This window comes from Aedes aegypti, chromosome 2 (genome assembly GCF_002204515.2).
Source record: "Aedes aegypti strain LVP_AGWG chromosome 2, AaegL5.0 Primary Assembly, whole genome shotgun sequence".
In the NCBI taxonomy this organism is placed as follows: Eukaryota; Metazoa; Arthropoda; class Insecta; order Diptera; family Culicidae; genus Aedes; species Aedes aegypti.
Window position 1 is genome coordinate 326,676,679 of NC_035108.1, and position 60,948 is coordinate 326,737,626.

The following is a 60,948-nucleotide window of genomic DNA, read 5'->3' on the forward strand; positions in this document are numbered from 1 at the left end:
TAACGGAAATACTTACGAAAACTAAACTTTATTTATTCTTGCATGGGAGATTGAGTTTGAATTGATATGTATACGAGCGTGCATAAAATGATATAAATGAAAACTGTATAATATTACATGAAAATTCATGCAAAAGGGCAGGGTGAACGATTTTAACTGTGACCTTGTTATTGATATTTTTTTAAATTTAGAGTTAAATTTGTTCTATTAATATTGGACGCCTACACACTCCAATTATTTCACCGACCTCAGCAAAACATTTCGCCGAGAACCCAACAGCTAAAATTTCGGTAATTCAATTCAATCTCGGCACTTGTTTTACCAAGATTTCGGCAAACCTATTTTTTACCGAAATTCGGTAGACAATTACCGAGATTTTACCGATATTCGGCAAATAATTATCGAAATATCAGCTGTTGGGTTCTCGGCGAATTCGTTTACCGAGGTCGATTTCCGTGTGTATATCGTCTTTGGGCCACCTTCAAATCACCAACTAGAAAGCTGAAAATTTCCCAGAAACATTATTTTTATGGTAAGGATGGTAAAAAAGGTATGGGAGATTGAATTTTCGAACTTTTTTGAATGTTGAACCGCCCTATTGTTCCATATGTTGTGATGTGATATAAAGCCACCACCAGTGCAGGACTTGCCATGTCGTACGGTTCCTCTTAATAGCAAGATCAAGGAGCTGGACTATAAAATACTCTCTAATCGGTTGTATGAAGGGCCAAAATGGAGTGTGGACCCTTAAGTACTTAGACCTATGCGCAATCCACTTCAGGGGTAGAGAATCTCCTTCCAACCGATTGATCATATAATATGATTCAGCAACTCACAATACATATTAAGATTTCTGTCTGGTGATTTGTAACAAAGTATTGCCTATAGGGTGCATCGAATAATTGCAGACTGTTGAAAGACATCATCAATTATGTTCAAAATCCAAGAATTTTAGCCATAGAAGCGATCACCTCCTGGGCCTGGTTTCCACGACTCTTTCATCCAGTCTGCAATTAGTCTGATACCCTCCCTCTTTACCCCCACTATGTTAAGTATGTTAAACAATTCAATATAGGTTATCAATAATCAATATCTTACCATAATAATCCGACCACCAGTACCTTGCGTCAATATTTGAGCCAGCATCACCATTTATTCAACCTGTGAAATACACTTAAAAACTAGCCTATTGTATTTCCTATCTGATCCTTATATTTGTTTTCTCATTGATTATAAATTGATCTTTACGAGTATCTAAAAAACCGATTCTTACCGGTAAATCCTAACTTGTCGATATTTTATTGACCAACTATATCAGTCTAGTAACATCATTCTTTCCTTTTTTTTCTCCATGTGAACTTGTTTATCTATTACATCCTCCTATTAATATATATTTATTTATTTATCCACTCACTAGTTTTTCCCTTTACCCTCTCATTCTGTATATCTTACATCATTATATACATAAAAACTCTTTTGTCATTTTTTCAATGTAATCAGAGAAAATTGATATAAAATTTGTGTTTAGTTAAACCATTATTTATAAGTTTAATTCCTTAATAGTAACATAGAGAAATAGGAAATTGGTTTTCTAATTAATAAAAAGCGCTTAGAAATAAGCTCAGAATTCGCAAAGTATTTTTAAGCATTGCTTACTTAATAGCCTTTTTCAGTGATACTCGTGTGAGTAATTTATTAAAAGAAGATTTCAACTCTTCTAGAACCCCCATAACTTCCTCTTCTTGATGTTGAATTTCAGAAATGATATTCTAACGTGATCTAATATTGGTTAGTGCTAAATCTAAGATTTTGGAAAACAAAATATTTTCAGTCAGTGTTGAAGATGTTCATACGTGTTTAAAAAGAGCAAACATGAGTTAAAAAGAATGAAATAACTTTTTTGGTCTTCACTGACATGATATTCTCTGCGAATGTTGTTCAGGATTATTTGAGAATTTTTTCTATATTTAGATTTTCTGAATATTTTGCCGAGCTCTAGAGAATTTTGCAAGTTAAATCCGCCCGAAACTCACCTTGCATCATGTGGAAGGGGGACGGACCTGCTGTAGTGGTTAGAACACACGCCTCTCACGCCGAGGACCTGGGATCGAATCCCATCCCCGAGATAGTCACTAAAAATTTCAGTGACGACTTCCTTCGGAAGGGAAGTAAAGCCGTTGGTCCCGAGATGAACTAGCCCAGGGCTAAAAATCTCGTTAATAAAGATAGAAAAAAAAAATCATGTGGAAGGATTCTGTGAAAGATTCTGTGAATGTTTACAGGGTTTGAGAAAAATGCAACTTGTGATTGTGTAGGATTGTGTTTGAAAAAAATAGCTGTTCACGCTCAATTGATATTTTATGTTTTCAAAAAGTCTTTACAAACCTTATCAAGTTTATTTGAATATTTCCTTATTTCTTCTCAATGTAAATCTACAATTGAACACCACCCATGTAACCATGCTGCTCAAGCTGCAAATTATGCTTATATTTAAAAGGTGTATATAAATCTAGTACTACTGTATATAAACAATTAAAGTTGATTTAATGTGGGAAAGGGACCCACGAATCTCGAGTTAATGTTACAAGCTTTAACTGGCTCTGGCAGGCTCTAGTAGGGCCCTTCTCCACTTTAAATCAACTTTACTTGTACATATATAGAAATTCTTGCTTTATATACACCGTTTATATCAGTGATTCCCAAAGTGAGCGAATTCCAACCTGGGGCGATTTTCAGGTCCAAGGGGGCGAAAATTAGTAAAACTGCATTTGGGGGGCGAAAAAGCTGGAAAGGGGGCGAAAATAATGGTATGGGAGCAATTGATAAACGAAAATATACTCATCGTTGTAAGAGACACTCATTTGGGGGCCGTCCATAAATGACGTAGCAGTTTTCACTGATTTTCTACACCCCCTTCCCCCCTCGTAGCATTTAGTCACAAATAATGATGCCCCCCTTGGAAAATACGTAGCATATCAAGTACTTTTGCTGTTGTTAAAACTTAAACAGTTTACAGCTGAAAATGTAGAAAAAAAGCTGAAAATCTTGCTCGGATTGATAAAGCTAACAGCACTCAGTTAGGGTTCATAATTTTTTATAATATATTGAACAGAAATTTTGTTATACAATAGGTATTTTTTAATCTGATTGTGGTTGAGAAACAGATTTCAGTTAATATGATCAACAAAATAATTTAATTTGGAATTATTCTCTAAATTCAAATCCATTCAGGAAACAGTAACCAGATAGAGAAAAAATAATAATTGTAATATTTGGAATGTTTAAAACTTAGCGATTTTAATGAAACCACCTTTATAAATAGTTCAGCTAAAATTCATCATCGTTCCCCATACTGAAATATTCTTACTCAACTCATAATGAAACAATGAAATAATTAATAATGCTTTTTCGTTGAATTACCTAGTGATTTAGAGATCTGAAAGATAGGACAATTTTGATAAAACTCGAATTTGATGTCCTCATTATTATCCATGCAGTTCTATCAAGAGCATTGATATATCAAAACAAATCGATGATTTGACTGAGTAGAGATCTCCTGCAACATTTGACGCACTGAATAAAATTCTTGTTTTACGTGTTTTTTTTTTATAATAACGTTAATATTTGTCTAAAGATCATATTGTATTCTTTTGAAGAATTAAAGCTTCAACAGAAAATATGAATAAAACCAAAAACGGTTGGTTCTATGTCTTGTAAATGGTAAAACAATATTTTCCAAGTCAATAAAGCATTCAATTTGTTTGTTTATAATTAAAATAGTTTAGACGCGAATACAATATAATATTCACATAACCATTTAATGCTTCATAAAATCTGTTTGATTGTATTTGTCAGGAAAATTTGAAATTTCTTAGAAGTTTTCAACCTGTTTTGAAATCATCATTTCATAACCCAAGTTTGATAAGTCAGACAAAGAAGATTGATAGAAAAAAACTGTTTGTCATTTTTTTTCAGTGCTACTCTTTTTACCAAAATTATTCAAAATGCTACGTCCATCAGTTGGGACCCCTCCACCCCCTCGTCACATATCGTCACGACTCCGTGAAGACCCCCATGACCATCCGCTTATCAACGCGAACGTGTAGCCAACTACGCCACGAACCCCCCCACAAGCACTTCCTCAACGACTTTCGAGTCAAATTAAAGGCAAAGTAGCCCGTCATTCGTTTTGGCAACAATGACTACTTTTCAGCTTGCATTTCAAAGTGATAAAACTCAGTCTTGATAGTTTATATTGACTTGAAAAAGTATTACTGTACGCGCTAACATGCATAGAGTAAGCTGATACTTTTTCAGATGTGTCAGTGCAAAACCAAATGATTTTCTTTGATTCGAAATCGTATAATGAATTAGCAACAATCATCAACGACGCGTACAAATTTCAATGACGGCCTACTTCGCCTTAAGTTTGATTTGATACATATATTACATAAATCAACTACTCTACCTAGTCCTCAAATAAGTGTTTAAATAAGCATTTTCACAATTATTATCTGAGAGCTTTCATTGCTAATTAACAGTTGGTTCCGGGTCATTTGGCCAAACGCCGTTTGGCCGAATGCCTTTTGGCCGAATGCCGTTTGGCCGAACGCCATTTGGGCGAAAGGGCCATTTGGCCGAATTTGAAAAAAATAGTGAACTACAATTACCATGCATTTTGTAATTAAGTTCAAAGCTGAATTTCAAAGAACAGTTTAGAGGAACGTCCTAGGTGTAAGCAATTTTTCACTTCTTTGCTAGCGGAAATAGCTGCCAGCATAGGTTTTCGCATTGCATTTGTAGTCAGTCAGCTTTTGACAGTTACTAAAACGGTTTACGACTTATTCATCCTTCTGTAGCATCAGTTTGCTTCAATCATTCTGATCGTACTCAGTAAATTAATTAATTTTAATTACTCAAATATGAAAGAACAGCATATGATCAAAAGAAGGAAAAATCTCTAATAAATTAAAAGCAAGTGTAACGCAAATAATTGTTATACATATGAGTATAACTACAAAGAACTGCCGATGATTTAAAGAAAGTAAAATTCCCTTTGAAAAATATACGCTAAATTATTTCCAACTAGTGGTCCCGGCAAACTTCGTCTTACCATCAAGTAGGCTGTTGAAAAATGTCATGGAACCTCTCACACAACATGACATATTAGTACTCCCCCGTTATACCAAACTTTTCCACAACTTCCCTAAACTTTTTCGTCACACGAACACGTCGGAGCCCTTCAAGAAGACAACAGTGAAAGAATTTTGCAGATCGGGTGTCCCGTTCTGAAGTTTTTTCGTGACATACAAACACCACTCCATTTTTATTTATATAGATAATAATGAAACCTGTACAAATCGAAAGAAAAGCCCATGCTTGAAAGAAGGAAAATATTCTGATGAAAATATATAAAAAAAAAACTTTAAACCCTAGCACACCGTTGGTAATCTACAGCTTAGAGTCTTGACGCGTGCTCACAACTTCGTCTGGAATGAACGGATCTTATTGATTATGCTCTTATAGCACTTATAAATCGACAAACATGATATCCCGCCTCATCGTAAAGATCAACAAATTAATTAATTAGTTGATCAATTATTGGGCCACACTTATGATAATGCTACACATCAGTGTTGAAAAAAAGAGATATTTTCATTCGTTATTCGGCCAAACGGTATTCGGGCAAATTACCCGTTCGGCCAAATGGCATTCGGCCAAACGGCGTTCGGCCAAATGGCCGGACACCTAACAGTTTATACATGTGTATCAAGGTGTGGCTTTTTTTTAAAGTTCTCGAAACTAAAAATTCTTGTGCTCTTCTGAGTTCAAATCACATAAAAAGAGAAACCTCAAAGTTTGACCCAAAAATATCTTGCGTAAGCGACTTGAAAGTGAATTTTCAAGTTATAAAATATGACGTTCAGCGAATCCTTCATAACTTTGTTATTTTCTAACCAATTTCAAAGTTTTTAACAACATCGAGTGCTATCGAAAGCTCAAACAAGACGTTTTTTTGTAGCACGCCGAGAAGTTGCGCGGTTCGCGTTGTGTGAATGCGAAAAAATATTTGTGTTGTGTCGAGGATGGATTACCAACTGGTGAGCTCGTTTCATGCTTATTATTACACTTTTTTCATGGTTACTTTGTATGGTTCGTCACTACAAGTGTCGACATTATGCCTGTTTTATACAATTCCAATATACAAATATTCTTCTCTTTTTGACATTACTAAAACATACTTTGAATGGTTCAAAATCGAACGGTTACTGTACGTCTGCTTTTCTACAGTCCACGTCAATGGGTAACCCCGTACTACAAATACGACAAACACCGTTATGCGTAGTATGCACCTGAAACGTAAAGCGCTCAAGTAAAATTTCTCCTTTTTACCGAAGTAATTTTGACAGCTGATCCAATATGAGCGAAATGTCACTTTTACTTGCGGAATAATTGTGCGGCACATTTTTCCGTACGGAAAAGTGACAGCTCCATTTGATTTGTACAGCAGGCGTTACCGATGTTATGAAATCAGCTCTACTTCTCAGCAGCGTACAGCTCAAGTAATTTCGGTAGCGGAATCATTCCTTGACCGTTTCTTGTCCTATCCTTTTGCACAGTACTTATGATCAGCGTACCGGCCATTATGCAGACGAAAATCTCATCCAAATTAGAAACCCACGTGACAAGCGGTTGTTTTCTTTTCGATTCATAATTTTGCGCCTAGCCTAGTCTCCAAACAACTACGCGACGACGATTCCTACACGCAAAAAAATTGTGCGGTAAAAACTACCATTTTAGGGGGTTAACTTAAGCGCTCGCACCGGCAATTTTCAGCAGACCAGGAATGCGCTTGATTTTACCATGTCTGTAGTTGGAATCAGATTGTTGTAAATTATTTCTGTCAAATATACCAGTAATGCGGTGGGGTGTACCGTAAACATAGTAAATTGGTCTGATTTTCCAAGGTAGTTTTAAGAATGGGCGTAGTCAGCTAAAATAGTTATTTTTACCACAGAAGTTTTTCCCGTGTACTCTCCACTTCATTGATGGATGTCGTCCAAGTCGACCGAGGGGCTCATCAACAGTATGAGCGAATCGTACAGAAAGTGTCATTTGACGGACACAGCGTATGCAGCGACCTGTGATGACGACACACATTTTTTCATTATTATGGACCGCTGCACGCGTTCATTATTTGACATTTGAGCGGTGCCGTGTTATTTATGTGACCATGGAAACCAGTGAATTCTGCACCGCTCAAACGTCAAATTAGTGAACTCGTGCATCGGTCCATTGTAATATGAACTTTAGTTAATTTTGAAGTCAATCCGAATCAAGATTGAGAAAATTTCCTTCGATTTCAGAACTATTATGTGACGGCGGCTATGGACGCCATTCGTTGGAGATTACTTCAGCCAATCAGAGCACCCCACACCTCTCCGACACAAACACGAACTCGCAGTACTAGGTAATGTTTGTGCATATCGGCTCGTCAGCCAGCAGAAGAAATAGCTGGCAGGCTGCAACGCATCGAGAAAAATATTTCCATTCAATCGCAATCAAATAAGGAAGTGAACGGGAGTATCAAAATAGTGCGGAAAAGTCGAAAATCAGTGCGTAAATCGTTGAAAAGTGCACGATTTGTGGAGTTTACTTGCGGTGGATTCGGTTTTAGTGAAAATTGACGTGGAAAATTTGACGTACGAGCAGTAAATCGCAAAAGTTTCTGGGGACCCAAATCGGTGGAAGGGAAATATTTTTGTGACAGATTTGTAGTGAAAGGTGCTCCGCTTGCTGGCTGCATTTCTCCAATATTAGTGGACGTGGTGCCGTCCGTCCTTCCTTTGGCAACAAAGAGTGTCATCTCGCCCAGGGGTGTGGGGGATCGTTCGTAAAGAAGAGCAGAACTAAATTTAGATCAAAACGTAGTCGTGCTCAAGTTGTTCTATAGAGTGTGAAAACCATAATAATTGTGACTCACCGTCAGTCCCTACAAGGCCCCTTAGCGGAACGACAACGTTCCGCTACATAGACAGGTTTGCTTCGGAGCTGGCTGTCCAGTGTTTCGATTGCATCATGGATATTACGCTGATAGTCAAAGCCTCGAACCAGCAGTTCGACGACCAGACGATCAAGTGCCAACCGTCCTGGACGATTCGGCGCCTCAAGGGACACCTGACGGAGGTGTACCCGGGGAAACCCGTAAGTAGAACCGTTCTGATTGGAATTGCCCCATTAGTAGTAGAGAGAAAACACAACAAACAGTACCCAACCCACCTTCACCCGAATCCGAATCAGCTAGGTGTGGAATTGTTCTGCTCGCTATTATAGGTACTATAAGCTAGCTGAGCTCTGCTCGTAAACTTCTATAGGTAGATGATGCGTTCGAAGGAAAACACTATACGGAAACTTGATCTGTGACCGACATGTAGACGCTGCGCTGTAGCGGTTAACAATCGGACGAATCAATTAGCATGTAGCAATATGTATTCATTATACGTATAGATATGTAGTCCATAGATTTGCGATACTCTAATTTTGTGCCACGTCAGTGAAACAAGTTGAACAGTATGAAAATATTTGTGAATGTTATGCTCTGTTTTAACAACATTAGAAAAAGTTACACATTAAACATTGGCCCTTAAAACTGAACCATAACTTTGAAACTCTCTAAAAATCCATGTTTGATCCGATTTGCTTTTTTTGTGAAACCGGGGAAAGGAACCCTAGACTTTTTTTTTTATAAGTATGGACACAAGAACACCTGGGACCTGTTTCCGAAGAAATCGGGACATATGAAGTTTAAAAGTTCATATGATACCATCATTAATGTGTTGTACCTACCTAGAAGTAGAAATACGTTTTATCGCTGACGAATAAGAACTTTTGATAGCAAACGCATTTATGGGATTAGTTGAAATATGGCTCCAGGAAATCCCCCAGTAATTTTTTCAAGAATTCCTCCCGATATATCTCCTGAAATTTCTCCAGGAATTCCAGATTTCTCAAGGGATTGTACTAGAAATCTTACACCGGTGATTTCCACTAGGGATATCACCAATGTTTCTTAAAGGGATTCATCCGTAAAGAAGTTTTGATCACTATTGTTTTTGAAGCCAGCTCCAATAGGGCTCCAGGAATACATTCAGCAATTTCTCCAGGAATGCTGCCTGGAGTTTCAGCAGGAGTTTCTCCAAGGATTATTGCAGGGATTTCTGTAGGAAAATCTCTACAGGAATATATCTAGAATTTCGCAAGTAGTATCCGCAGGAATGCCGACAGTGAATAGGTTCCTCAAGAAAAAAAATCTGCCGGGATTCTTGCAGGAATTTCTCCATGGATTCTTCCAGGATTGTTTTTCAGAAGAATCCAGGTACAGTCGAATTTCGTTCGTTGCACTATCTTTAGGTGGGCTTCGTTTTAATTGGACTCCCGTTAGTTGGGCTAACGGCGCTGTTGTTAGTAGTTTTGATTAGATGTTGGGTGAATTTCAAAGCAATGGCAACCTTTTTATTACAAAATTTAGATTTCGTCTTCTGACCTAAAGATTCTGATTAAACTACTGTACTATGCAGTTGGGCTGCACTAGGCTATCACTCATCAAAATTACTTTCACTTCGGGAAAATATAATTTCAAGCTGGCGAGAAGATTACGAACTGAGGGTGGGTTAGGAGCACAATCAGACCCTTGAATATACAATGTGGGGTAGTAATTGGGAATGCCATTGACGGTATGTAATCTTCTATAAGGTTTTCGAAACCCAACAGGGCGCGTGCAGCGGGTTGCGGATAGGAACAAAGGGAATCTACTTAAAATAATAGAGCAAAAAGCCGTTCCATGATTAGTGATGTTTAGCGATCTTCTGTGGTGTTCTAGTACTATAAAATTCTTCACTCACTGGGAATTCTGGCCTTGATAATATCAATAGTGATAAAAACATAAAATAATAATACTTAATAAGTACAATGTAGCTTCAATGTAATAATAAATGAAATAAGAAGACAATCAATGAGTGAAAGAACTACCTATTAGAAAAGCCACATCAGCTAAGGCTATACATATACAAACGTTGGTCATAGGGTCATGGCGAGCATATAGGGGCACTAGAAGATCCGAAAGGCTCAGCTATGCTGTAAAGTCATTTTTCAAGCTATTCATTAGTACTGTTTAATTGTTTATTATTCTAACAAAACTACATAATTAACTGATTACTAATCACTGTTCCTATATTCTCTCTTTCTCACTTTCTCACCTTCTCACCTTCTTATCTGTTGCATGATTATGATCATTACTAATATAATGCATGAGCATGCACAATAAGAATAATTTCAGGATTGTAAGCAGTCAATGGATAACTGGATAGAATAGCTTCGAAAAGGGTGCACAAAATAGAATATTTCTGGTCAGGGAAGTATTATCATCAAGAGTAAGTAAAACATTTCATTTTAACTCCTACATCACACAAACAAATGAACTAATAATATAAAATATTTGTATATAAATCAGCACCGCCAATCAGTGAACTGAATTATAATTTTATATCTGTACATGATAAAAACAGATAAAGTTTGTAAAGTTGTCACCATCGATTGAACTGCGTTCTTTATAGTAATGTTCAATCATTATCAAAAGCTCCTAAAGCGTCGCATCGTGCCATCAGCAGTTCTTAGCATCACTCTCATATTGTTATTACTTTGTTGTTTATTAAATTTCTAGAAAACGATCAGCTTATTCTTTCTTACTTGTACAATTGTTTGGAATTTTAATAAATCAAACCAAACTACAAAACTCAAATTAAATTGCTTTCAGCACATTTACATTTTGCAGCATTAATCGCATTACTATGTCAAGTCTTCTCCAATTCCCTATACCCCACCCCAACCCTTCTTATCCTTTCCGATGGTGTTCATGCGGTTCGCATAGACTATTACGGCCGTTACCTATCCCTTCCCCCGGCTTTGGACTGACTCGCGCTCTCATTGCCCCACCAAACGCTGCAAAATGAAAATGAAACAAGAATAGAAAGTGACAATGTTTTTGTTGCTGCGTGTTGGGTGACAATTGATCCACTGCTCCAAAGACTGCTCTAAGGATTCATCCAGGAAAAACTATAGCAATCCTTTTAGAGATGTCTCCAAGTCTTCCTCCAGGAGTTACACTAAAACAATTTCTTCAAGGATTACTCTTCTAGATATTTCATCAGAAATTCCTCTATGGTTTCCTCCAAGGATACATGCAGGGATATCCCCAGGTAGTCCTCTTCAGGGCTCCATCCTTCAGGGCTCCTTCCTTCAAAGATCGCTTAAGGATCAGCAAATTCTCCATGGATTGTACCAGGAATTCTACAACAAATAACTTCACGAATTTTCTGAAGGGTTTCCTCCAGGAGCTCTTTAACTTTTCGGTTGTCGCGCGAATGTAACGCGAGTAGTTGAGCGTTGTACTTTGTACAACACCCTTAGTTTTTTTAGGTTCAAAATATCTCGCGATCTATTTCAAATATAGAAAAACCATCTTCGGCAAGGTTGTTAGGAGATCAAGGGTTGACATGAGGTAGGCATTCAAAAATGGAATTCCACCACCATGCGGCGCGAGTGTGCATAAAAGTTTTGGTTTGTAAATATCTCAGGAGCATGACCAATTAGAAAGATTGCGTCTTCAACAAAGTTGTTCAGTAGCTGAAGGGCCATTATTGTTGGAGCTATGTATTTGATTAAAAATGTTGCCACCAGGCAGCGCTAGTGAGCATGAAAATTTTGTTTTGCAGATATCTCAGAAGCCTGACCACTTAGAAAAATGGCGTCTTCGGCTAAGTTTTTAGTAGTTCGGATTGGAGATGAACCAGCCTCGGGCTGAATTTCCCCTTAATAAAGAGTCAATCAATCAATCAGTAGTTCAAGGGCTGTCATTATTAAAACCAAGAAATATGAGACTTTGCCACAAGGCGACGCTAGTGAGCTTTGAGCTTTTGTTTTGCGAGTATCTCTATATCTTGACCCCTAAGAAAGATGACGCACAGTATTTCGATCGGCCGAAATCGTGAACTTAATTCTGTAGCACATTCAAACGTGATTTTTTTCGGAATGGTGTCTTTGGACGAAAATTTTCTTAAAATATAGCGCATATATTGACGGTAATAGTTTCGCAACTTTGCCACGGGCGGCGCTGCGAAACTATTTTTTTTTTTTTAAATTACGATCTTTAAATATGATGTCTTCTGCAAAATTGTAGATAATTCAAATACATACAACTTTGCCAAAGACACCTAGTGTGTATTCAGCCGCATTTCCAAAATACGGGAGTATTTTATGAACGAACCCCTAAAACTAGTTTTTCTCGTATATTTTGAAAATGCGAAGTTTTCGGTTTCAACAATGTTGTACAAAATAATGTAAACAGTCAAAATGAATCATTCTCTAGAAGACACTAAGTTTCTAAAGATTAAGGAAAAGTAGTTATAACCATTTAAGTGCAAAAATCAGTCATTTTTGGGGTCCGTTTATTTATTCGGGTGGCAGGTGGTGGCAGATGAAACATAGTAGGATTCATTATACATTATTAGTAGTTGTAAATGTCGATAGTGTCATTAGTATCCACGAGTATCCCTTTTACTTAGAAGAAGTTTCATCAATGACTCTTATTACCCTGTAGTACTTAGTTATATGATGGGTAGAGGGCTATGTGGCTCCATACTTCTTCTTTTCTTCTTCTTGACAAATTCTTCATCATTAAGCACAACCAATAGGTTCCAAATACTTTGATGAAGAAAGTTCTGAACCTCGAGAAACGACGCATTACGAAATGACTCGATGAAATGAATGATCTTTGCCGAAGACATCATATTTAAAGATCGTCATTTAAAAAAAATAGTTTCGCAGCGCCGCCCGTGGCAACTACCGTCAATATATGCGCTATATTTTTAGAAAATTTTCGTCCGAAGACACCATTCTGAAAAATCACGTTTAAAGGTGCTACAGAATTAAGTTCACGATTTTGGCTGATCGATATACTGTGTGACGTCTTCTGCAAAGTTGTTCAGTCGTTCGAAGTGTATCATTGCTCGAGCTATTCAATTCAAAATTTTGCCACAAAGTGACGCCAGCGAGCATTGAACTTTTTTTTTGCAAATATCTCAGGAGCTTGATCACTTAGTAAGTTGGCGTTCTCGGCAGAGTTATAATTATTCTAGCCAATGTTGCCTCCAGGAATGCGCACTAACTCTGCCTGGTGGCAATTCTTGAATTTCTTGGCTTAAATAATGATAGCCTTTGGGCCACTGAACTACTTTTTATAAGGAATTTCTCCAGAAATGTCTCTGCAGGGATTTCTCCAGAGATTTTTCCTGAATAAGTAACATTCACAGTAATTCTTACACACACAAAGATTGCTTTAGGAATTTATCCATGGATTTCTCTTAACATGCCTCCAGGGATTCCTCCAGCAATTTACCCATGTTATCTTTCAAAGATCCCTTTATCAATCAACCCAGGAAACCTTTCATTGATTCATTCAGCATTTCCTTTTCAGGGAAAATCTTTACAAGGGTTCCTTCTGAGATTTAATAATCAATTTCGTCAGGAATTTATCCAAGAACTACTTCAAAGAATCTCAACATGGGTTCCTTTTAACTTTTTTTCCAGAGATTTCTTCAGGAATTCCTCCAGAGACTCTTGCAATTGTTTTTTCTATGGATTTTACAAGGAACCTTAAAGGGGTTTGGCAAGGATTCCTCAGATGATTCTCCCAGAGTATCTTCCAGAGATTACTCTAAGAATTCGTTCATGTGATACTACAGATATTTCTCTATATTTTTTTTCTAGAGGGATAGGGATCGCTAGAGATTACTCTAAGGATTTCTTCATGTTTTGTCCAGACGTCCTCCAGGGATGGCTCAAATAATCAATCCAGCGATTCCTCCCGGAATTTATCCAGAGGCTTTTTAAACACTTCTTCCGTAAAGGAGTTCCTCGAGCAATTCCTGGAAAAAATCTTGGAGGAATCCCTGGCGGCACTCTAATGGTAATTTCGGATTGAATCCCTGGAGGAATTCATGAAAGAACTCTAGCGGAATTTGTGCAGCATGTTAACGAATTTCTGGAAAAATGTCTCAGGGATTCCTTAAAAGACACCAATACGTTAATGCTTCCAGTGGACGATTTGCCCTTTGAAGGAAACACCACACTAAACAACGGACTAGCATGCAACGCCCAGTGTTGCAGTCGCAAATACGTTCCTGATGAAAAGTTTTGCCTGAAGCGGGAATCGAACCCACACTCCTTGACTCCATGCGGCCAAATGCTTGGTAACACTAATTGTACGGCCATGAAGCCCACAAGAATTACTTGGAAACATGTTTGGAGTGATTCATGTAGCAATTTTCTTGTAGTTTTCCCTGGCATAATTCTCAAAAGAAAAAAAGATTCCTGAAGGAATCTCGAGTGGTCTTCCTGGAGAAACTTTTGCAAATATGAACTCGACACTGAAGAAGTCTGTAAGTCGCAGGCGAAATAGTCCCATCTGTCAAAATAAGCAACTTATTAGAGTTCAAAGGTATTTGCTCTCGTTACTAGTAATTTTCAGTATTTTATTTTATCTTTTGCGAAAGTGAAGTGTTAAAGTTCAATTATTAGTTTTTTCTTAAACATACTCTAATAATCCTTTCAATAAATTGAAAAAAGTGTAGTTTTCAAATATGCTTGGAAGAATTTCTGCAGAAATGACTGGAGAATTAACAAGAGTATTTTTACTATCCCTGGAGGAATGCCTGGATAAAACCAAGATTTTTTGTAGAAATTTTCCTGGTAGAATCCTTGGAGGAGTTACTGGAAAGATTTCTGTAGGAAGCTCTATAACAATAACAGGAAAAAACGTCTTAAGAAAACTTGAAAAATTTCTGACGGAATCTCAGCAATCCATGCACTGAGGCAAAAATCTCGCATGATTTTCATAAGATCACACTAATGAACGCGTTTTTTATTATTTTTTTGTTGGTTCATAAGACACTTGCGTATTTCATTCGACGAGATTGAGATTCATAAGACAAGTGTAATTTTTTCATAACAATCAATTGTTAATGTCATAAGAACGCTTATGAACCCCATTGCTCATCATTGTGAAGAACCACGTGAGGCAAATTTTCTCGGTACAGACATTTCACTATCAGAAATTCAATATGGCTTCCGAAATGGACGTGTTTGCTGATTTGTCACTGGCTGACTCCGTTTCTAATGCATCAAAGGGTAAATATTATCTATTTATCATCAATTCCGCTGTAACTAACACTTTCTTTCAATCAGATTAAGGAATTGGATCCAAAGAATAAGATTTTTGAATGAAAATTCAAAACAATTTGTATGACGCGTAAGAAATCACAAACCCCCCTCATCCATTAATCCGCCCCTAACATAAACCTGCACCAATTCAGGCGTTCTTCACAACTTTTCTCAATAATGTTTCGCTGCTATAATATCATCTTACGAAATTCCTTCGAGGTGTATTATGGAAACAACATCTGCCGAAACCCATACGATGGTCTTATGAATTTCAAAGATTTTTCTTGTGTCGTAATTCCATAAGCAAATCTTATGAAAGTCTTACGTTTGCTTTCCTCAGTGTGGAATAATTGCTTGAAAAGTTCCCGAAGAAATCCTAGGATAAATTCCTGGAGGAATCCCAGTGAAAATTATACTAGAGGAATCACTGGAGAAACTCCTTACAAAATCTCTAGAAGAATCCTTGTAGAGATTTTCCTGCAGAAATCTTTTAGATGATCTTTAGAGAAATCCCTAGTAGTCCGGTCTGTCTGAACACCGACGAATTAACAGTATCCACGAAGATATTAAATTTACTCATGAAGTGGAAAAGGATAAGAATCTCATTTTTGGATTTGCTAGTTACTAGGGAATCGTCTCACTTTGAATTTGAAATTTACCGGAAACCAACTAATAATATGCGAGTTGTTCCGAGTACTTCCAATCACACTCATCAATACCAAATGGCGGCCTTTCATCATATGATACATAGAATGCAAACCCTTCCTTTAAGTGAGGCGGGGATATCGAAAGAACTGGATTAAATCTTTGAGATAAGTAGACTTAAAGGATATAGGAATAGTACAATAAAAGCAGTTATAGATGAAAAAGCAAGAGAAAAATACAGAAAAAGTATGACTACACTTACTGCCGAAAAAGAGGATTTAAAAAAAGTAGCGGTGAATTTTGATAGCAATATTACAAAGCCTTTGGCTAAGAAATTTCGAAAATATGGAGTAGATTTGGTTTTCAGCAGTAGGAATTGTGACCTAAAATCTAGTTTAGGATCAACAAAGGATAAAATTAATAAACTGAAAATTGCTTGGCCCCATTGTTATAAAATCTATATAGGACAAACAAAACGAACTGTAGAAATTAGACTCAAAGAACATATTGCTGAGGCTAAAAAACCGGGCAAGAAATTAGAAAAGAGGTAAGCGTGTGGCCGAACATGTTTTCCAGGACATCGTACAAAGCGTATCTTCATCTTGGAAACTAGACGTCGCTGAAAGTTTAGAAATTTACAAACAAACGCCTTCACTACTTCTTAATAGGCCTCAATTCCTATTACAGGGTTTCCATCCATCCGGGAAATCCGGGGAAAAGCGGAAAAAACCCGCGAATTACAAATGGCCGGAAGAAATACGGGAAATACCAGGGAAACTGTAGAACATACAGTGACGACTCGTAACCTCACGTTTTACCTGTTCTACGACTCTAAAAATGACTATTTCGGTAAATTTAGATTATAAATCGAAAAGTTAATTATTGAAATCGTCTTTCCCATCAAATCTCTATTCATTACATGCAAATTTGTTGCTAAAATTCAAGAATTTCTATTCATGGAACAGGTAGATTAAGGTTAGGGAATCGCCCCTGAGAACATACCGGGAAAAATTGCATTTCAAACATATGGATACCAGTTTGTTTCAATTGTAAGCACTATTGATGAAACTAGACTGTCTGACAGCTTGCACTTTTGGCTTTTGTTTTGGCTGTGTTTCAGAATGATTGTACTATGAGTAAAAGTTGTTTGCACTTAGGTACTTAGTCTTTGTCAGATTTTTCTTACTATTCCTACCATTTTTGTTTTGTGATATACTCTGGCGGCACGATATTGCGCAGATTCAAACGAGATTTTATGGAACAATTTTGAGAATGATTTTTGATGAGATGCTCGATAGGTTACCATTAAATACATTAGCATATTCTTGGTGAGATCTTTGCAACAATTCAGGGGATAATTGGGTCCTAAAATTGCTAATGAAATCTTGTTTTATTTAATAACACGAAAGAGTATGTTACTGCAACTACTTTAGCATTACTAGTTTGAATAGCGACTGGTTCTGGTCGAAGGTAGAATATGAAACATCTGACGCGATTTTGTGTGGATTTCTGCAGATTCACAGCAAATTTTTCTAGTAATTCTTAACGAATTTCTTATGAAATTCTTATTGAACTCATAGCGTGTTCATTGATGAATATGCCAAGCAGTGTTGATAGACTCACACTCAAAATCTCAATCAATACGCTCTCCCGTGAGAGCAAACTCATTAGAGATCTGCTTCGCAAATCTCACGCTTGAGATTTTGATGCAAAATCAACTCAATCAACGCAAACCGTAAAAAATGATTTAGTCGCAAAACCCGGCAAAAACTCGTGGAACCCGAATGTTGTTGTTTACGTTAGAAAGGATTAACATAATTTCACCAGACTAACAAGAAATGATTGCCGTGTGTGAGTAAACTGCGGAAATACGAAACAATGAGTTAAAAAGGTGAGCCAACTCATCCATGATTTTTTGACTGCTGAGTTGCATGATAGACAACTCACGCATTAAAAATCTCAAGCGTGAGTTGTGAGAAATCGAGTTTTTCACAACACTGGTGCCAAGGACACGATCCTTTAGGCATTCTTGAGAAGATTTTTCTTGACGAAGTTCTTGCCAAATCTTTATGGATTCCTAAAAAGATGCTCTTCTAGATTTATGAATAGTCAGCATAAGAAAACAAGCGATTTTTTTTTTCACGAGATATCCTTTTAATTAACCATGAGTCATGTCTAACGCACTACTCCCAATATATTATTTTAAGAGAGTTATTAAACTTTGCTCTTTTGTGGAAATATGGACTAAATTTTGTAACAATTCAATACATAATTTAGCGCAGGCATCCTTCGTAAATAAGTACTGGAAGGTTATTTTCACCATGGCAAACATTTTCTTCGACGAATCCGGAAGTTATAAGTATTGTTTTGAAGAAAATTTAAATTAAGTTACTTACCTTTAAAACCAGGAACCCACAGTATTTTACAAATTTAGTCAAAATTTATTCATAGTTAACTAGTCCTTCAGATTTTACCATTTTGTACTGAAGACCAAAAATTTATGAATGATTGATTTTGTATTACCTTATATCAAACGTCTGGGAAACGCAAGATCATTTTGTCATCTATTTTCATTTTTTTAACATCCGGGAACAATCCTATTAGGAGTAGTGAAGGCTTATGTCAACGCTATTTAAGTTTTAAGATTCTGCTCAGTTGATTCGAATACTTTAAAAGAGAAAGCATCAGTTTTTTTTTCTTGAAAGTAAGTTAGGCTGGGTGTTTCTAATTTGGCCACTCTCATTAAAAATTAATGTAGTTGCGCAATTTAGGAACCTTAATTTTAAAATCTTAGGAAAGAGGAGAAATATCGTTAATGAAACGCTGGATTTTTTTACATAGAACACCAATATAACAATTTTAAAACGTGTATGATCCTATCGTAGCATTTAGAAGCTGTAATGAGTTTTGTTTTTCATTTGTTCGCTATTTAAATAATTTGTTATCAGCGTATCATACGTTTCAGCCGGCTTATTTTGGTTTACGCTACAGCTACTGTGGTACACTATACCTTTATTATTTCTGTACTATACCATTATAGGGGTTTTTCTTAAACCAGTTGTAATGACTTAATTTCACTTTGAAGCAATTCTGCACTGAAGGTTCAATTTTCAAATATTTCGCAGTTTAAATGCTCGATACAACATTATTTAAAATCAAGGAATTACTAAATTGGTTTGGTGTTCTTTAAGAACCATTAAATTAACTAAGAAATAGGATGTGTTCCAATTGGATTGTAATGCCAACGTTAATCAATAAAACTCAAACTTGCCATGTGTGTCAGGAAAACGTGCTTATTTGCTCTCGATACAGCTCTCAAATTGAAGCTACACGTGACCTTGCACAAATGTATTATCATTGTGTCTAATTGTGATAGAACAGGTGCTTCACGCTTGTTAGCTCCTTACCATCAATATTGATAAACTAGATAACCGAAACCGCTAGCGTTAGGCGCTGGAATAATCCGTTTCACTTATGTCCCTGTTTTTCAACTCCGAAGCAAATAATCTCGCTCATACGATATCGTGCCGCTATCATGCAGTGCTATTTGGACTGTTAGTTCATTCCGCAACCGAAAGCAAAAATACAATTACAACCCCACAGCAGCAAAGTCATTGGCCACAAGTGATGTTTTGGCAAAGTGCTACACTGATAAGGAAAAGACACACACACTTTGCGCACGCAAACATTGTCCGAATGTGGTGAACAGCTGACGTAATCTTTCGTTGACCGAGGTACCGTGAAACGGGGTATGTTTGATAATGCGGATAACTTTGATGCCTTCTCCTTAGCCGAGTGGTTAGAGTCTGTGGCTACAAAGCAAAAAGCCATGCTGAAGGTGTCTGGGTTCGATTCCAGGTCGGTCCAGGATCTTTTCGTAATGGAAGTTTCCTTGACTTCCCTGGGCATAGAGTATCATCGTACCTGTCATACGATATACGAATGCAAAAAATGCAACTTTGGCAAATAAAGCTCTCAGTTAATAACTGTGGAAGTGTTCAATGAACACTAAGCTGAGAAGCAGGCTCTGTTCCAGTGAAGACGTAATGCCAAGAAGAATAACAGGAAGTCAATCCCACAACTTGCAAAATGCAATTACAAAATGTATGTATAAGTATATTGTATTAGTTTGTCAGAGCTCTTTTCATTTCAATCAAGAACATTTCAAGCTAATTGAATGAAAACTGAAAAGTCATTGCTCCATTCAAAATTAATTGTTATGCAGTTTTTCAAATACAATCGATAACTAAGATACCAGTATTTGTTTTAAAAAACACAAAATTATAATCCTTGAGAAAAAGGCAAAATTATTCATAAATATTTCAAAAACAAACTATCCCCGTCTTACGGTACCTCCATCTATCGTACGAGTTCTTCATTTGTGCTGTGCTTGTAGTATAACGCTTGGTCTAGCATATGACACTGTATGAGTATTATTTGCAAAGTACGTGTCCGAATCGTAAAAAAGGCAAAAACAAAACACAAACAATAATAAACAGTTTGACTCGTTCGCCGACGGTCAGTTCAAATTCAACACACTCAAAGCCGTGAGTAGTGCCTACTAAGTACGCCCTTGTAGCTTCTTCGCTATGAGAGATTAATACGTACTTAGCTAGCGGTGCGGATAATTTTGCGGCGGTGTGTACCTAATAGCAATTAAGTCAAAGTCGAAATGAAACAAACTGATTTTATAGTTTAGTGGCTGCAGTGCGACTAACGTTTCGAATCCATTGCAGTTAAATGGATACCAGCTGGAATTAATTATGAATACCGTGAAGGCCCCATACTCTGCGCAGTTAAGGCTTTTCAAATTTCAAACAGCTGTAATTAATTGAAAACTAAACATAATAGTCTGAAATTTTGTGAGCAAATACTTATTGATCTTATGTATAAGGAAAAAATATGAAAGCTTCACTAAGTAATGGTTTTTATTGCAAATTTTTATTTTTTTCTCAAGGGTGTCCGTGTTCCTAACTCTGCGCACTCATTTTTGCAATGCTCCTTATTCTGCGCATTTAGGTTCCTAACTCTGCGCACTTGAAAAATTATTTATAACAGTTAAAGTATTTTACTAAAAGTATTACTAGCAGTTGAACTCTGAATTAATCTTCATTTTCTTACTTTATCCGGCATTACGTCCCTAGTGGAGCGTGGAATGTTTCTAACATTAAGTGAATTTTATCTATGATTCAATCCATGATAATTACTGTTAATGAATGCCTCCAAGTGCATCTCTCAAAATAATCGAAATCATTATCACCCTTATTCTTGTTTACGGTGGATCCAACTTTCGATCGAATCCATGGCCCATTTGATTTTAAACAAGAATGGGGGTGTATATGATTTCCAAAACATGTAATTAACCTAGTTTTCTAAAATCTAAACCAACATACAAAAAGGTTACAAACTACGTCTTTTTTTCGTTCACCCTAGGCGTGTAAAGGAAAATTAGCTTGGACTGTTTATGTATTCTCACTAGAAAATATAAAAACTAAATTTTCTTTGGTTCGGTTCGGGTCCGATTAATGAACGATTCCTATTGCAGATCAATGACAGTACATTATGGCATTTCTATATAGCAAATACGATTAAACCTCGATGTTCCATTACTCGATATTGACTCATGGAATTATACAAAAAATCTAAATTATTAAATAATTAAAATTGTTATTGCATGGTTAGGGAGCATTCAAAAATTACGTCCATCATTGAGGGGAGGAAGAGTCTATGAAAATGTGACAATGCATGCATTAGGTACTGTAAAAAAATCGCGACAGGGATTGAGGGACGGAATGTAGAAATCCTTAAAATATGATGGACGTCATTTTTTAATCTTCCCTTACTATGATGGTCCCCTCAAACCATTTTCCAAAGCATTTCTATTCCATATCACGATGGTGTCGACAAGTCGATGGTTCCCTTCAATATCGACCTCTGGAGGGTTGATTGTTTGTTGAAAATAACGTTTTATAACTGCTGCGCATAGTAAGGAACATAGTTGAAAAATGGTTCCTTATTATGCGCACTTAAGAAGAATAAGAAAATGAATAAAAAAAAGTTGCACTTTACAAGTGATGATTGCTCGATAAATAAACTAGTGCCTACGTACTAAAAATCTGAAATATATTATCTTTAATTTGCTTCAAATGATTTAAGTGATGAGGTACTCCCTTAGCATTTTTGCTAACGGGCAGTCAATTTGGACGTTTTTCAATATTTTTAAAGCTATTTTATTTTTTATTAAAGTAATAAACGTAAATTTGTCAAGAAAGTTCTTCGCGTACTTTTTTATTACTATTGTAGCAATATATGAACAAAAAAAATTGTAAACAAAAATTTAAGTATTTTACCAGATTTTGGAGGATTTTGGTAAAAGTGCGCAGAGTTAGGAGCTGCGCAGAGTTAGGGGCCCTCACGGTACATCTGTCAATATCATGTGTATATCAAGTTTATTCATTTTACTACTATTTTAAAATTAATGTCAATATCATGAACATACAGATATAAGTGTGTTATACTTGGTAAAAGATGTTTGAAGATTGTAATGTCATTATAATTAAAGTTTATTTACGAAATATTTCCATAGGTTACACTTAGTGGGGATTCCCCAACCTCAAATCTAACGCTCTAACGAACAGAAGTTCTTGACTTTTAGAAGCAAATTCGCATCTACCAAGTAGAGATATTCTAGAAAGGAAGATTACAATTGTTTACTGTTTTCGTCATGATCTAAATTTGCCAATGAAGTTTTTTTAGATTCTAAAACAGGTTTGATTAAACTGTTTGTTTTTTTAGTAATCAGTAGGTTTTTAAGTATTAGGTTATGATAGTTACAGGTCCACAGAACGGACTTTTTTTTAATTACCTGGTAACCCCGTTGGTTTGACCACATTTAATCTGAACACTTTTCAATTTGTACCCCGCTAATTTGCACATCGTTCAGATTAAAAATGATTTTAAACGTCATTTAGCTCATAGAACGGAGTTAAGTGGAATGGAACGCTGTAAAACGAAACGCAGAATAAAAACAAAACAGTGAAAGAGGTAACCACACTGAGAACAGCGTTGCGGTTGAAATTACAGAGGGTTAAATTAAATACACAACGCCACTTGGTTTGTGCAGACTAAATTCGCATTTATTTAGAATATTTTGTGCATTCAATTTTACCATGGCACCATTTGTATAGTAAAAGTTACTATATCACGGTTAAAAACTTACAGCAGACCAGAATCGAACCGAGGATCTAGCGATTGTCAAGCGCGAACGCTAGCCGCTCGGCTATCGACGCGGTTGGATTGAGAGGGAACAAAACGCAAATAAAAAACGTTCATGTTAGCTCAATCTTGGTTGGAATAGTAATTTTAAAAACACGTTCATGGTTCTCATTACTGCAACGCTTGTTTCAGTGCAGAAACACGTTTCTAGGGTGACTAGATGTTCAAATTAAAAATGAACCCCGATGGTTTGCATGAGGTATCGTTCAAATTAACGGGGGTGTACGGTATCAGCTTTCCAATTTTCTTGACAGCTTCCAGCAAATCCCTTGTAAAAAATTAGATAAGTTCATTGCAATACGCTTGGATCACCATTCACGAATTCATTATGCTTTTCTGATGAATTTCTGAAAATGTTGACGGACAAGGTCTAGCTCGAGTTTCCGACAGTATTTCGCACGTATTTCTGCCCTCCTTCTTTGTCAAGTGCTGCATAAGATCCTAGAGGATTCAAAACGTGATTCTGTATTAACTTTTAGTATTTTCTCTGAGTTTGTTTATCCAAAGCTTCGAGGTTCGACGAGTGTCAAAAAATCATGTTTTGCAACGAGTTGCAATGCCGTTTTATTTAGATTGTGTGTTAAGTGAACAAACATACAGTCAACTCTTTTTTATTCGATATTGAAGGGCAATAGGACAAAAAAGGCTTTTTGTAATTTAATTGCATTCTAGTTAATTTTATAAAGGGCGAACACGAAATTATTGCGACACCGAAAATGTCATGCAAATTTTCTTATAATGTTACAATCAAACCAAAAATTTAAGGTTGTTTTATACATATATTTACTTCAAAAATCAAGAGAAAAGTTAATCGATGGAGCCTTGAGTGTAAAATTGAAGGCATTTTCACTTGATGCCCTCCATCAACGTCTTTACAGTGTCATCCGGTATCAGTTTCTCAGTTTTTTTTTTTTCAATTTTCTTAACATGTCCTTCTCGTCTTTGACTTTATTCTTGCTCTTCAGAAGTTCCCGCTTCATTACTGCCCAGTACTGCTTCACCGGGCGCAGCTCCGGACAGTTTGGCGGATTCATGTCCTTTGAAACAAAATGGACAGAATTGGCCTCATACCACTCCAGGACACTTTCAGAATAGTGGCATGATGCCAAATCTGGCCAAAATAGCGGAGCTTCGTCGTGCTGCTGCAAAAACGGCAAAAGAGGCACTCAGATTTGTAGATCCCGCCATTTAGTGTGCCCTTTGTCACGAAAGGCTCACTCCTCAGTCCGCAAAAGCAGATGGCCTGCCAAATGAGATTTTTGGAGGCGAACTTCGACATTTTCTTCTTCCTTAATTTGTCGTCCACATCGAACTTGATCTTGCCGTTGAAAAACTCAAATCCAGGATTTTGCTTAAAATTGGCTTTTATATACGTTTCGTCGTCCATCACACAGCAGCCATATTTTGTCAGCATCTTCTCGTAGAGCTTCCGTGCCCGAGTTTTAGCCGTCGATTGCTGCCGCTCATCGCGGTTTGGGAAGTTCTGTAACCTGTATGTATGTAGTCCAGCTCTCTTCTTTGAGTTCTGGACGTAGCTCTGCGACATGTCGATCTTTTTAGCCAAATCACGGCTTGAGACGTTGGGATTTGCTTTAATCATCCGCTTCACCTTTCCCTCCGTCTTTTTGTTCTCCGGTCCCGGTTTTCTTCCAGCTCCTTTGCCGTGGTCCAACGTCAACCGCTCCTGGAACCGCTTCAACACTCTGGAGACGGTTGAATGGTGAATGTTCAACATTTTTTCAAACTGCCGGTGCGACAGGTCAGGAAATTCCAGGTGTTTGGAAAGAATTTGTTCTCTCGACTCGCGTTGGTTCACCTCCATTTTCGTTGAATCGAAAAATACGACTTCGAGCTTGACAGCATGTAAACAATACACATCAATGAGAAAGAGTGCAAAATTTGGTTGATTTTTACCCAATGGTAGAAAAGTTATGCCCTGTTGAATGTGTCGCAATAATTTCGTGTTCGCCCTTTATAAAAAGAATGAAAAACATAACGGTCTAGAGTTGTGTTTGATCCTTCGACCTTGACGCTTGCTCCTGCGGGGGCCGGCGATGAGGGCAGGATCAAACATGTCGCGTATCGGTCGAGTGAAGTGAAAAAGTTCCGCGTTCGATTAGTTCTTTTTGATCTTTCGACGTTGACGCTTGCTTCTGGGCAGTGCGTCAAGAAAGCCCGAGCAGTCGTCAGTTGTTTTCCCTCTCGGGTCGCGCGCCTATTTTCTCTGAGTGCTTTTATATAGCCGAGCAAACGAGTGAGGCTGAAAGTGGATTGTTGCTGCTCAAGGATGACGGATCAATTGGTGAGCTCGTTTCATGCTACTATTCTAATCTATAAAATATGTTTGATTGCACCTTTAATCGTTACAACGGTGAGACGTAAATATGATTTTCCAACAAACTATGAAAGGTTCGTCACTGTGAGTGTCGACATAAACTCTGATTTATAAATCAATTATGTCTACTTTTTTTTCAAACACTTTTTTCCTGTTACCTTCATTTTTGTAATTAAAAATACTTTGAATGGTTCGACACTTCGAGTGTAGACTTGCGAAAGGTTCACTTTATTCAACAAACTTTGAAAGGTTCGTCACGTCAAGTGTCGGCATAATTTTTCTCTATATAGATATTGTTCATATCAAATGAAAATATCATATTTACATATAAGCATGTTTATATCTCACCAATAATTATTGATCATGGTCTAATCGCTTATCAAAGTGAATCCTGTGACCCAACGATCCTCCCCATTAACAAACATCCCTCCCAGTAACCTTTGTGGAGATGCAGAGGCAAACACGGTCTCCAAATAGCAAAGGTTACACACTAACATTCCTTCCCCCAATCCCACCTGACTGCAAGGACGTGGCCGGCGCCGTTATTAACCATGTATAAATAGAGGCACTGAATTATGCACACTGAAGAAGATTATGGCCAATCCCAGCCGATCTTCTAGTTGATTCTTTGTGCATTTTCACTGACTTCGGTCAATCACGGAATAGCAACCATTGATATGTGTAGTCAGTCTAAGCTAAGCTAAGAATGAAAAACATAACGGTCTACTTTTCTAGCCAACAAAAACTGTATTGAAAATTGTAACTAAAACTAAATTGAGCTGTTATTAACATTCATTATAAACAGAGCCGATTGACCTCCGGCGATACAGGAGGTTGGTGCAGGTTGTGTGCCAGTCGGAAGCATACAATGTAAATTTGAACCGGTAATTCGGATCATGGAACTGTAAGTCTCTCAATTTCTTGGGAAGTACCGGCATTCTTTCCGACTTATTGAGGGTCCGCAAGTTCGAAATCGTAACGCTGCAGGAGGTTTGCCGGATAGGGCTGACGGTACATACGTATAAATATGGTTTTACCCTGTTTTACCATCTACCAAAGCTGCCGCGACAGACACGAGCTGGTCACAGTTTTTATCGTGATAGGCGAAATGCAAGTTGAGGACCAAATGCCGTTTCTTCAACATCAGCATAATCAACATGCACAGCCTCAGGCCTAGCAAGTGACGATAACGATAAGGACGCTTTCTACGCGTAGCTGGAACGTGAATACGACAGCTGCCCAAACCATGACGCCAAATCGTTATCGGAGATTTCAACGCTCAGGACAAGGAGTGCAGACCGATTGTAAGGAAGTTCAGCACCCACAAGCTTACTAACGAAAACGGCCTTAGACTCATTCATTTCGCCGCCTCAAATAACATGGCTGTACGTAGTACCTACTTCCAGCACAGGATCCCGTATCGGTACACCTGGAGATCACCCCAACAGACTGAATCGCAAATCGACCATGTTTTGATTGACGGAAGACACTTCTCGGATATTATCGCAGTCAGAACCTATCACGGCGCGAATATGGCGAATATTGATTCAGACCCTTGTCTCCACGACATTCCGCACTTCACAATGGACCAATGCACGAGTTTACTAATTTGTGCATTGGTCCATGCTTACTATGGTTCATTTCCTCTATGCGGGGATTGCTCACTGCGCGTTATTTCCGCGAAGCAATCCAAATTTGTAAATTTCAGCTACGTATGCTGTTACGCTCAAGAAAAGTAAAGATATTTCTTGACTGAATGGGTCAAGAAATTTCCTTCAGATATTGAAGGGACCATCGAGCTAGGGAGGTATCGAGTTACAGAACACAGAAGCAGTGCAACTGCGTTCCAAGGGACCATCGAGTTAGCCATGAAACCCAACTTTTACTATGGTTCTCTAACTCGATATCGAGATACGGAATATCGAGTAAGGGAGAGTTAACTGTAGATCGACTCATCCATATCCATAACTTTGATTATTCCTCTTGATCCATGGTTCATTGTAACCTCTCCGTACCGAACCAACCAGCATAAGTCCACGCAGATAGGACGTACGATAAACGAAAAAAAATCTTTGACTTTAATAAGCAGCACGCAAAATATCTGCATACAGGTGAATATTTAACGTTTCCTTTTTTTTTTGAGGGATACACTTTTTCCTAAAACCCAAAATACATAGTAATTAAGCATTAACGCTATTGAGAAAACACGAAGCATAACAATAAGAAAATTCACCTTCCTTCTTCTATATACACTCATCCTTAACATTCCACGAAAATTCCGTCAATCTGGATGTGGTAAAAAACCTGGGGTTGAACCGTTGAACTTAAGGTTGAGCATTAGTTGGTGTGGTAGCAGCTCTTCTTGAGTTTCTGAAGTGACAAAGCTGACAGTTTGACAAAGACAACAGCCAAACGATTGAGCAAGCCATGATTTGCAAACTAGCTAAGTGAACATTTACACGCACTCAAATGCATCAAATTTTCTCGAAGTAGCAGATGCATCAGAAGTGATCCACCCCTTGCGTGGAAAGCATTCTCTAACAGAACGTATTTACAAAAACGTTCGAGACCAACGTACCTATTGCTTTATCGGAACACTTCCGAATAACCCCTACAGTACAAAGAAGATTGTACATAATTTCCATCTACGTGGTATCAATGTTTATCGAAGAAGGACCAAAATGAGAGCTAAACATTCGTTTTAGATACATTAAGGCCGCACGGGACGTCATCATAATCACTCTATCCATTTCAAGAAGCAAATCCCAAGAACCACTTCATATATCGATGCGAAAAATGTATCACTATGATTCTATATATGTAGTGCACAACCCGATAAATTTTCAGCTTCATCGGTTCACTAAAACTTGAGATTTGCTTCTACAAAGTTTTGATGATTATTGTTAGAGTGAGACAAAAGATAGGAAAAATAACACGGTCTCCCGTGTCACCTTAAGCAAATTTATCTGAAGGGTGTAATGATGCATTAAATTTAGGGGATACCATGATCTCCATGGCCTATTATTTTTCAGGCAAGGTTCATGTGAAAACAGAGGAATCCATCAAAATCCGTTTAAATCATACATTTCACGGTGACAGTTAAACATCGGTGACTATGATGATTTTGGAGAAAAATTTTACTGATCAATAGCTCATGATTTTCCAGGAATCATAATTTTTCTTGCAACGCGTAATAAATAAATAAAAATGTTATAAAATTTTTCGTCGATTATTTATGTATTTTGGAGAATTTCTTGAACCTGGAAATTTCGTGGTTGCACGTTTGTCGTGTTATGGCGTATACCAACTTTATGTAGGTTTTGGATTGCCGGATGGTTAGGAACACCAATCAAACACAGAAGGAACAAACCACAGAGATAAAAAAAAATGGGGAAGATAACACAAGAGAATAAAGCTATTGGTTAATAACTGAATGTACTCATACGAACACTACGCTGAGAAGCCAGAAAAAGATGACACTGGTGCAAAGAAGGGTTTGAGGCACATGAAATGTCTAGTAAGTCGGCATTCTGCTGAAGGTTGTCTAGATGACTTCGTAATGTATCGTATCGTCCGTATGATTAGAGGAGAATTCGTTGTCAACACTCAGGGCTGGTAGTGAGTCACATTTTAACGACTAAGTCACTTTTTTCCGTAAAATGGTCACTAAAGTCACTTTTTTCATGATTTACGCAGGCTAATTTCCTAGAAGAAATCAGGAACGCATCATTGTTCTGAGAGTTTTTTTTAGCGAAAACTCGTTCAAAATTAGAAAGCGATTATGGGCTGTTTTTTCTGGACGAGGTATTTTAATAAATTTGCCGAATACTTGTTCCAATATCTGACAGGCCTGTTGATTGAATTGTCCGTGGACTCTGCGATAATCTTTACGAATTCCAACCAAATTATTAAAAAAAATCAGTCAGAAACTTGTTCAATATTATTGTTTACTCTACTATATTAGTAGATTTTGTCCCTTGAAATGTTCACTAAGTAAGGCTTGTCCATGACTTCACACTAGAATTTTATGAGAGAGTGCAGTAAGAAATTCAATCAATTATTTTTCTAGGAATAATTTCAGGGATTTAATTAGAAACTACAACGAATGAGTCAGATATTTATCCTATGGTTAAGCCAAAACCTTTTCTCTACCACTTTGAACGACTTTCTCTAAACCAAAAACGAATTTCTATAACAAATGTTTAAGCAAACATCCTGTAGCAATGCAATATTGATTGTTAATCAATAGCTATGAAACTGCGGTTCAAGAGACCATCAAAGAAGCCACGAAAACCAACTTTGAATATAGTTCCATACCTCGGTATCGAGAAACGAAATATCGAGTTAGGAAGAGTTAACTATATTTTACATAGTTCTTCGTAAAAGAAAACATCTATTTCGATTTATCTCGAGTTCGTCGAAAATCAATGGCGTTCCGAAGTTATCATGAGGAATATATAGTGAAATTGTATACGATTTCTGCCAAAAATTTTCTGCTGGCATGTACTTTGTTATTATTAAATTCTGTATATTTTTCTAAAAAATCCAGCAAGAAATTTGTCAGAAAATGTCTCATAAGATGCATTTTGTTTTATATTTTTCCCGTGAAGATTGAGATCCTTATTGCACCATATTGGTGAAAATTTTACCTTCATGTTACTTCTAACGTATTAAATTTAAAAGGCCCGTTTTCAAATGACTAGCCATGACTATCAAGTCTTATTCTGCTAGAAAATATTTCTTGAAGTACTTGAAAAAATATTTCTTGAAGTACTTGAACAAACAATGATGTAAATGGTCTGAATTTTTCGAAATCGGATTAAACAAATTAGTTGTTTTCAATAGTAAATTGATTGTTATTAATAGTTTTACTATTGAAACTTGAAATTATTTAAATTTTGGATTAATCTGATGAGTATATAATCATATTTTAACAATTATTGCTAAGTATTCATCTAAATCGGTTGTCTCAAGGCTGTCGAAAATCAATGAACGGACTTTTTTTTAATTACCTGGTAACCCCGTTGGTTTGACCACATTTAATCTGAACACTTTTCAATTTGTACCCCGCTAATTTGCACATCGTTCAGATTAAAATGATTTTAAACGTCATTTAGCTCATAGAACGGAGTTAAGTGGAATGGAACGCTGTAAAACGAAACGCAGAATAAAAACAAAACAGTGAAAGAGGTAACCACACTGAGAACAGCGTTGCGGTTGAAATTACAGAGGGTTAAATTAAATACACAACGCCACTTGGTTTGTGCAGACTAAATTCGCATTTATTTAGAATATTTTGTGCATTCAATTTTACCATGGCACCATTTGTATAGTAAAAGTTACATAATCACGTTAAAAACTTACAGCAGACCAGAATCGAACCGAGGATCTAGCGATTGTCAAGCGCGAACGCTAGCCGCTCGGCTATCGACGCGGTTGGATTGAGAGGGAACAAAACGCAAATAAAAAACGTTCATGTTAGCTCAATCTTGGTTGGAATAGTAATTTAAAAACACGTTCATGGTTCTCATTACTGCAACGCTTGTTTCAGTGCAAGAACACGTTTCTAGGTGACTAGATGTTCAAATTAAAAATGAACCCCGATGGTTTGCATGAGGTATCGTTCAAATTAACGGGGGTGTACGGTATCAGCTTTCCAATTTTCTTGACAGCTTCCAGCAAATCCCTTGTAAAAAATTAGATAAGTTCATTGCATAACGCTTGGATCACCATTCACGAATTCATTATGCTTTTCTGATGAATTTCTGAAAATGTTGACGGACAAGGTCTAGCTCGAGTTTCCGACAGTATTTCGCACGTATTTCTGCCCTCCTTCTTTGTCAAGTGCTGCATAAGATCCTAGAGGATTCAAAACGTGATTCTGTATTAACTTTTAGTATTTTCTCTGAGTTTGTTTATCCAAAGCTTCGAGGTTCGACGAGTGTCAAAAAATCATGTTTTGCAACGAGTTGCAATGCCGTTTTATTTAGATGGTGTGTTAAGTGAACAAACATACAGTCAACTCTTTTTTATTCGATATTGAAGGGCAATAGGACAAAAAAGGCTTTTTGTAATTTAATTGCATTCTAGTTAATTTTATAAAGGGCGAACACGAAATTATTGCGACACCGAAAATGTCATGCAAATTTTCTTATAATGTTACAATCAAACCAAAAATTTAAGGTTGTTTTATACATATATTTACTTCAAAAATCAAGAGAAAAGTTAATCGATGGAGCCTTGAGTGTAAAATTGAAGGCATTTTCACTTGATGCCCTCCATCAACGTCTTTACAGTGTCATCCGGTATCAGTTTCTCAGTTTTTTTTTTTTTCAATTTTCTTAACATGTCCTTCTCGTCTTTGACTTTATTCTTGCTCTTCAGAAGTTCCGCTTCATTACTGCCCAGTACTGCTTCACCGGGCGCAGCTCCGGACAGTTTGGCGGATTCATGCCTTTTGAAACAAAATGGACAGAATTGGCCTCATACCACTCCAGGACACTTTCAGAATAGTGGCATGATGCCAAATCTGGCCAAAATAGCGGAGCTTCGTCGTGCTGCTGCAAAAACGGCAAAAGAGGCACTCAGATTTGTAGATCCCGCCATTTAGTGTGCCCTTTGTCACGAAAGGCTCACTCCTCAGTCCGCAAAGCAGATGGCCTGCCAAATGAGATTTTTGGAGGCGAACTTCGACATTTTCTTCTTCCTTAATTTGTCGTCCACATCGAACTTGATCTTGCCGTTGAAAAACTCAAATCCAGGATTTTGCTTAAAATTGGCTTTTATATACGTTTCGTGCGTCCATCACACAGCAGCCATATTTTGTCAGCATCTTCTCGTAGAGCTTCCGTGCCCGAGTTTTAGCCGTCGATTGCTGCCGCTCATCGCGGTTTGGGAAGTTCTGTAACCTGTATGTATGTAGTCCAGCTCTCTTCTTTGAGTTCTGGACGTAGCTCTGCGACATGTCGATCTTTTTAGCCAAATCACGGCTTGAGACGTTGGGATTTGCTTTAATCATCCGCTTCACCTTTCCTCCGTCTTTTTGTTCTCCGGTCCCGGTTTTCTTCCAGCTCCTTTGCCGTGGTCCAACGTCAACCGCTCCTGGAACCGCTTCAACACTCTGGAGACGGTTAAATGGTGAATGTTCAACATTTTTTCAAACTGCCGGTGCAACAGGTCAGGAAATTCCAGGTGTTTGGAAAGAATTTGTTCTCTCGACTCGCGTTGGTTCACCTCCATTTTCGTTGAATCGAAAAATACGACTTCGAGCTTGACAGCATGTAAACAATACACATCAATGAGAAAGAGTGCAAAATTTGGTTGATTTTTACCCAATGGTAGAAAAGTTATGCCCTGTTGAATGTGTCGCAATAATTTCGTGTTCGCCCTTTATAAAAAGAATGAAAAACATAACGGTCTAGAGTTGTGTTTGATCCTTCGACCTTGACGCTTGCTCCTGCGGGGCCGGCGATGAGGGCAGGATCAAACATGTCGCGTATCGGTCGAGTGAAGTGAAAAAGTTCCGCGTTCGATTAGTTCTTTTTGATCTTTCGACGTTGACGCTTGCTTCTGGGCAGTGCGTCAAGAAAGCCCGAGCAGTCGTCAGTTGTTTCCCTCTCGGGTCGCGCGCTATTTTCTCTGAGTGCTTTTATATAGCCGAGCAAACGAGTGAGGCTGAAAGTGGATTGTTGCTGCTCAAGATGACGGATCAATTGGTGAGCTCGTTTCATGCTACTATTCTAATCTATAAAATATGTTTGATTGCACCTTTAATCGTTACAACGGTGAGACGTAAATATGATTTTCCAACAAACTATGAAAGGTTCGTCACTGTGAGTGTCGACATAAACTCTGATTTATAAATCAATTATGTCTACTTTTTTTTCAAACACTTTTTTCCTGTTACCTTCATTTTTGTAATTAAAAATACTTTGAATGGTTCGACACTTCGAGTGTAGACTTCGAAAGGTTCACTTTATTCAACAAACTTTGAAAGGTTCGTCACGTCAAGTGTCGGCATAATTTTTCTCTATATAGATATTGTTCATATCAAATGAAAATATCATATTTACATATAAGCATGTTTATATCTCACCAATAATTATTGATCATGGTCTAATCGCTTATCAAAGTGAATCCTGTGACCCAACGATCCTCCCCATTAACAAACATCCTCCCAGTAACCTTTGTGGAGATGCAGAGGCAAACACGGTCTCCAAATAGCAAAGGTTACACTAACATCCTTCCCCCAATCCCACCTGACTGCAAGGACGTGGCCGGCGCCGTTATTAACCATGTATAAATAGAGGCACTGAATATGCACACTGAAGAAGATTATGGCCAATCCCAGCCGATCTTCTAGTTGATTCTTTGTGCATTTTCACTGACTTCGGTCAATCACGGAATAGCAACCATTAGATATGTGAGTCAGTCTAAGCTAAGCTAAGAATGAAAAACATAACGGTCTACTTTTCTAGCCAACAAAAACTGTATTGAAAATTGTAACTAAAACTAAATTGAGCTGTTATTAACATTCATTATAAACAGAGCCGATTGACCTCCGGCGATACAGGAGGTTGGTGCAGGTTGTGTGCCAGTCGGAAGCATACAATGTAAATTTGAACCGGTAATTCGGATCATGGAACTGTAAGTCTCTCAATTTCTTGGAAGTACCGGCATTCTTTCCGACTTATTGAGGGTCCGCAAGTTCGAAATCGTAACGCTGCAGGAGGTTTGCCGGATAGGGCTGACGGTACATACGTATAAATATGGTTTTACCCTGTTTTACCATCTACCAAAGCTGCCGCGACAGACACGAGCTGGTCACAGTTTTTATCGTGATAGGCGAAATGCAAGTTGAGGACCAAATGCCGTTTCTTCAACATCAGCATAATCAACATGCACAGCTAGCTGTGACGATAACGATAACGATAGGACGCTTTCTACGCGTAGCTGGAACGTGAATACGACAGCTGCCCAAACCATGACGCCAAATCGTTATCGGAGATTTCAACGCTCAGGACAAGAGTGCAGACCGATTGTAAGGAAGTTCAGCACCCACAAGCTTACTAACGAAAACGGCCTTAGACTCATTCATTTCGCCGCCTCAAATAACATGGCTGTACGTAGTACCTACTTCCAGCACAGGATCCCGTATCGGTACACCTGGAGATCACCCCAACAGACTGAATCGCAAATCGACCATGTTTTGATTGACGGAAGACACTTCTCGGATATTATCGCAGTCAGAACCTATCACGGCGCGAATATGGCGAATATTGTTCAAGACCTTGTCTCCACGACATTCCGCACTTCACAATGGACCAATGCACGAGTTTACTAATTTGTGCATTGGTCCATGCTTATATGGTTCATTTCCTCTATGCGGGGATTGCTCACTGCGCGTTATTTCCGCGAAGCAATCCAAATTTGTAAATTTCAGCTACGTATGCTGTTACGCTCAAGAAAAGTAAAGATATTTCTTGACTGAATGGGTCAAGAAATTTCCTTCAGATATTGAAGGGACCATCGAGCTAGGGAGGTATCGAGTTACAGAACACAGAAGCAGTGCAACTGCGTTCCAAGGGACCATCGAGTTAGCCATGAAACCCAACTTTTACTATGGTTCTCTAACTCGATATCGAGATACGGAATATCGATAAGGGAGAGTTAACTGTAGATCGACTCATCCATATCCATAACTTTGATTATTCCTCTTGATCCATGGTTCATTGTAACCTCTCCGTACCGAACCAACCAGCATAAGTCAACGCAGATAGGACGTACGATAAACGAAAAAAAATCTTTGACTTTAATAAGCAGCACGCAAAATATCTGCATACAGGTGAATATTTAACGTTTCCTTTTTTTTTTGAGGGATACACTTTTTCCTAAAACCCAAAATACATAGTAATTAAGCATTAAGCTATTGAGAAAACACGAAGCATAACAATAAGAAAATTCACCTTCCTTCTTCTATATACACTCATCCTTAACATTCCACGAAAATTCCGTCAATCTGGATGTGGTAAAAAACCTGGGTTGAACCGTTGAACTTAAGGTTGAGCATTAGTTGGTTGGTAGCAGCTCTTCTTGAGTTTCTGAAGTGACAAAGCTGACAGTTTGACAAAGACAACAGCCAAACGATTGAGCAAGCCATGATTTGCAAACTAGCTAAGTGAACATTTACACGCACTCAAATGCATCAAATTTTCTCGAAGTACTCATCTATCGTACGAGTTCTTCATTTGTGCTGTGCTTGTAGTATAACGCTTGGTCTAGCATATGACACTGTATGAGTATTATTTGCAAAGTACGTGTCCGAATCGTAAAAAAGGCAAAAAACAAAACACAAACAATAATAAAACAGTTTGACTCGTTCGCCGACGGTCAGTTCAAATTCAACACACTCAAAGCCGTGAGTAGTGCCTACTAAGTACGCCCTTGTAGCTTCTTCGCTATGAGAGATTAATACGTACTTAGCTAGCGGTGCGGATAATTTTGCGGCGGTGTGTACCTAATAGCAATTAAGTCAAAGTCGAAATGAAACAAACTGATTTTATAGTTTAGTGGCTGCAGTGCGACTAACGTTTCGAATCCATTGCAGTTAAATGGATACCAGCTGGAATTAATTATGAATACCGTGAAGGCCCCATACTCTGCGCAGTTAAGGCTTTTCAAATTTCAAACAGCTGTAATTAATTGAAAAACTAAACATAATAGTCTGAAATTTTGTGAGCAAATACTTATTGATCTATGTATAAGGAAAAAATATGAAAGCTTCACTAAGTAATGGTTTTTATTGCAAATTTTTATTTTTTTCTCAAGGGTGTCCGTGTTCCTAACTCTGCGCACTCATTTTTGCAATGCTCCTTATTCTGCGCATTTAGGTTCCTAACTCTGCGCACTTGAAAAATTATTTATAACAGTTAAAGTATTTTACTAAAAGTATTACTAGCAGTTGAACTCTGAATTAATCTTCATTTTCTTACTTTATCCGGCATTACGTCCCTAGTGGAGCGTGGAATGTTTCTAACATTAAGTGAATTTTATCTATGATTCAATCCATGATAATTACTGTTAATGAATGCCTCCAAGTGCATCTCTCAAAATAATCGAAATCATTATCACCCTTATTCTTGTTTACGGTGGATCCAACTTTCGATCGAATCCATGGCCCATTTGATTTTAAACAAGAATGGGGGTGTATATGATTTCCAAAACATGTAATTAACCTAGTTTTCTAAAATCTAAACCAACATACAAAAAGGTTACAAACTACGTCTTTTTTTCGTTCACCCTAGGCGTGTAAAGGAAAATTAGCTTGGACTGTTTATGTATTCTCACTAGAAAATATAAAAACTAAATTTTCTTTGGTTCGGTTCGGGTCCGATTAATGAACGATTCCTATTGCAGATCAATGACAGTACATTATGGCATTTCTATATAGCAAATACGATTAAACCTCGATGTTCCATTACTCGATATTGACTCATGGAATTATACAAAAAATCTAAATTATTAAATAATTAAAATTGTTATTGCATGGTTAGGGAGCATTCAAAAATTACGTCCATCATTGAGGGGAGGAAGAGTCTATGAAAATGTGACAATGCATGCATTAGGTACTGTAAAAAAATCGCGACAGGGATTGAGGGACGGAATGTAGAAATCCTTAAAATATGATGGACGTCATTTTTTAATCTTCCCTTACTATGATGGTCCCCTCAAACCATTTTCCAAAGCATTTCTATTCCATATCACGATGGTGTCGACAAGTCGATGGTTCCCTTCAATATCGACCTCTGGAGGGTTGATTGTTTGTTGAAAATAACGTTTTATAACTGCTGCGCATAGTAAGGAACATAGTTGAAAAATGGTTCCTTATTATGCGCACTTAAGAAGAATAAGAAAATGAATAAAAAAAAGTTGCACTTTACAAGTGATGATTGCTCGATAAATAAACTAGTGCCTACGTACTAAAAATCTGAAATATATTATCTTTAATTTGCTTCAAATGATTTAAGTGATGAGGTACTCCCTTAGCATTTTTGCTAACGGGCAGTCAATTTGGACGTTTTTCAATATTTTTAAAGCTATTTTATTTTTTATTAAAGTAATAAACGTAAATTTGTCAAGAAAGTTCTTCGCGTACTTTTTTATTACTATTGTAGCAATATATGAACAAAAAAAATTGTAAACAAAAATTTAAGTATTTTACCAGATTTTGGAGGATTTTGGTAAAAGTGCGCAGAGTTAGGAGCTGCGCAGAGTTAGGGGCCCTCACGGTACATCTGTCAATATCATGTGTATATCAAGTTTATTCATTTTACTACTATTTTAAAATTAATGTCAATATCATGAACATACAGATATAAGTGTGTTATACTTGGTAAAAGATGTTTGAAGATTGTAATGTCATTATAATTAAAGTTTATTTACGAAATATTTCCATAGGTTACACTTAGTGGGGATTCCCCAACCTCAAATCTAACGCTCTAACGAACAGAAGTTCTTGACTTTTAGAAGCAAATTCGCATCTACCAAGTAGAGATATTCTAGAAAGGAAGATTACAATTGTTTACTGTTTTCGTCATGATCTAAATTTGCCAATGAAGTTTTTTTAGATTCTAAAACATGTTTGATTAAACTGTTTGTTTTTTTTAGTAATCAGTAGGTTTTTAAGTATTAGGTTATGATAGTTACAGGTCCACAGAACGGACTTTTTTTTAATTACCTGGTAACCCCGTTGGTTTGACCACATTTAATCTGAACACTTTTCAATTTGTACCCCGCTAATTTGCACATCGTTCAGATTAAAAATGATTTTAAACGTCATTTAGCTCATAGAACGGAGTTAAGTGGAATGGAACGCTGTAAAACGAAACGCAGAATAAAAACAAAACAGTGAAAGAGGTAACCACACTGAGAACAGCGTTGCGGTTGAAATTACAGAGGGTTAAATTAAATACACAACGCCACTTGGTTTGTGCAGACTAAATTCGCATTTATTTAGAATATTTTGTGCATTCAATTTTACCATGGCACCATTTGTATAGTAAAAGTTACTATATCACGGTTAAAAACTTACAGCAGACCAGAATCGAACCGAGGATCTAGCGATTGCCAAGCGCGAACGCTAGCCGCTCGGCTATCGACGCGGTTGGATTGAGAGGGAACAAAACGCAAATAAAAAACGTTCATGTTAGCTCAATCTTGGTTGGAATAGTAATTTTAAAAACACGTTCATGGTTCTCATTACTGCAACGCTTGTTTCAGTGCAGAAACACGTTTCTAGGGTGACTAGATGTTCAAATTAAAAATGAACCCCGATGGTTTGCATGAGGTATCGTTCAAATTAACGGGGGTGTACGGTATCAGCTTTCCAATTTTCTTGACAGCTTCCAGCAAATCCCTTGTAAAAAATTAGATAAGTTCATTGCAATACGCTTGGATCACCATTCACGAATTCATTATGCTTTTCTGATGAATTTCTGAAAATGTTGACGGACAAGGTCTAGCTCGAGTTTCCGACAGTATTTCGCACGTATTTCTGCCCTCCTTCTTTGTCAAGTGCTGCATAAGATCCTAGAGGATTCAAAACGTGATTCTGTATTAACTTTTAGTATTTTCTCTGAGTTTGTTTATCCAAAGCTTCGAGGTTCGACGAGTGTCAAAAAATCATGTTTTGCAACGAGTTGCAATGCCGTTTTATTTAGATTGTGTGTTAAGTGAACAAACATACAGTCAACTCTTTTTTATTCGATATTGAAGGGCAATAGGACAAAAAAGGCTTTTTGTAATTTAATTGCATTCTAGTTAATTTTATAAAGGGCGAACACGAAATTATTGCGACACCGAAAATGTCATGCAAATTTTCTTATAATGTTACAATCAAACCAAAAATTTAAGGTTGTTTTATACATATATTTACTTCAAAAATCAAGAGAAAAGTTAATCGATGGAGCCTTGAGTGTAAAATTGAAGGCATTTTCACTTGATGCCCTCCATCAACGTCTTTACAGTGTCATCCGGTATCAGTTTCTCAGTTTTTTTTTTTTCAATTTTCTTAACATGTCCTTCTCGTCTTTGACTTTATTCTTGCTCTTCAGAAGTTCCCGCTTCATTACTGCCCAGTACTGCTTCACCGGGCGCAGCTCCGGACAGTTTGGCGGATTCATGTCCTTTGAAACAAAATGGACAGAATTGGCCTCATACCACTCCAGGACACTTTCAGAATAGTGGCATGATGCCAAATCTGGCCAAAATAGCGGAGCTTCGTCGTGCTGCTGCAAAAACGGCAAAAGAGGCACTCAGATTTGTAGATCCCGCCATTTAGTGTGCCCTTTGTCACGAAAGGCTCACTCCTCAGTCCGCAAGAGCAGATGGCCTGCCAAATGAGATTTTTGGAGGCGAACTTCGACATTTTCTTCTTCCTTAATTTGTCGTCCACATCGAACTTGATCTTGCCGTTGAAAAACTCAAATCCAGGATTTTGCTTAAAATTGGCTTTTATATACGTTTCGTCGTCCATCACACAGCAGCCATATTTTGTCAGCATCTTCTCGTAGAGCTTCCGTGCCCGAGTTTTAGCCGTCGATTGCTGCCGCTCATCGCGGTTTGGGAAGTTCTGTAACCTGTATGTATGTAGTCCAGCTCTCTTCTTTGAGTTCTGGACGTAGCTCTGCGACATGTCGATCTTTTTAGCCAAATCACGGCTTGAGACGTTGGGATTTGCTTTAATCATCCGCTTCACCTTTCCCTCCGTCTTTTTGTTCTCCGGTCCCGGTTTTCTTCCAGCTCCTTTGCCGTGGTCCAACGTCAACCGCTCCTGGAACCGCTTCAACACTCTGGAGACGGTTGAATGGTGAATGTTCAACATTTTTTCAAACTGCCGGTGCGACAGGTCAGGAAATTCCAGGTGTTTGGAAAGAATTTGTTCTCTCGACTCGCGTTGGTTCACCTCCATTTTCGTTGAATCGAAAAATACGACTTCGAGCTTGACAGCATGTAAACAATACACATCAATGAGAAAGAGTGCAAAATTTGGTTGATTTTTACCCAATGGTAGAAAAGTTATGCCCTGTTGAATGTGTCGCAATAATTTCGTGTTCGCCCTTTATAAAAAGAATGAAAAACATAACGGTCTAGAGTTGTGTTTGATCCTTCGACCTTGACGCTTGCTCCTGCGGGGGCCGGCGATGAGGGCAGGATCAAACATGTCGCGTATCGGTCGAGTGAAGTGAAAAAGTTCCGCGTTCGATTAGTTCTTTTTGATCTTTCGACGTTGACGCTTGCTTCTGGGCAGTGCGTCAAGAAAGCCCGAGCAGTCGTCAGTTGTTTTCCCTCTCGGGTCGCGCGCCTATTTTCTCTGAGTGCTTTTATATAGCCGAGCAAACGAGTGAGGCTGAAAGTGGATTGTTGCTGCTCAAGGATGACGGATCAATTGGTGAGCTCGTTTCATGCTACTATTCTAATCTATAAAATATGTTTGATTGCACCTTTAATCGTTACAACGGTGAGACGTAAATATGATTTTCCAACAAACTATGAAAGGTTCGTCACTGTGAGTGTCGACATAAACTCTGATTTATAAATCAATTATGTCTACTTTTTTTTCAAACACTTTTTTCCTGTTACCTTCATTTTTGTAATTAAAAATACTTTGAATGGTTCGACACTTCGAGTGTAGACTTGCGAAAGGTTCACTTTATTCAACAAACTTTGAAAGGTTCGTCACGTCAAGTGTCGGCATAATTTTTCTCTATATAGATATTGTTCATATCAAATGAAAATATCATATTTACATATAAGCATGTTTATATCTCACCAATAATTATTGATCATGGTCTAATCGCTTATCAAAGTGAATCCTGTGACCCAACGATCCTCCCCATTAACAAACATCCCTCCCAGTAACCTTTGTGGAGATGCAGAGGCAAACACGGTCTCCAAATAGCAAAGGTTACACACTAACATTCCTTCCCCCAATCCCACCTGACTGCAAGGACGTGGCCGGCGCCGTTATTAACCATGTATAAATAGAGGCACTGAATTATGCACACTGAAGAAGATTATGGCCAATCCCAGCCGATCTTCTAGTTGATTCTTTGTGCATTTTCACTGACTTCGGTCAATCACGGAATAGCAACCATTGATATGTGTAGTCAGTCTAAGCTAAGCTAAGAATGAAAAACATAACGGTCTACTTTTCTAGCCAACAAAAACTGTATTGAAAATTGTAACTAAAACTAAATTGAGCTGTTATTAACATTCATTATAAACAGAGCCGATTGACCTCCGGCGATACAGGAGGTTGGTGCAGGTTGTGTGCCAGTCGGAAGCATACAATGTAAATTTGAACCGGTAATTCGGATCATGGAACTGTAAGTCTCTCAATTTCTTGGGAAGTACCGGCATTCTTTCCGACTTATTGAGGGTCCGCAAGTTCGAAATCGTAACGCTGCAGGAGGTTTGCCGGATAGGGCTGACGGTACATACGTATAAATATGGTTTTACCCTGTTTTACCATCTACCAAAGCTGCCGCGACAGACACGAGCTGGTCACAGTTTTTATCGTGATAGGCGAAATGCAAGTTGAGGACCAAATGCCGTTTCTTCAACATCAGCATAATCAACATGCACAGTGAGGGCTGTGACGATAACGATAACGATAAGGACGCTTTCTACGCGTAGCTGGAACGTGAATACGACAGCTGCCCAAACCATGACGCCAAATCGTTATCGGAGATTTCAACGCTCAGGACAAGGAGTGCAGACCGATTGTAAGGAAGTTCAGCACCCACAAGCTTACTAACGAAAACGGCCTTAGACTCATTCATTTCGCCGCCTCAAATAACATGGCTGTACGTAGTACCTACTTCCAGCACAGGATCCCGTATCGGTACACCTGGAGATCACCCCAACAGACTGAATCGCAAATCGACCATGTTTTGATTGACGGAAGACACTTCTCGGATATTATCGCAGTCAGAACCTATCACGGCGCGAATATGGCGAATATTGATTCAGACCCTTGTCTCCACGACATTCCGCACTTCACAATGGACCAATGCACGAGTTTACTAATTTGTGCATTGGTCCATGCTTACTATGGTTCATTTCCTCTATGCGGGGATTGCTCACTGCGCGTTATTTCCGCGAAGCAATCCAAATTTGTAAATTTCAGCTACGTATGCTGTTACGCTCAAGAAAAGTAAAGATATTTCTTGACTGAATGGGTCAAGAAATTTCCTTCAGATATTGAAGGGACCATCGAGCTAGGGAGGTATCGAGTTACAGAACACAGAAGCAGTGCAACTGCGTTCCAAGGGACCATCGAGTTAGCCATGAAACCCAACTTTTACTATGGTTCTCTAACTCGATATCGAGATACGGAATATCGAGTAAGGGAGAGTTAACTGTAGATCGACTCATCCATATCCATAACTTTGATTATTCCTCTTGATCCATGGTTCATTGTAACCTCTCCGTACCGAACCAACCAGCATAAGTCCACGCAGATAGGACGTACGATAAACGAAAAAAAATCTTTGACTTTAATAAGCAGCACGCAAAATATCTGCATACAGGTGAATATTTAACGTTTCCTTTTTTTTTTGAGGGATACACTTTTTCCTAAAACCCAAAATACATAGTAATTAAGCATTAACGCTATTGAGAAAAACACGAAGCATAACAATAAGAAAATTCACCTTCCTTCTTCTATATACACTCATCCTTAACATTCCACGAAAATTCCGTCAATCTGGATGTGGTAAAAAACCTGGGGTTGAACCGTTGAACTTAAGGTTGAGCATTAGTTGGTGTGGTAGCAGCTCTTCTTGAGTTTCTGAAGTGACAAAGCTGACAGTTTGACAAAGACAACAGCCAAACGATTGAGCAAGCCATGATTTGCAAACTAGCTAAGTGAACATTTACACGCACTCAAATGCATCAAATTTTCTCGAAGTAGCAGATGCATCAGAAGTGATCCACCCCTTGCGTGGAAAGCATTCTCTAACAGAACGTATTTACAAAAACGTTCGAGACCAACGTACCTATTGCTTTATCGGAACACTTCCGAATAACCCCTACAGTACAAAGAAGATTGTACATAATTTCCATCTACGTGGTATCAATGTTTATCGAAGAAGGACCAAAATGAGAGCTAAACATTCGTTTTAGATACATTAAGGCCGCACGGGACGTCATCATAATCACTCTATCCATTTCAAGAAGCAAATCCCAAGAACCACTTCATATATCGATGCGAAAAATGTATCACTATGATTCTATATATGTAGTGCACAACCCGATAAATTTTCAGCTTCATCGGTTCACTAAAACTTGAGATTTGCTTCTACAAAGTTTTGATGATTATTGTTAGAGTGAGACAAAAGATAGGAAAAATAACACGGTCTCCCGTGTCACCTTAAGCAAATTTATCTGAAGGGTGTAATGATGCATTAAATTTAGGGGATACCATGATCTCCATGGCCTATTATTTTTCAGGCAAGGTTCATGTGAAAACAGAGGAATCCATCAAAATCCGTTTAAATCATACATTTCACGGTGACAGTTAAACATCGGTGACTATGATGATTTTGGAGAAAAATTTTACTGATCAATAGCTCATGATTTTCCAGGAATCATAATTTTTCTTGCAACGCGTAATAAATAAATAAAAATGTTATAAAATTTTTCGTCGATTATTTATGTATTTTGGAGAATTTCTTGAACCTGGAAATTTCGTGGTTGCACGTTTGTCGTGTTATGGCGTATACCAACTTTATGTAGGTTTTGGATTGCCGGATGGTTAGGAACACCAATCAAACACAGAAGGAACAAACCACAGAGATAAAAAAAAATGGGGAAGATAACACAAGAGAATAAAGCTATTGGTTAATAACTGAATGTACTCATACGAACACTACGCTGAGAAGCCAGAAAAAGATGACACTGGTGCAAAGAAGGGTTTGAGGCACATGAAATGTCTAGTAAGTCGGCATTCTGCTGAAGGTTGTCTAGATGACTTCGTAATGTATCGTATCGTCCGTATGATTAGAGGAGAATTCGTTGTCAACACTCAGGGCTGGTAGTGAGTCACATTTTAACGACTAAGTCACTTTTTTCCGTAAAATGGTCACTAAAGTCACTTTTTTCATGATTTACGCAGGCTAATTTCCTAGAAGAAATCAGGAACGCATCATTGTTCTGAGAGTTTTTTTTAGCGAAAACTCGTTCAAAATTAGAAAGCGATTATGGGCTGTTTTTTCTGGACGAGGTATTTTAATAAATTTGCCGAATACTTGTTCCAATATCTGACAGGCCTGTTGATTGAATTGTCCGTGGACTCTGCGATAATCTTTACGAATTCCAACCAAATTATTAAAAAAAATCAGTCAGAAACTTGTTCAATATTATTGTTTACTCTACTATATTAGTAGATTTTGTCCCTTGAAATGTTCACTAAGTAAGGCTTGTCCATGACTTCACACTAGAATTTTATGAGAGAGTGCAGTAAGAAATTCAATCAATTATTTTTCTAGGAATAATTTCAGGGATTTAATTAGAAACTACAACGAATGAGTCAGATATTTATCCTATGGTTAAGCCAAAACCTTTTCTCTACCACTTTGAACGACTTTCTCTAAACCAAAAACGAATTTCTATAACAAATGTTTAAGCAAACATCCTGTAGCAATGCAATATTGATTGTTAATCAATAGCTATGAAACTGCGGTTCAAGAGACCATCAAAGAAGCCACGAAAACCAACTTTGAATATAGTTCCATACCTCGGTATCGAGAAACGAAATATCGAGTTAGGAAGAGTTAACTATATTTTACATAGTTCTTCGTAAAAGAAAACATCTATTTCGATTTATCTCGAGTTCGTCGAAAATCAATGGCGTTCCGAAGTTATCATGAGGAATATATAGTGAAATTGTATACGATTTCTGCCAAAAATTTTCTGCTGGCATGTACTTTGTTATTATTAAATTCTGTATATTTTTCTAAAAAATCCAGCAAGAAATTTGTCAGAAAATGTCTCATAAGATGCATTTTGTTTTATATTTTTCCCGTGAAGATTGAGATCCTTATTGCACCATATTGGTGAAAATTTTACCTTCATGTTACTTCTAACGTATTAAATTTAAAAGGCCCGTTTTCAAATGACTAGCCATGACTATCAAGTCTTATTCTGCTAGAAAATATTTCTTGAAGTACTTGAAAAAATATTTCTTGAAGTACTTGAACAAACAATGATGTAAATGGTCTGAATTTTTCGAAATCGGATTAAACAAATTAGTTGTTTTCAATAGTAAATTGATTGTTATTAATAGTTTTACTATTGAAACTTGAAATTATTTAAATTTTGGATTAATCTGATGAGTATATAATCATATTTTAACAATTATTGCTAAGTATTCATCTAAATCGGTTTGTCTCAAGGCTGTCGAAAATCAATGGAGCTCTGGAACTACCATGGGAAAAGAGGGTTAATGATTGAAAAATGTATGAAAAAAGCTTATTTTTAGAATTCAAATACCGTCGGACGGAACTACTTTTGATTCCGGGGGCTACTCACCTGCTGAATTTATTTGCAGTATAAATATTGATCTGAGCAATTTGGTGTCTTCAGCACTTTTATCAACAAATGTATGCTTTACCACTAGGCAAGATTTGTTTTTGGAACAACATCAACAATAACAGGATAAACAAGAAAACATTTCAAAAAAATCGGAATAAATATTCACAAGGTATAAAACATTGGCTATGCAAACATTGTCTGAATTTTCCCCAAGTCGTGGGAAGTTATTGGGAGCATCACAAAACTATCGAATCGTAATGTTCCGCAAAAAAATGTGATAGTGTTTTGCTAAAAATTGTTGTTTTATTAAAATTATTGATCAAACGTCTCATTTTAACGACTTTTATTTAGTTATAATGTTCTGATTTATATATTTTACAACATAAAAAAATTAAATTAATATTTGGAAAATGTCATAGACATAAAACACACATATTTCAAAACGTACCAATGGCAAGATCTAAAGTGTCCATTTCCCGGCCGTTTTGCTTGTCCCGGGATTCGGGACAAAATTTGATGCTTGTCCCGAGAAATCCCGGGATCCCGGGATTTTTAAGATTTTCAATAAAACATGCATTTTTGTTGAAATGAAAGTAAAATTTCATCGATACAATGTTTTTGAAATGGAATGTAAAGAGAAAAAAAAATCCAAGATAAGAAATTAACATATTGTATTTTATACATGCCTTTTTCGATTCTGATGAAGAACAAAAATAAAAGTTAACTTTGACTAATTATGGCTTTGTTGGCGATTTGGTGAACATTCGAGTCATAATATTAATGAATTTCGAAAACAAAAAAAGTCATCAAAACTTTGAATCACAAAACAAAAGTTTTAAGATCATTGGTCACATATTGTACTAGAGCATGCTTAAACTTAATAACCAATTTGTACTTTCAAATATGCTTTCTTAGTCTAGGCTTATCAAAATTGCTTTATTAGAAAAAAAAAACTTTTACAACTGAACAAATAAAAATATGTTGACCTTATTTTTTTAATATGGTCTCTTCATAATATAAGTACCTATTCAATTTATTCACTTCTTTTTATGGTACTTTTCTATTTTAAGCTGAATAGGCTGTTTCGTTCTAGAAAAGTAAAGACATTTCTTATCTGAATGGTTCCAGAAATTTTCTACAGAAAGCCCCGTTTAAAATGATATTGCTTTTCAACTGCGTACTGCGATCAAAGAAATGTGATTTTCTTGGCCATGCGTGAGAAGAAGAGATAGGCGAATACTTTTTTTGTCAACAGCAAACCAGGATTTACCGAATTAGCTTGAGTATGAAGAAAAACTCCATTGTTTTGCAGTTAACTTAAGTGGTTTTCAACAACATTTATATTCATTTCGGGAATCCCGGGATTTCCGGGACGTCAGAAATTATATCCCGGGAAACGGGAAATCTCGAAATTCGTCCAATCCCGGGATTTTTTGTCCCGGGATGTCCCGGGATGGACACTCTAGCAAGATCACAACATAATCTCTAAAAAAATATTTGCCGTCTTATTTTACATGAATTTGCAGTATAAAACAATTGCATCCTTCCTATTTTTAAATAAACTACTCTTAAGCCAGCTCTTAACTGCCCAGAAGCTAAAAGCATATCACAAAAGCAAACTTTTTCTTCTTTACCAACTTGCAAAACTTTACTTCATAGATTGCGTTTGAATTAAAAAATATTTTTTAGTTACAGGTATTAATGTGATCCCTCTACATATCGGTCATGTTATATGAAGAAGAATAGAAGAGACAGATTTTGCACATTACTCATTAATCATCGCATTACCTGGTAGTTACATCGTTCGTTAATATCAATTTAAAAATCAAGCATTCGTAACTGACAGTTCCATTTAAAAGGTTGAAAGTTTAAGTTTCATACCAGGAACTTAAAATTGTAAATTGCATGTTTCGCTAAAATTAATTGTTATATATGTCTAATTGTTTCGAGCTTTGCAATTTTCTAAACTATGGTTATCGGTGAAAAAACGTTCTATTACATCAAAATGGACGATAATCCATATAATCAGTTTGAAATTTATGAGAAAAAATCATTTTATTATCAAATTGTGAAAATTTCTGAAAATGTCCAAAGTAGCCCCTTTTTTGTCTTGAAGGACACACTTTTTTCGCTATTCAAGCATTTTTGTTATTTCTTGATGGATTTGCCTCATATTTGGCACATTTGTTACGTACATATACAACTTAAATATATGTAAGAATTATCAATATCTATCCATAATTCTAAGAGTTACATATCCTCAAAGTTGAAGAATGTGAAAATAATGTCAAAAGAAGCCCCGTTTGACGGTACCTGTTATTGTTTGAACAAATTTTTTACAAGATGTATGTTCATTTACAACTCTAGGTCAAGAATCTTTAAATGAAATATTTTTGAAACCTCTTCGGAAAAGCTTTCTATAACAGGGCCCATTCTGGTCAACCGCACAGTACAGTCAAAACTCCATAACTCGATATCGAGTTATAGAACCATAGTGAAAGTTGGTTTTCAAGCATACCTCAATAGTCTCTTAAACGACAGCTACCATGATTTCGTGTTCTATAATTCGATATCTCCCTAACTCGATATACCTTTCAATATCGAGTTATAGACCAACCACATGTAAAACCACATTTCCAACAGAAACAATAATTATTAAGATTTTCCCTCCGTGCCTTCTGCAAACCCTCAACACTATCAATGAAAGCTCACAATATGTTCCGTTCCTGGTGAACGAAAAACGCCCATGCATTGAAATTAAAAATGTAAGTCCGAGAATCGGGAGACGGCTGACGGCAGCGTTCCTCTCCACTCATACCTACTCGAGCTTTCATATATGCACACTCCACAATCGGCTGAGTGATAGTTGATAGCCCGTCTGCCAACACCAACAGAAAGAACATCAACGACTGGGCACTCAAGTCAAGTCAATAAAGAGTAATCGAGTGGCTGAAGTGCCATAAGTTTTTCGTTTGCCAGTTCAAATCGAAGTCCCGAACGTGTTGTCGTAGCTTCTATCACCTCACTGCAGTGTTTTAGCTCAATTCGACGAACTTCTGGGCATAGGGCATGACTTGCACTTGGATTATCCGTTCGCAGTAACGTAAAAAGTTTCGAGTAGGTAAGCTGTTGATTGTTGTGACTGATTTCTGATAGTTGCATCGTTATTCAGCGTTTAATTGAAATTAAAATTGATATTGAAAAAACTGCGATAGTATCATTATTGTTGTGTTCATTTAACTGTACTGATAACGTAGACGAACCACGCAAAAGCTACGTGTCCATGCTTTACTGGTGTGATGAAATGTGTGGACCGCAAGTGTTTCTTTGTAGACAGTAAGACACACAGCTGATTCACGAGCGATCAATTAATAAGGTGTTTTATACTTACAACGAACTTGGAAGATGTGGATTTTTTCAATAGCACTGACGTGTCCTTTTCTTGTTTCTCATTGTTTCAGAGTACCGACGAGCAGAAACTTATCTACTCCGGACAGTTGCTCAGCGACAGCGTCGTACTAAAGGACATTCTCCGACACTACGATGGCCAGAAGGCACACACCGTACACTTAGTATTCACACCCAAAAACAACCGTCACAGGGACTTCAGCTCAGGTGCCACGACGAACGCTTCTGGCTCAACCATGGCGCCGAAATCCAACAATGAGCCAGCAGGTGCCACATCAACCGCAGCGACCGGTTCCAGAGTGGAATCGACGCGGTCTCCCGAAACGGGCACGAGCAGTGGTAGTTCATTCGGGGCGGACGGCTTACGACAAAGGAATGTGACCGGCAGCCAAACTATGAACACAGTAACGCAGACAACGGTGGCCACAAACCCAATCCCACCGGCTTCGGCGGACTACATCATGGGCCAACACCTGGCCATGCAGAACTGGATGCAGCAGGCCTATATGCAGTATCTTAATCAGTACATGAATGTGTAAGTGTTCTATGGGGGAGTCATCCATAAATGACGTAACATTTAAGGGGGAGGAGAGGCATCACGAATTTGTAACTATGTGTGTCCCCTTAACAAGAATGACTGCTTTGGGCAGTTGGAGGCCTGAAATCAACTTGAATTGGGTATGGTATGCGATTTCTGCAGTATCAAAGGATATCATACCGTGACCTGCTCTAATTCCGTGTGTTGCCTAATACCGTGTATTTGGGAATTATTTGGATTTCTAGCATATTATATTATTTATTTTTCTAAATGATTGTCACAAACGTTAGCACATTAGGTAGTATTTAGAAAGCCATGACAAACTTGAACTAAAGTTGCATACACAAACAAGCAAAAATAATGTTAGAATGTAATCGCCTTGTGCCAATACACGGTATTAGGGCACGGTTGCTTATGTGTTCCAAATACCGTGTTTCAGTTATAATTCCAAAATGGCGAAGTGAAATATATATTTTATTTCCTTAACTAATCATGCAAACCTCAATACGTTCTTCGATACAAAAGTTTTATTTTTGATGCGCTTCGTTCGTCCAATAGTGAGAATTTTCAAAATGTGACTCAGCAGTCGGGGTCAGATGCACGGTATTTGGAACACTGGTATGTTTAACAACATCAAATGTAACTATGGTTAAAATTTTTCAAAATAATTCAAATCATATTTTTTATGCAAAGTATATAAAACAATCTACTATATAAAACATATTAGACTTGAAAATAATCATACGTTATTTTTATCTGATCGATTGAAACTTGAGTTTTTTAACCTCACGGTAATAGAGCATGTCACGGTACCTCCAGTTATTACCCAACTAATACTAGGAGAATATATCTTAGAAAACCAATAATACACCTCATGAGTAATACAGATGGAATATCTGAAAGAATTCGTGGAAGAATATTTGGCCAAACTGGTGAAAATCCAAAAGGTTTCAAAAATCCCTACACACTCCCTCCACTGCTTTTTTGAGAATTTCTTCACAGAATCCTCCAAAAACTCTTTCAGCAATTTCCACCGGTATTATTGTAAAATGTCTCTCAGGTTTCTACAAGAATTCTTCCAGATAATCCTATAAGAATTCTTCTGGGATATCTAACGCTGATTTTCCAAGTAAATTATGTAGCTATTGCTTGCAAATGAAGGTATTGTTTGATAGTTTTTCGAATGATTGTACATGCAATTTTTTCAAAATAATCCTCCAAAACCTTCTAACGGGTCCACAGTTTTATCAGAGATCCTTGTATCCTTCTTCAGGAGTTCATCAGATATTTCTCGAGGAATTTTATCAGAAATTACTGTAGGATTTTCTCTAGGAGTACCTTTCCTATGTGTTTTTATTTATTTATCTGGAATTGTTGGCAACTTGAAAAACAAATGCTTGAAGAATTCCTTAGAAAACTTTCGGGCTGGAATTTTAAAGAAATGCTTAACAAAAATTATGAGCAAATCCCAATAAAGTCCGTGGAGGATATGGAGAAATCCCAGAAATAAAACATGTGAACGCACTTTCTGAGAGAATCTCTTCGGCAACTCTTGAAAGAATTGCTGGCATAATTTCTGGAAATATCGTAGGATAAATTACTCTTTTTTCATTAACGACATTTTTAACCCTAGGATAGTTCATCTCGGACCAACGAGTTCACTTTCCTTCCAAAGGAAGCCGTCACTATTACCTTATGATTTACTACCTGCAAAAACCTGGAAACCCTGAAATTATCAGGGGGCGAATTTTATTCAACCTGGAAAAAACTGGGATTCTTAGGGAATTTCGATCATAATCAGGGAAATTATTTAGAGGCAGTAATTCATGGTAGAATATGATCCATGGTAGAATATGATCCAGAGATAACCATTATTTGCCCTGGAACTCTTCAATCGAAAAAAAAAACGGTATTTGAGCTGTACAGTGAAGATCTTTTCGAGTATGAAATTGTATCGGCTTACCAGAACATTATTGTTTTTTTTTTAATATCTCTATATTTGATCAGTAAAGGATTTACGAATCTAGGGCTGGTAATGGGTTTCTTTTTAGAGATTTGGTCTCTATTATTATGCAAGTCTCTAGTCTCTATTTTTGATGAAAGGTCTTTGGAGTCTCTATTTTAACCAAAATGGTCTTTCATGGCTCTTTTTACTTATTTTGCTCAAGTGAATTCTTATGCAAAATTCATTTTCACATTTCTCGAGAAAAGCTTCAGGAATTCGCCTAGTGGTTTCTCCAGAGATTTTATCTGAAATACTTTCAGGCATTAATACAGGGTTTTCTCCAGAAATTCTTTAAGAGATTCTTCTACCAAATTTTCCACCAACTTTTCAAAGGATGCTTAAAGGAATTTCTCCAGAGCTTGCTTCAGGAAATCTTTGAGTACTTCAATATTACTACCTCTAGTAATTTTCTCAGGTAATACTTTGAACTATTTTTCCCAGGACTTTCTCCAGATTTTTTTTCACTAACTTTTCAACCGAATTCTGCAGTTGTTACTCTAAAAAATCTTCCAAAGGTTCTCACGGAATTTCTTCCACGGAAACCCGCAAAGGTTAATTCAAGAGTTTATGGTAAAATTCGTTCGAGGGTTTTTGTACAAGAAACACGACCGGAATTTATACGCCATTTTTCCACGGTTACTCCAAACAATTGCTCCAAAAATTCTTCGAGGGGTTATTTGAGTGAATCTATAATGGTGGAACAGTTTTGAATCCAACTTCCAAGGTTGCACTAAAACTTCAAAGGCCTTAACCTCGCGAAGAAAGCATACAACAACTGTGAGCTTTCGATTTTCGCTTTGTACACTAGCAGAAAGCTCAAAATAAGAAGATCAGGAGCGTTTGCCTATTATTCCAGTTTAGTGCCTTTGAAAAGTCGGCCATTGTGACGGCCATCTTTGGATTCCGAGACCTTAAAAACTGAGTTTTTCTAAAATTTATTTCTAGGCATTTCTCGAGCATTTCATTCAAGTATTATTGGAGTTCTTCTGAACATTTCTCAATAAATTTCTCAAAAAAATCCCCATGGAATCTGTAAAAGTCCATTTTAGGTTCCACACCAGTTAACACTACAGCAATATTTCCAAGAAATCCTCCAATATTTTTTTTTCCTACCCATTTTTTTAAGGTATTTCGTCCGATATTTTTCAACGAGTTCCTTCCTTCCTTCTTTTTTCAATTATCAATAACACAATTACAAAAAAGGAAAATAATTTTTCCTTAAGGTGATTTCAGAACGAAGCCACACCTCAAATTTTCAAGAGCACAAGACTTGAGAACCAAACATCCCTCCGCGTTGAAAACCTATCCCATTGTTCACCACAAGCAAGCAAGCAATTTGATTGGTTTTCAACGTGAACTGTTGTCAGATTCTCTCGTCTTGTGCACTTTAAAATTCATAGTTTGGCTTCGTTTTATAATCACCTTAAGAGTGAGTTCTTCTAGAAATTCTTATTCATCACAGCATATTCTTCATCAGGGGTGACTTAAGAACTTACACAAGTTTTAACAGAAGCTAGCCTAAATTTGCTTTAGGAATATGTCACGATTTTTTTCAACGATTTCTCGTAGGAACATTTCATTTACATTTCCCTAAGAAATACATTGAAAACTCCTTGTAGAATCTTCGAGCACTTCCTTGAAAAATCTCTTAGAAATATTGGAGGAATACCAATAGAAATCTTTTCCTCTCTGGAATAGTTCATGAAAGTATCCTTAAAGAAAATTTCTAATGAAAATCTGAAAGAAATTACGAAGAACAATTTTGTATGAAATTTTAAGAAATTCCTGGAGACATCCAAGAAGTTTCTGATGCAATATTTTAGCATATTTTAAACCGAAGTCTTGGAGGATTTTTTAGAAAAACCGATGGGATAATCACCGGATAAAAACACTAAGGGCTTTCTTGAAAAACTAGCTTACCCGACGTGGCTAGCCACGTTCCAACGAAATTTTAGAGTGAATAGCTACGTATAATCTTTCAAATCGCTTGATACTGATGACCACAAAATCGGCTAAATTTATACTCTGGCCATACTCCATCGAGCACGTGACCTCAATACTGTTGTAGTGTTCTGATATGAAATAATTATGACCTTGCTGTTGTAGTGTTCTCTCTGTTGTGAAGTATTTCAAAAGTTCCAGAAGATTCTATGAATTAGAGAGTAGAATCTTACTAAAAATTCTAGCATATACTCCCGAAAAGCTGATGTAATTTTTTATTTTTCAAAGTCTCAGTTGTGGTGAAAAGACCATCGACTCAGGGAAATATCGAGTCATGGAACAGGAATGTTTTGGAAAGCTGTTATAAGGGATCATAACAGTAAGCATAAAATTTTGTTTTAAGTATGCATCCATGAGTCGATATCGAGTCATGGAACATCGACTCATGGAGGTTTCACTATAAATTAACAAATCTCGAATATTTGTGCGCCCATTTATCTCATTCATGTTTATCTTGCTTTCACATATGTCGAACTCGTTTTGGAACCTGAGTTGGAACTGAAGAGACCCGTTTCACATGTTCAACTGCAACCCGATTCAAGTTCGACCGAATCACAATTTGCTTAAAATTGATCCCTAACCAGACGACAATAGTGAAGGGTTCAAGAATGTTCTACGAATTGGAATGAACGATGTTCCAGAAAGCTCCAGAATATTCTGTCAAAGATCTATTGTAGTACACCACAATTTGCAATTGTAATGTTCTCATATCAAAAGTGACCGGTGTAGTGCTCTTGAATTGCAATTGCTTTGCTCAACGAAACTTTTCGGTGAAAAATTTCAAAGCGTTACTGACAGACAGACAGTGTTTCTTCTGCTGTGAAATATTTCAAAAGTTACAGAATCTCCTAGCATATTCTCCCGAATAGCTGCTACAAAGTAATATGATTCATTGATATTTTTCAAAATCACAGTTGTGGTGAAAAGACCATCGACTCAGGAAAATATCGAGTCAAGGAACAGGAATGTTTTGGAATTCTACAATTTGTTTGCATCTAAGAGTCGATATCGAGTCATTAAACATCATGGAGATTTCGCTGCAAATTAATAAAATCGTATATTTAGCGAACATTCATCTCATTCATCTTTATCTTGCTTATAAATTTGTCAAACTCGTTTTTGAATCTGAGTTGGAACTGGAGAAACCTGTTTCACATTTTCAACTCCAATCCGATTCAAGTTCGACCAAATTACAATTTGCTTGAAGTTGATTTGTTCACGTTATAGGCACCAACCAAATTCCTATACAGACGACAATGATGAAGAGTTCGAGAATATTCCACGAATTGGAATGAACAAAGCTCCAGAGAACTCCAGAATATTCTGTCAAAAAGCTGTTGTAGTGCTCTACAATTTGCAATTGTAATGTTTCGATATAAAAATTGACCGTTGTAGTGCTCTTAAATTACTGTTGTAGTTTTCAACGAAACTTTACGATGAAACATTTCAAAGCGTTACTGACAGACAAACAACGCTGGGATTTTATATATATGATATCTGAAAAAAATCTGGTAGAATCTCTGAGGTAATATTTGTTATATTTAAAAAAAAAATCATGTTGTATTTTGAGACATCAATAATGAAATTCCTGGAGGAATTCCTAAAGAAAATTCATGGAGGGAAATCATCACTAAATAAACTAACCTATACAAATCTTCGAAGTTATATCAGAAGCTTTGGGCAAGTACCTAAAACATATCTGATGTTATTTCTTGAGAAAATCAATGAACATGCATACAAGCAGCATTTTGCGCAACGTCACGAGGGATTTCCAAGAAATTATTTAGAAATATTCTCAGAGGACTGTCTGGTCTGATTACATGAGGAATCAAACTTTTTTTCCTGGTTTCTGTTAGGTTTCGTTTAGTTTTTTGATTACAATCTAGTTTCTTTTTGATTCCTATTTTTCATGTTGACAACAGTAAAAAATTCTATTGTTAGTAATGTAATAATTCGCATTTAGAATATGCTTCGAAATATCAGTTCAATGCAAATTATTTGTCCCGTTTTTTATCACAGCACATTTTTTTTATACTGAAATGACCTTTGGGTGCTACCGTCTATCACACTCTCATCTCTTAGATGGCGCTGGTGTTCTTCTTCTTCTTGGCATTAACGTCCTCACTGGGACAAAGCCTGCTTCTCAGCTTAGTGTTTTTTTATAAGCACTTCCACGGTTATTAACTGAGAGCTTCATTTGCCAAAGTTGCCATTTTAGCATTCGTATATGGTGAGGAAGGTACGATTATACTCTATGCCCAGGGAAGTCAAGGAAATTTCCATTTCGAAAAGATCCTAGACCGACCGGGAATCGAACCCAGACACCTACGGCATGGCTTTGCTTTGTAGCCGCGGACTATAACCACTCGGCTAAGGAAGGCTCCACTGTCGTTACAGTTAACAATTAATATCATACTAGTCCCTGTTGAAATCTCTCAATAAAATGTAACTAAAATCATGATCAATATTTTTTCCAGGATATCCAACGGGCAAACTCCTCAAGCGCTGTACGCCAATGCGCCCACCAATGCAGCCAACCTCATCATACCTCAGTCTAGTCCTCAAACAAATGTCGCTCAACCGGCGCAGCAGCCAAGTCCCAATCCGGTTCTGGCACAAACCCTACCCAACCTGGCCTACTATCCGTACCTGTCCACAATGAGCTCGTCGCCGATGCCATCGGCCAGCAGCATTCCAGCTCCGATCACGTCCAGTGGCCCGATTCCAACTGGCCCATCGCCAGCAACCGGCAGCGTCCCGCCCGGTCCATCTAGTCAACCAACAATCCCAAGTCCGGTGCCGTCACCGGCCAGTTCCCCTGCGGCAGGTACATCCGGTGCTAGTGCTAGTGCGTCTTCAAGTGCACCTACGGCGACGGCGACTACGGCCACGGCGGCTGCTGGAGTGCAGCAAGAAGGAACAGCACAAGCAGCTCCAGCGGCTGCCCCAGTCGCAGCTGGTGCTGCTGCGGCCGCTCCAGCCCGGAGGTTCCCTAACATCGTTGTCGAAGAGCAGGAAAATCGCGACTGGTTGGACATTATCTTCAGCATGTGCCGCGTGGGGATTCTCATTACCGTCGTGTATCTGTACTCGTCGCCGACGCGATGCATGGCGGTGTTTTTCGTTGGGGTCATGCTGTATCTGTGAGTATTCATGATCAATTGTTTATGTTTTTACAGATTATAAGTTTTGGCGATATTAAGTACTTTCTATTTCATAAATCAAAAGAATATTTTAAAAGCTGGTTGCAGGTCTTTTTGTAGACATTCTCTAAGGAAATCTATCACGACAACAACAATTTTTTATTCCAGAGTTTCTATTTTTAAATTTTCCAGCAAACCCTACATTTTTTCAGAAATCGGATTTAAATTTTGTTATAATAAATACCCTAAAGAATCGCTCAGGAATTGCTCCAGCAACTCCACCAGGGATTATTTCAGGAAATGTTATACCTATTTCTAAAGTCATTGTTCCAAGACAATTTCCAGGGTCCTAACGAGCCATAGTGGTAAACGCATAACTGTTCAGCAAGATGAAATTCGTGAGACCAAACTCCGTCGGTTGAGGATTTTTTTCCCGACTTTACAGGGGTCAGAGTATATTCGTGCCACACATACAAATGCAAATTGGTCAGTTAGCTAGGAAAGATCTCAGTTAACAACTTTGGAAGTGCTCATAAGAGCTTCGTGCTGTGAGGCTGACACTGTACTGGCTGGGACGTAACGCTAAAAAAAGAACAAGATAGGAATTCTTAGAACATACTCTCAAACCAAGAGTGCCTTAGAGTAAACCCAATGATGGGTAACATTGAAGGATTTTCTTCAGGTCGGGTATTCTTATACTGCGACAAATTGCAGATAGGTCTACTTGCTATAAGAGTCTTGACGATCAAGACGCAAACTTACTTGGTTGAACTGAAGTAATTCAAGAATTTTCTGTTCATTATTGTATTTTGGAAACTTTTAATAAACTAAGATGTATGATAAAGGGAATGAATAGGTATACTAATGCTAATATCGTCAAAATTCGTAATTTCTCTCATTTTTCCTTCAATTTAACGTCAACTTCTTCTTTTTTCTAGTTACCAAAGAGGCTTTTTCCGCAACGACAGGGCCGATCGAATGGAATTCGCTCGGCGATTAGTGGTCCAGCAAATCAACATGGCCCATATGATGCGACAGAGGGCCGAGATGCGAGCACGAGTTGCTCCTGCTGCTGTTCCGGCTGTCGCTGCCGCCGCCGAGGCTGCTGCCAATGCACAAGCACAATCACCGGCTGGTCCTGGTGCCCCATCAACCACAGCCACAACGGCAGCGCAAAACGACGAAGCCGATGGATCAAAAACGACGGATGCCAGTTCCTCCTCGGCGCTCCCTGAACAGGACTCCACTGCGGGAGAGGAATCCACAGTCGAAGAAATGGCAACCGATCTATCGAACTCCACGCCCGAGGCCAATCGCATGAACATAAACGACGTGGCCGCCTTCCTCCGGACCATGGTGCTGTCGTTTATCACGTCGATTATTCCGGATACGCCCGCCGCCTAGACGGCGCCAGCGCTCATCTATGTCTTAAACACCATCACATTTGGTAACGTTACTGGTTGGTAGATCTATCGAAATCTGTGAATAGCGCTATTGTTGTAGGAAAGGTATTTACGATCTATATTAGGGATCATCGATTAATTTGCGATGCGGTAACAAAGTGGCGAGGTATCAAATCGAAATTTATTGTAAATATCATCTTCAGATTGGCATCCTTTTAGTTGGCCTAGAAAATTTCACATAAGCTAAATTATAGAGTTGCATTTTTATTTTACATTGTATTTAGTTTACGTTTATTCTGCATCTAGACGTACCAAGAGGTGAAATTCGTCAAATGTGGCTACTTTTCATGTGTCCACCACGAACAGGCGACAGTGTTTTTAAGTATCGAAACCCAGAGTCAGGTTTATGTTGATTCCCATAAAACAATATTTACTACAATTCGGCTCTGGATAAATATCATGTTTGGATGCTGTGAAACGAGTTCAGTTCAATAACTACAGCTTCAGAAGTAATTGTCTTGAATCTAATGTCCACATCCAATGAAATTTATTCAGAGAGCGAGCAGCAGAATCGTAGCTGATTTGAAGTCCCCTAGAGTTTATAACCGACATGCAACTGCTTTTATCACAACTTTATGCGCATAATTTTCAGGTGCTGCAAAGATTACGGATCATTCGATCAAGTGTAAAACACCTTTCGCACTGCTGGAAGGCTTTGGAAACAATAGATTGACGACGCATTCGATTATAGCAATGCACTGTGTTTTAATTCCTCGTTTTCATGCGCTTTTTGAATAGCGCCCTAACCGTTGATTTTAGCGATATAGTTTGTTTGGAGAAGTTTCTTGGTATATTAAGGCGCAACTTTTGACGAAAAAAAATTTTGTGATCAATCCACCTAGCAGTGAGATAGAAAAACTATTTTTTCAAAAAATTTAGATAGACATATGGTGTCTTCGGCAAAGTTGTAGAATTGGCAATTTGAAAGAACTTTGTCGAAGACACAATTTTTCTATCTCTTATACTTTTTGAGATATATGCCGTTGTATGTGAATGACCCCTAAAAATCATATTTTTTATCATAACTTTTTTCCAAGATTTTTAACATTTTTTGTGTTTTCTACAAAGTTGTTTGTCATAGAAAAACCCGTGTTTTTGCTGAACATATCATCACCCTATCTTTTGAAGTAACAAAGTTATTCATGAATTACTCTTTTTTCAAGGGGTAGTTTAGGCCTCTATAACTGGCTTCGGCGCAAAATGGCGCAGACAACTCTTACAAATCATGAAAGTACCATATCTTCCCTTTCGGCAGTTGATAAAAACTTTTGTCTATAAGCGTCTTTGCATGGTTTTTTACTATCAAACAAATAAGCCTTATTAAAACGAATTCGACTGGTAATTCTTTTACTTTAAGAGATAGAGAGGTGCAATGTTCAGCAAAAACACGCGTTTCAAGATGTTCAACAACTTTGTAGAAGATATGAAAAATGTTAAAAATCTTGTAAAAGAGTTACGAATTTTTTAACTTAAAGTACACAAATTTGTATGAAAAAAATAATTTAAAATCATTTTCGATTATAACTTTTTACTTAAATTTTTAACATTTTTCATGTCTTCTACAAAGTTGTTAAACATCTTGAAACGCGTGTTTTTGCTGAACATTGCAGCTCTCTATCTCTTAAAGTAAAAGAATTATCAGTCGAATTCGTTTTAATAAGGCTTATTTGTTTGATAGTAAAAACCCATGCAAAGACGCTTATAGACAAAAGTTTTTATCAACTGCCGAAAGGGAAGATATGGTACTTTCATGATTTGTAAGAGTTTGTCTGCGCCATTTTGCGCCGAAGTCAGTTATAGAGGCCTAAACTACCCCTTGAAAAAAGAGTAATTCATGAATAACTTTGTTACTTCAAAAGATAGGGTGATGATATGTTCAGCAAAAACACGGGTTTTTCTATGACAAACAACTTTGTAGAAAACACAAAAAATGTTAAAAATCTTGGAAAAAAGTTATGATAAAAAATATGATTTTTAGGGGTCATTCACATACAACGGCATATATCTCAAAAGGAATACGAGATAGAAAAATAGTGTCTTCGACAAAGTTGTTTCAAATTGCCAATTCTACAACTTTGCCGAAGACACCATATGTCTATCTAAATTTTTTGAAAAAATAGTTTTTCTATCTCACTGCTAGGTGGATTGATCACAAAATTTTTTTCGTCAAAAGTTGCGCCTTAATATACCAAGAAACTTCTCCGAACAAACTATATCGCTAAAATCAACGGTTAGGGCGCTATTCAAAAAGCGCATGAAAACGA

The 60,948-nt window shown here is 37.5% G+C and overlaps 1 protein-coding gene across 4 annotated transcripts; it reads left to right on the plus strand.

Annotated features, from left to right (window-relative positions):
• The first annotated feature begins 7,451 nt into the window (after positions 1 to 7,451).
• LOC5565121 (homocysteine-responsive endoplasmic reticulum-resident ubiquitin-like domain member 2 protein) lies at positions 7,452 to 59,378 on the plus strand. 4 transcript variants are annotated; one of them, XM_001649415.3, is made up of 4 exons: positions 7,452 to 8,205; positions 49,588 to 50,069; positions 56,556 to 57,221; positions 58,160 to 59,378. In XM_001649415.3, the coding sequence occupies exons 1-4, from the start codon at positions 8,080 to 8,082 to the stop codon at positions 58,623 to 58,625; spliced, it is 1,740 nt and encodes a 579-aa protein (XP_001649465.2). In that variant the 5' UTR covers positions 7,452 to 8,079; the 3' UTR covers positions 58,626 to 59,378. The 4 variants fall into 4 exon arrangements, with proteins under 4 accessions (XP_001649465.2, XP_021701609.1, XP_021701610.1 ...); XM_021845917.1 differs by lacking the exon at positions 7,452 to 8,205 and adding an exon at positions 49,069 to 49,247; XM_021845918.1 differs by lacking the exon at positions 7,452 to 8,205 and adding an exon at positions 49,069 to 49,243.
• Positions 59,379 to 60,948: the final 1,570 nt, after the last annotated feature.

Excerpts from the sequence above, each read along its gene's own strand:
- LOC5565121 (XM_001649415.3), top strand. The coding sequence starts at position 8,080 with ATGGATATTACGCTGATAGTCAAAGCCTCGAACCAGCAGTTCGACGAC. Across the intron at positions 50,070-56,555 it reads CTTAATCAGTACATGAATGT|GATATCCAACGGGCAAACTC; the intron begins GTAAGTGTTCTA and ends TATTTTTTCCAG. Across the intron at positions 57,222-58,159 it reads GTTGGGGTCATGCTGTATCT|TTACCAAAGAGGCTTTTTCC; the intron begins GTGAGTATTCAT and ends TCTTTTTTCTAG.